This window comes from Chaetodon trifascialis, chromosome 6 (assembly GCF_039877785.1).
Source record: "Chaetodon trifascialis isolate fChaTrf1 chromosome 6, fChaTrf1.hap1, whole genome shotgun sequence".
NCBI lineage: Eukaryota > Metazoa > Chordata > Actinopteri > Chaetodontiformes > Chaetodontidae > Chaetodon > Chaetodon trifascialis.
The window spans coordinates 22,445,913-22,517,500 of record NC_092061.1 but is presented as its reverse complement, the minus strand read 5'-3'; the positions used below and the strand labels follow the sequence as shown (position 1 = coordinate 22,517,500).

At 42.0% G+C, this 71,588-nt stretch overlaps 3 protein-coding genes across 4 annotated transcripts; all 3 read left to right on the top strand.

Moving 5' to 3' along the window:
- Positions 1-13,208: 13,208 nt before the first annotated feature.
- ddr2l (discoidin domain receptor family, member 2, like) lies at positions 13,209-36,938 on the top strand. Its single transcript, XM_070964724.1, has 19 exons — positions 13,209-13,501; positions 25,132-25,230; positions 25,520-25,622; positions 26,095-26,170; positions 26,420-26,572; positions 27,236-27,383; positions 28,840-28,948; positions 29,031-29,220; positions 29,323-29,569; positions 29,734-29,820; positions 30,014-30,156; positions 30,310-30,421; positions 30,694-30,810; positions 31,623-31,867; positions 32,194-32,321; positions 32,745-32,942; positions 33,084-33,318; positions 34,030-34,179; positions 34,728-36,938. The coding sequence occupies exons 2-19, from the start codon at positions 25,170-25,172 to the stop codon at positions 34,860-34,862; spliced, it is 2,637 nt and encodes an 878-aa protein (XP_070820825.1). The 5' UTR covers positions 13,209-13,501; positions 25,132-25,169; the 3' UTR covers positions 34,863-36,938.
- A 9,846-nt stretch (positions 36,939-46,784) lies between these two features.
- On the top strand, positions 46,785-53,592 carry LOC139332642 (protein-lysine 6-oxidase). Of its 2 annotated transcripts, XM_070964697.1 has the most exons (7): positions 47,130-47,322; positions 50,844-50,952; positions 51,648-51,779; positions 51,892-52,048; positions 52,410-52,505; positions 52,870-52,985; positions 53,523-53,592. In XM_070964697.1, exons 1-7 carry the CDS (start codon positions 47,184-47,186, stop codon positions 53,527-53,529), a joined length of 756 nt encoding a protein of 251 aa, XP_070820798.1. In that variant the 5' UTR covers positions 47,130-47,183; the 3' UTR covers positions 53,530-53,592. The 2 variants fall into 2 exon arrangements, with proteins under 2 accessions (XP_070820797.1, XP_070820798.1); XM_070964696.1 differs by lacking the exon at positions 53,523-53,592 and having other exon boundaries at positions 46,785-47,322; positions 52,870-52,989.
- Positions 53,593-64,416: 10,824 nt separating this feature from the next.
- Positions 64,417-67,105, top strand: LOC139332099 (butyrophilin subfamily 1 member A1-like). Its single transcript, XM_070963811.1, has 3 exons — positions 64,417-64,507; positions 64,655-64,996; positions 66,768-67,105. The coding sequence occupies exons 1-3, from the start codon at positions 64,417-64,419 to the stop codon at positions 67,103-67,105; spliced, it is 771 nt and encodes a 256-aa protein (XP_070819912.1).
- Positions 67,106-71,588: the final 4,483 nt, after the last annotated feature.

The following is a 71,588-nucleotide window of genomic DNA, read 5'->3' as shown; positions in this document are numbered from 1 at the left end:
AATGTTTGGGCTGTTAGAGGTGAATTCAGGACAGATGTGGAAAACACAAAGATGACTTACGTAACACAAAGATGACTAATGTTACTAAGATGACATGTCTACAGTGCTCTTAGTGAAATATAATCTCCAGGCAGCCTCTCAAATCACGCAAATGCTATTCAACTTTATCTATGGATTAAAGCCCCAGTTTCACCGTGAGCTTTCTGGTATCATTATAAGCACAGGCCTGTAAAGCAATAAAGCTACTATAAAATCAGTCAATCTATAGTCATTCTGGAGCCTACTGTAAAGCAGTTTTTGGATCAGTAAGTTTATGGTATCAGTCAGCCTGGTGAAGAGGTTTTTCCTCCTGCTGTCCTTTCGAGCTCATGGACGCTTCATTAGTGTCAACACCTGATGTGAATTCAGAGTCAGTTAGTGAATTAACGATATAGACCAGAGTTTAATTTGAACAATATTTGAAACAATCAAGCTTAATCAAGGTTGTTGATATTGCTCTCATGGTTCACATCCACACTGAGACCATAATCTGCGACATGGGCTCCAAATTGGACATTCATATTAGCCTACAAGGTTCACGCTGAGCTGAGCTACAGTCAAAGCAAACGTCTCAGCAGCGTGTTCCTTAAAACTGTGGAAAAGAACATTTAAAGGAGAATGAGCAGACATTCGTTCATTGTTCTTTTATTTTCATAAACTGTCTTAAATGCTGTTAGCATGTTACCATTAACACCTGTTGAATGGTAACATGTTGGCGCACAGCAGGCAACATTCAGTATACAGTAGCATGCTAACGTCAGCACCTGAACATACACAATTAACATAGCATTACTTTGTTTTTGTTCACATACTAATGTTTTGTACATAAGGCATGTTAGGTTCTTAATATCATGCTATTATGCTAACTTTAGTATGTGAAGTTGTTCATGTTTAGTGGTCCTTCAGCATGTTAGCATGTTGACATGTGCTGTTACTATGAAATATGTTTCACTCATGAATATCATTTTGTGTTACATATAACATTTAGCATGTTAGTGTAGCATGCTAACAATGTGGCATGCTACTGTCAACAATCTTCAGAATGGGTTTCCTCTGCAGGCAAGTGTTGGACTGGCAAACAAACCGATAGCCTCCTCCATTCCCTACAGCTGTAGTCATGCATGCTTAAACATATTGATTTTCGTATAAATAAGAGAGATTTTCTTGTGGCAGCAAGCTTTTGCATGACAACATCTAGGTGCTGTGTTTTTCTCTGTATTCTACTTCATTGTCATAATTGTCACTTTGCTCTTTGCTGACTCTGTAATCCATGTAACAGTAAACATGGCTTGTGTGCCAGCATCAAAATTTTAATCAGCTGCACGCAAAATACAGATGTAACTCAAGGGGAATAAAAAAAGAGCAGTGACGAAAGAGCTGAACAGGTTTTTTTGTTTTTTTTTAAATGAGTCAAGAGGGCAAACGATCAAGGCTAAAGAGGACAAATAGAAGGTTTTCCTCTCCCTACACTTGCTCCATTTCTCCTCCTCCCCCCATTCTTTCTCTGCATACCAAAACTGTGAGTCATCTCTGGCAGGAATCATCGAGAAGCTCGCCAGTTGAGACCGGAGAGGAAAGGAGAGGAGGAAAGCTGGAAGGCCCAGAGCTGAAATCTGAGCGAGAAGAATGAGCAGCAGGGGAGGACAAAGCGGAGGAAAAAGAGGAAGAAATAGAAGGAGGATATTTGATGGAAGATTCCCTGGTTGCATCAGACAGGAAGCAGAAAAAGACCAGAAGTCAGGATTTCCCAACAAACTAGAGCCATCAGTGACGTTTGCTCCTGAAAAAAAAAAAAAAAAAAAAACACCTAACATTTTATTTCACTGGTCATGAATTTGGTCTGTTCGCTGGTTATTGGTCCACAACTTTGGTGCAGACTGAAATATATCATATCTTCAATTTGTAAATTTTTAATCCAGCACCATCAGCAGGTCAGAATGTTCCTGTCCAGTTGTCAGATGATACTCCCGTCAGCCTCAGCTGCACTTTGTGTTTAGCGCTAATCAGAAAATCTTAGCCTGTAAACACAATAAACTAAGATGGTGACCATGATAGACATTGTACTTGCTTAACATTAGCATTGTCATTGTAAACATGTTAGCATGGTGATGTTAGCATCCAAGGTACCACTGTGCCCTAGTGCAGCCTCACAGAGCTGCTAGCCTGCCTCCAGACTCTTTGTCTTAAGTAAGTGAAAAAGATAAAATCCTACTCCAGTCTGATCCTGAGTGTTAATCAGGACGTTTGGGTGCACAGGAACCACTGGGTTGATTACTGTGGATTCACTCAGCTCTGGGCTGACCACCATGCAACCTGTTTACTCTCACAAGGACCTCTATTGACTCTGTGAATCATGACCCTTGCACATCACAAACTAAAGCCAGTGTTTGTTTCCTAAAGGTCGGGTGGGTTGATGAGTCTACCTAGTGCGTGACATTGACTTGGGAGGCTGCTGTTTCCTAACAATAGCCAACACTGGTTTCCTTCAGCCCTGACCTTGATCTTACCTTTCCCAAACCATGACCAAGTAGTTTTGGTGCCAAACTTGACAAACCCTAACCTTAGAGTAAGTCAGGTAATGATGAATCATTTATATAATGGTCATATGTAAGATAGGCGTACCAGAAACCACTCACATGTATCATCTCTGAAGGTAATAATGACCTGTTTTGTTCAGATAACAGATATTCTGTTCAGGTGCAAACTGACTAACTTCCAATAATGTTTTTTGTCCAGTGTTCATGTTATCACTGTCTGGCTCTTTCGCCCGTGCACTGTATGAAATGAATGCAGCAGCATGACAGGCATGCTTTGAAAGTGAAGGTGAGTGATAAACCACGCTGTGCAGAAAATATGGCTGAGTGCTCTTCTTGTGTATTAAATACCAGAGGTGCTTGTAATGATTGGCTTGAGGCCAGAAGTGTGACCTGTGGTGATATTTACAATTTAAAGTTATTTGTCTTGAAATTCCATTTTTTTTTTGTTGTTGTTAATTTTCACTTGTGTTTCTGTTGGTTTGAAGTGGTATCGCATAAATCTGTCTCTCTTTTCCTTCAGTGAAATGAAAATACGTGCTTTTGTATAATATGTAGGCCACATTCCTGTGACAATTTGTGAGAACCGGGTCATGTGTGCTGATATTCTGGATTCTGTGAACAGTTACTCTTGATGTTTGATCGCTGTGTAATATGAAAATCCTTTAATGAGTTATTTTAAAATCTCCTGTGTTCATTTTGCCTTAGAGCTACAAAAATCCAGGATTAGAAAGGAATTTAAAGTATTTGAAGTATTTGCGTGGTGAGAAACACCCAGAGGCCCGGCCGGGTGGAGCTGCATTCAGGTGCAGAGTCATACATCAAACACCTGTGAAGTCAGTCTTTTGCTGTTACTAATCTGAGCTCTTTCCCACACCTCCCACTCCGTCAACAATACCGCTTCGTACTGTAACAGACCAATCAGAGAGCAGATCACCCCTTCATTCATACTGAAACACCACCATCATACCTCTAACATGAACATTAACATGCCACGCATTCCAGCGGGGGCACAGACTCTGGAACACCATGTGGCCATGCCAGCAGCATTTTGTGAGATGACAAAAGAAGGTGCAGCCATTGACTGCAACACACCTCACCTGGCACTTTCATGGGATTACAGCATCTTTTTTTTTTTTTTTTTTTCACTAGAACTGAAACACAAGTCAGGTGTGGGATGTTGCTTTTCTTCACAGGTCTGCATCTGATTTTCATTTCAGGTCAGAAGTGATTATAAAATAATATTTAATCAGTTCATTAACATCTTGAGATCGGGTTGGTATCATTTTAGCTCAATTTTTGGAGTCAGATTCAAATTGAGGAGGGCTGGATCTGGGTCCCAGTACCCGTTTTGAGTCTCCTGGTTTGCAAGCTCACTATGGTACCATGTAGTCCTCTTTCAGTTTTCAGTTTCAGTTTTCAGTTTTGTGTGGTTATTTGCCTTCGTCACAACTGGTCCCATCACAAAGAGACAGCTAACACTAGTTAGACCCCATGCAGGACAAACTCAACACTGAGTGTGCAGGAGCTGCCCCATGACCCAGCAGGTCTTAATATAACGTGAATGAAAAGTGATTTTATCTTGAGAAAACAAGTTGTGTGAATAGAGCACATTAACCATCAATCACAGTCAGGTTTGTGGGAGTTCTTCACCTGAAGCCAGACCATAAATGAAACCAAACTGTGGACCAAAAGGTCCTGGAAATGATGCACCTTAGAAAGGTTTTTAATGTGCAACTTAATTTAAAGTTTGCATACAAACTGTCATAGTTGTCATAATCCTCACAAACGTTTATTGGTCTGATATCGCCTGAACTCCTGGCAGCTGAAAGGAAGGAAAGATACAGCTTTATTTATCTTGAGGGAAATTAGTGTGCAAGATTAACACAGGAAGTTCACTACTGATGCCTCATACATAACAAGGCATAAAATAAGGCTATGGAGGGTTGTGTAATGAATATTTTTTTATTTACCACAACCACAATCCTTGCCTTCAGACATTTTCTGAGGTTTTGCAGATTGGTCCAACATCAGCACCCTGACAGGCAGTAGGGTTAAGATATCTTTTTCCTGAACCCATGTCCATTGTGAGCATACTATAGACTAAGTGAATTGATACTCTTTTTAAATTATGCACTAAATCTGTTTTTCATCTTTTGTTGGAAATCATGTCAGGGAACATTTAATAAAAGATCACCTCTTTAAGTTTTGACAACTTCATGAACTCTATAAATGAATGTCGATGGACAGTAATCTTTTCAGCTGATACCACAATGATGAAGTACATTAATATTAACCACAACACAGAACCTGTTTGCAGAACCTTAACCTTAAGTGCTGCCGGTGTCTAACCATGAAAGAGTCTAATAATGCTGTAGTTGCAGTGAGGAGTGGACACTGAATACATCCAAAACTGTAGTTTGAGTATATGATGTGACAGACTGGCAAAGAGTTAACACAGGAGCCCTCTTACTCAATCCCTTTATCTCTACATGCTGTAAAAGCAGCATGAAGACACACCCTGGACACACTGTGGAGGAAGCTTTGTGATGAAAGCGGATCTTCCCATCTGTGATGTAACTCAGCTTTGATGAGTGTAAAGCTTCCTTTCTGCAACTCGACATCCGTTTACTCACACTTAACTGAGGGAGCAGCTCTGGTTTTTAAGTTAAAATTGCCATATTTCTGAGTTAGCAACAGTAATATAAACTCATGAGGTGTTGAATACTGCTATTATGATCAGTATAGTAGAAGTAATTGCACTCATATTTAGTTCAGTTATGTATTAATTCATGTATACAGATATCAAGCATATTCTTTAATATGTTTTCTATAGAATAATTTGTCATTGTTGTCTTACCACAAAAATTATGATCACTTGCTTCAAATGTCAGATGTTTGAAGTGAAATCAGCTCCTCATTGAACCAACAGCAAAGGCACCGTGAAGATTTCCACTTCCTGGTAAACCACCTGCCATCTCATTAAATCAGTTCTTTCTCTCCCAGCCTAGAGGAGACGAGCCGTCAGAGGAACGACGGGAATGTTGGCTGACAATCAGAAAGACGATGAGACATGTTGAGCAAGGTGAACGCACACATTCAACAATCAGACTGAGACTTTGGATTTCATGTGAGATGATTTCACACATCAGTCTGGAGCAAGAGAGAGTGTGACTGGGTGGAAAACTACATGAAGACGACAGGAAGGAAGTTCAAAAGGTTCAAATCATTTCATTTCTCAAGATAATTCATTCAATTGACATCATCATCATCATCATCATCATCATCATCATCATCATAGCATTTTCTTTAAGGTAGAAACCACCACATCAAATACGTCAATATCAAGTTGACGTCCAACCTCAAATTAGATTAAATTCATATATACATCCACTTCGATCAGACTGAAGCTGTAAAACTAGACTTTATGATGCTGCGCAGCCAGCTGGATCAGATCAGTGATTTAATGTCAGAGGCATCCGTAAAGTGTTGAAATGTGAAACCAGGAGAGGAATGAACACTAGGTGAGACATATCTGATGCTAAGCTCATTTGAAGTTCAAAGTGATTCAGAGAAGTGAACGCATTGAGCGTCGGCTCTGGAAGTAAGTCATGTGCAATCGTTCCTTGCAGATCATTTCTCAGGATACTGGCCTTTATATAGAAGTTTTAATCAATAGTTGTTTACCTAATCAATAGTTGTTTACCTAACACTGTACAATGCAAACTGTTACTCCTGAAACCCTGGATGTCCAAATTAATAAAGTCTGTTTCTCATGTTACACATGTTTTTGTCATCATGTTTGTGCAGCTGATTCAGTCAGACCGATTCAGTGTGTGTGTGTGTGTGTGTGTGTGTGTGACAGCAGCCAGCTGGAATGTGTCCAAATAAATCTCCCTGTGACCTTCAGTCCTCCTCCACTCTGCTTTTGTTTGCACAAATGAATCATAAAGTCTGCGTTAATGGCCATGACAACGCGTAGTGGCTCTGTAAATTCATGAAACACACAAGTCTCTCACTCCCAGTAACAGAAATAAACACTCGACTCCTCCTCCACACTGATAAATAACCTTTATCCTTTATCTGGACACACAGTGATGACTAAAGAGCTATTTTTGAACACGGAGCCTGTAGAAATTTGGGTTTTTTGGAGCAAAGCTGGATTACATGATAGAATTTGTAATAAATCTGGGAAAAACAGATATGAGTCTGGAATGTGTGTGTCTTTCCAGAGACAAGGAGCTTGTTACTCAAGATAATCTGCTGACTGTGAAAAGTTTCTGTTGGAAAAACAGATAAATCCATTGGCAGTCGTACTTGAGGAGATGTTTTTATGTATGTTTTCAGCACACATTGAAGAAGAGCATTGCTTTCTGTCCTGAATGAATTGTGTCTTTGTGTGAAGGACAGAAACGGGGACATGAACTGGGTCAGACTTCAGCCAGCTGGACAACATCCATCTGTTAAATAATCTGATGGTCCACCAGGTTTGTACAGTGAACCTTTGCAGATTGATCAGTCAGACACTGCAACCTCTTCAACTTGTGTGCTGCTTCATTCACAAAACAAGGAAGCACTCCAGTATCAATATCAGGACGAGGGTCACACATTCCTTCAGTTCCCAGTTCAGTCCCTGAGATTAGTTCCACCGGTTCCACAGCTGCTGGATGTTTTTGTTCAAAAAGGTACTAATCCTCAAGTGTGAAAGCCTGATCGAGACAAGTTTTAGCTTTTTTTTAAATTTTGAAGTATATTAGTAATAATTATTTGTATCACTATTTTAACCCGTCAGTAATCAGCTAATTGAGGTTGAAGGTTAACTTTTGACTATGAAAATGGCAGTCTGACAATAAATTCACAAAAAATGGAAAGTTTGAACTTGTCCAGTTCCATGACAGGTTGTCAGGTGATTCATCTGCCAATGAAGACCATGTGATATGACTGAAAGCTCCAGAACGAGGCAGTGCTGTCACCAGGTCAAGAACGAGCCGCTGAGTTCAATCAGACGCAAAATAAAAAAGTAGCAGAGTCAGTACAAAGCAGAAGTTTGGTTTTTTTTTAAACTGAGGAGAAGCTTATGTTTTCTTTCTGATTGAGGTTTCAGCGTCTCCGCTATGAGCTGTCTCTGTCAGCATGTGGTTTTGTGAAGCTACTTGTTGTCCATCCAAACTCAGCTGAAGAGTGTTGATTTTATCAAAGCACATTTCTCCTTGCAGCTCATCCGGTTTAGCAAGTTTTAGAGCTGTAATGACGCTCAAGATCAGCCATTCATCAGTGCGATCGTGCTCCCACAAACTCATGTCGACACTCAGCATCTGCTTTTTTTGGTATTTTGAGTGCATTTTGTTATGAATATGTTTGCAAATCTACTGAAGTGAAATTTTGAATGCAGGATTTTTCCTTGTAGTATTTCCACACAGATGTATTGGTAGTTTTACTGAAGTTAAACACTTCTTTTACAAATTCATGAGTAAGACTTTCTTTTGTGTTTACTCATAATGAAAAATGAGCTGAAGAGCCAAATGCTGCAAGTATGAAACAGCCGTAAACGAAGACTTCCCGGGCAGGCTTATCTGTGGAGGATCTGAGTGGCTGCTGTGAGGCCCTCAGCAGAGCTTTAAGAGTTTTAAGAGGCTGAGTGTGAGGAGTAAACCCATGATGAAATGAAAAGTGATGACGCCGATGTTTACAGAGTGCGGAGGATGGAGCTGCTCTCACAGCCACATTTGGGCAAGTTTACAATGAATGTTTGGATGGAGAGATGCTCTGGTTCCTGCTGCTGCTGACAGCTGTTGTCAGTTTCTGCTCCCTGAGGACAACCTGCAACAGTTTCTGTCCTCTCCTGTCCTTTCATTCTGTCTCTCTGTTGTATGTTGTCATTGCTGATGTTGTTCTTTGGCCAACTTTGCTTTTTTCAGGTACAAATAAATCACGCCATCCAATGTTTTGCATTGAACGTGCCCATGGTTTTGGTGAATGGTGAGTGGAATGGGATGTTGTTGGATTAATGTTACTGCTGCATTCATGTGTATGTTGCATTTCACTGCTGTTTATGACTGAGCAAATTTGAACTATTTTACATACTGTTGAGTCATTTAATCTACAGCAATGTATCGTATTCTATAAGGTCATCATACTGTATGCTTTTAGTGTCGCTGTTAATCTGGAAATGAACAAGTAACTAAAGCTGTGGAGTAAAAGTTCAATGAAACGGAAAACAGTCAAGTAAAGTACAAGTACCTTGAATTCATATTCAAGTACAGACTTTTCCACTCCTGACAAGTACACAGACTTGTCCTAGACTACATTGTGAAGGAGATCTGCAGCCTTTGCAGCTCATTAAGAAAGAAAGAAAGAAAGAAAGAAAGAAAGAAAGAAAGAAAGAAAGAAAGAAAGAAAGAAAGAAAGAAAGAACTATGATGACTTTAGGGACTGTGAACTTCGATTAGAAACCCAATCTGTGAACTGAATGTAAACTAGTTCATTTTCACGTGTGAACTAATCTCTGAGTGTGATCTTGCTCAACACTGATGACGTCTGAAGCATTTACATTTTCCAGTTCAGCTAATTATAATTCAGTCGCTATTCATTCATGGAAGCCTTTCAAATACTTTAGGCTCAACATCTTTAAACAGGACCGATGACACAGACATGTTAATGCGTTTCCTCTCTGGCAGCAAAACAGCAGTGAGAAAACTTTTGCAGGTTAAACTTGACATACTGGACACGTGTGGCTCTGCTTATCTCTGGCAGCTTTCATGCGTTCATCACTCTCATGTTGCTGCTGGTAAAGACTACCAAGCTTTGTTTCTTTGTTTTTTCAAGGCAAACTCTTTTGTCCTTTTCAGTCAAAAAAAACAAACAAAAATAATAAAAACAAGCTGCTGGATAACATGACATTCAAAATACAGTGAGTTCACACAAAGACATGAATATTTCCTCTCACATGTTTCTTTCTTCATCTCTGTTCTTTTTGACCTTAATTTATTAATAAAGACAAATCGGAAAGTTTCCATTTATTCAAAGCGAAACACATATTAGCACATTCATACACAGAAATACACAGCTACGAATTTCCATCATCATGTATCAATATGATGCAAATATTTCACAAAACCATATTTGCTGTGTGTGAACTCAGTGGGAATCAAAGCTGTGGTACACCATCAGTCAAATGTTCATTGTATAGCTAGCTAAAGCTAATTTGCGGCCCCTGTTTCTGTGTGTATTTATGTCACTGACAGTGTAGAGAAACAAAGACAGCCCATGTTGGGAGAAAGCACGCGGGGTCTGAGACTGGAATGGAACAGGGAATGCTGTGGCTTTATGGCGACCCTTTTAAAGACGAGGCCACCAGGACACCCCACATATGGTTTTCAGAAGCTGTAAGCAGAGAGAGAGAAATGCAGCTGTGAAATTTCAGTGTCAGATGGGAAGATAAGCAAGCGTGCAACAGTTAAACATCAATGTCACAGTGTTACATCATTTCTAGGCTGTAAACAAGACAGCTTTGCACTTTGTTAGAACATACAGAGGTTTTTGATGGTGTCTTGGGTTTGAATATTTCCTTCTTTCTAAGTAAAAACGAGCAGATTCAGTCTTGTCATTTGATCATATGGACGGTGTTGGAACAGATGACGCTCAGGTCAAGAGGTGAGAGAGCGTCCCTCTGTGTAAGAGCAGGATGAACTTTACTGTGATAAAACACAAATCAGTGAGTAACACTGGCCTTTTTTCTGACACCACCGTCAGCAATGACGTCACTTCCCTCTGCATCCACCGCCCTCCATGAATCCGTATCTGAGCTAAAGGTCAAAGGGGCAAAACGTGTGATGTTCAGTGAGTTACAAGTGATGTATAAGGACAGACTTTGTGAGGGTCCCCATGAGGATGACATTTGTAGTTTTGTGTAAAATATTTCATTCATGTTCCCCTCAGGATGACTCTGATGATCTCTTGACTCCCTATGAAAATGTTAATTTGTCTAGCAGTTTTGTTTATAACCAAATACCTGCAAAACTACTGACACTCCATCAGCATCAGCCTCTGTGTCTTGTGTGTAGTGCTGATTAGCAAGTGTTGGTATGCTAACATGCTAAACTGAGAATGGTAGTCATTACACCTGTAAAATCAGCACATAAGCATTGTCATTGTGAGCATGTTAGCGTGCTGATGTTAGCATTTAGCCAAAACCACTGCTATGCTAAAGCCTCACAGAAAAGCTAGCATGGCTGTAGCCTTTTTTGTCATCTTGTTAAAAAAATCATTTGTCAATTTTAGAGATGCTAATATGATTTTTACATCATGTATTTACAACAAATCCCCAAAAGTCTTAAGTTTTAATTTTAAAAATAAACCACGTGATGTACTGTAAAAAAACACTGAGGGCAGAAAAAGTCATCAAAATAATCACAGCTGTCATGATTATTCATCGTTTTCTCTGACCCTTGATTTATTTCATGCTGCGTCATTACTGTCAGTTTGTAGTCGCGTCTCAAATATTTGGATCAAACTGTGGAGGAGGGTATTATTTCTGTGGCTGAACTGCTCACAGTTATTTTCCAGCAGCTTTACACTCACGTTATGACGTTGTGTTGAGTGTGTGTGTGTGTGTGTGTGTGTGTGTGTGTGTGTGTGTGTGTGTGTGTGTGTGTGTGTGTGTGTGTGTGTGTGTGTGGATCCCCTCTGATTGCCTTTGTTTTAGTGTACACAGTATGACACAGTTGCGTCATTGAGTGCATATACACACACACACACACACACACACACACACACACACACACACACACACACAGACTGAGGGGGACCCTGTCAACACTGATAAGAGGAGGAGTACCACAGAGAGGAAGTGATGTCATGTGTGGGATGATGAAACTGTGGGTTGAAAAAGAAGAACGAGAACAAGAGAAACAGCTTCCCCTGCTGGACGGTTTTATCTGTAGACGGGAAAGGAAAAGGAGAGCAGAGAAAAAGGAGAATAGAAAACACACCAGTCAGAATTGAGTACATGTACTGTAAGTACTGTACTGAAGAGCACAGTCCCTACGTTTGGGTACCACTGGACTAAACTAGCTCGTGTAACTAGTGTATAAAGTCACTAAAACTGGCTCCACCTGGAGCAGCTGTAACAGTAAAAAGTTGCTTCCACACTGATGCGTCAGTATGAACAAAGTGATAAACTCTATCAGTCACAGGAGACATTTTACTGCAGGACAAGTATTTTTACTTTTGATACTAGAACTACATTTTACTGATGCTGAGTTCACCAAACACCATGCACTACTCATGATAACTTGGCCTGCCCAGACAGATACAAAAGAAAATGCAGAACCTTTGCTTCTAATCTAATCTGAAAACTTATAATTACTTTTTACACGTAGGTATGCTGCTTTTACTTAAATAAAGCACCTGAAGACCAGTTCTGCCGCTTCACTTGACTCTGGTGACAGAAGGACAGTTTGAATTTCTGCAGCTTTGAACTGTATTGTGTCACTCTGCTGCCCCCTGCTGTCATAAACACGCACACACACCGTGTCTCTATGGGGAGTTTCGGTAGAAGCATTACGTTATTATAATTTGACTTATTTTAAATATTGCATGTTTTTTTTTGTTTGTTTGTTTGTTTGTTTTTTTACAAGATACTTATATCATCAGTATCATAGTGATTTGTCATTTGTATAGTTTTTTACTTGCTCTCTTGCTCTCTGTCTGTGTTTCTCTGTTTCTTGTGCTGCTGTACAACTATCGTTAAAATTGTAAAATGTTATTAGTAGTAATTTTTGTTATCTAATTTTATAGTCTACACAAGATAAAACTGATTCCTTTGTGTTTCGTCCTTTTTTCAGTAATTTACCCACTCATATAATTAAGGTGTTTTACAGGGATTTTAATTGCGTAATTAAATATAATTAATTGATGTATTTTAAAGGAGGTAAAGAAAATTAAAATTGACCAAAAAGCATGAAAGCTGACACTTCATTTTTACTGTCTGAACAGTTGTAGAACTGTGAATGTTATCCATTAGTAGAACCTTCATCTATTCATTAAGTAACACCACTGGTTGAATCCTAAGGTCTTTAAATTAAAAAGTGTCTGTCATGTTATTTTGTACTTTTTAAAGGGTTTAACCATTAAAACATTTATGTGCGCATCACTTTTAGTTGCAGCTGTAAATGTGGAGCAAATTTCTTTATACAAATACTTTATATTCAGCCTAATCTATAATAATCCATTAGGATTTATTTGTATATTAGATTCTGTAGAAATCTGAGTCTGAATATTTGTCTCTGAAATGTAGTGCAGTGGAAGTATAAAGTAGCATAAAATGGAAATACTTGCGTTAAGTACAAGTACCTCGGAACGGTACTAAAGAGAAGTAGGCTACTTGACTGAATGTCTCTGACCCACACAGCACTCCATCACACAGACGTTCAACTGGTGGACACTTGAGAAAGTCCGTCCTCCGTAGTTCCCTTCGTAGGGCCCTACTGCGGACTTCCTTCAAGTTCTCAGATGTCAGACACTCAGGGGGCTCATGTTGCCTTCCTCCTCCTCCTCCTCCTCCTCCTCTTCGGAAACGGGATGTGATGTAAATACACAGCAACTTTTTTTTGTTCCCTCTCTCTGGAGTGTACAGATCCTCTTATTCCAGCAGATTGCTGAAGGAAAACTAAAAGAAGAAGAAGGTTTAAAGGAAGAGAAATCAAGCCGACAGGGAACCATCAGAGAGATCCAGTCACCGTTACTTTTCTCCACCATGATCCTGTGAGCTCCTCCGTCCCCGACTGCAAACTCACGACCAGCCGGACTGGACTGCGAGAAAAACGGATCAAACCGGAGAGGAGCCCGCTGCTGCTGCTGCTGCTGCTGCTGCTGCTGCTGCCGCCGCTGCTGCCGCTGTTGTGGATCCGGAGGGAAACCGCGGACAGGTAAACAGCTGACAGTTTCTATCTGTGCGTTATGTAAGTGAGGGAAACAGGAAAGTGAAGCCGGGCAGAGAGGTCAGACTCTCTGGAAACTTTGACTGCATGACAACAGAGCTGAGATCAGTGCTGCTGCTGCTGCTGCTGCTGCTGCTGCTGCTGCTGCAGCTGCAGACTGAGGCCTAGATGGGATATCTGAGATCTTTGTGATCTGCAGGAGAAGTGATCCAGTGCACAGATTAAACCAACTACACTATCAACTCTAAAAATATCACACACACACACACACACACACACACACACAGAGAGAGAGAGAGAGAGAGAGAGAGAGAGAGAGAGAGAGAGTTTGAAGGTCAGGTGCAGAGAAACATGAAATTCAACCAGATTTAGAGAAATGTTCCATGTGGGAATTTAAAGGATGAACAGTCTGTGGGTCACTAGAAAAGGAGGACTATTAATATGATGTTTAATGTAGTGATACGATGGTGGATAATATGGGATAAACTCACTGTAGGTCACCTTATAAAGAGAGAAAAGCTCATTATCATCATTAAACACACTGATAAGGCAATGATGGAGATCAGGATAAGGAGCAACTGAGTTTGATAAAATGTCATAAAATACACAGCTGTCATAAAGTCACTATAGAGACCATGGAGGCACTGTGAGTATCTATAAGAGTATTTTAGAAGTATTATAGGACTATTACTATAAGTGGGGCCATGAGAGATGTAAATACTAACAGGTGTGATAAAGTGACTACAGTCACTACAGAGGGAAGCAGATGAAGAATGTTCAGTATGTACAGTCTCGAGCTGATAAAATATAATGCACATCAGCTGCTTTGAGCTCACTGTGGAGCATCACAGGAATACTGTAAAGCCTGAATATGTTCCATTATGCCATTGTAGGAGATGAAAATTTAGGGCTTTTGGCCTGTTGGTCAGACAGAACAAGACAGGTGACGTCACCATGGGCTCTAGGAAATTGTGATGGATACTATCAACATTTTTTCTGACCGATAAATCAAGACAATAAGCTGAAAATAAAACTATAAATAGAACTGAAACTAGGACCATATCTCCAACTCTTGCTTGTATTAAACATGGGCTGTGCCGTGTCATCTTCTGAATATTGTGCTGTATAACATTACAGAGGTGAATACACAGACAGTGACAATCATGGCAAGAAAACACTGACAGCAGCAAATATGACTGTGACGACAAAGCATGAATACCAGAGAAGAAGAAAGAATGAGTGATTTTACAGTGTTTTCATGTAATCTCTCACCCGTTAATTGTTTAGTGCATAAACTCAAAGAAACCACTGGTAAACTCACTTCATTGTTATATTTGTATAGTTTACATTCGATCAACTCAAAACTCCTCGATGTGAAGCTTGACCCTTATTTTTGTAAAATATTGATGGTGATATTTCCTCTTTAGTCTTCATGCAGCGTGACATGTCAGTTTATTGAAAAGGATCCTGTCGTTTGCACTCCTCCTCGATGCAGGATGGACTGTGCAGTCTGAGCTGGTTGGTCCATGATCGTCTGTGTGTCCAATCTGTCGACCTCTCAGAGGAGCAAAGGTCGTCGGTGTTCAGCTGCTCCTCCATGTTTCAGTGTGTTCGGTTAGTGTCACCTGTCAGGTGTCTGTCAGCGGAGTCTGATGCATCACTACTGTTGCTATGGTTACCCATAGTTTAATCTACTGTACCTAGAGCACTGATTTGCAACAGTGGATTAACTGTTGACTTGACCGACGTGCATTGTCACAATGTAACTGAGTGCGTTCACTACAAATTTGCCGCAGTAATATTCATGCAAAACATCATAGAGAGCATTTTACTGCAGAATGAGTACCGTTACTTTTGCTACTTTAAGTACATTTAGCTGATAGCTGATGGTAATTAGTACTTTTACTAAGGTAAAAGTACTCTAAATACTTCTTCCAGCACTGTCTACATTTGAGGTGAACACTGACATGATCTACCAGCCAATCAGAGCGCTGGATTTTCAGAACTAGTAAGTAAGCGCCTCTCTCTTACCGTAAGCTGTGTTAATGTGCGTGTGTGTGTGTGTGTGTGTGTGTGTGTGTGTGTGTGTGTGTGTTGCTGACCTCTCCACCTCATCTGAGGCATAGTAGGGATCATGTTTGGGTTATTTTCATGCTCACAGCTCAGGACAGACTGACGGCTGACAGCAGAGGTTCAGACCTTTAAACTCAGACTCCTGCAGAGTGAATCCTTCACTCGGTCACCACATGAGGCCCTTTAGGACGATTCATTCACACATCATTGAAAGACATACCACTGAAATGTATGTCCGTGTTGTGCTTTGCGTCTGTTAATTTCGGTCAAGCTTGGAACCTGTCCCCACTCAAGGTCACGCTTTTTCCAGCGCTTTCAACCACAGTCTTCATCAGTAGATGGCTGTTTCTCTGTTGACCTGCAAGTAGTACTGAATTAAGCATTAAAGCTCATTCTAGACTTTGGATATTCTGACTTAGCAATAATGCTTGAGTTCTTACCCGTATTAAGTAGCCGATTTACAGAAATTTGATTGACATCATATCTGATTATTGATCATCCATCCATCCATTGTCTATACCCGACTATCCCTTTCCAGGGGAGCGGGGGGGCTATCCCAGCTGTCAACACGCGAGAGGCGGGGTACACCCTGAACCGGTCGCCAGTCGATCGCAGGGCATCATATACACAAACAACCATTCACGCTCACACTCACACCTAAGGACAATTTAGAGTCAGCAATTAACCTAATGAGCATGTTTTTGGTCTGTGGGAGGAAGCCAGAGTGCCCGGAGAGAACCCACGCATGCACAGAACATGCAAACTTCACACAGAAAGGCCCTGCCCAACCCGGGGATCGAACCGGCGACCTTCTTATGTGAGGCAAGCGCTCTACCTACTGTTCCACCGTGCCGCCCATTATTGATCGTGGTTTATGTTTTTTCTCAATCCCAAACATTCACTGGTTCTAACTTCACTCTGTCGTGAGCAGCTCTTTGATGTTGAGTAGATTAAATGGTTAATTTGGAAAATAACCAAAGAAGAAATGAGTTCTGATCTCAGTCATGGATGATTGATTGTATCAGGCCCCTGCAGGTATATTTAACAGCTCCATGTTTGCGATGCGAAGCCATAGAAAGCTGATTTATCCTCTCTTGAACGGGCTGTGAGAGCAGCCTGGAGCTACACAGAGTCTCCGAGTGATTTCACAACAGCATCAGTTCAGTGTTTGGCTCAGACTGTGAGAGCTGACAGCCCTGTTCACTCACAAAACCAGCCCAAAACAAAGCAAGGGAAGATATATTGTTTCACCCTGCTGCCACTCATCCAGACAGGGATCATTCAGGCAGCTGAAGTCTCACTTTTTTCTGTTCGTCTCTCTGACTGTAGGTCATTTGGGTGTCAGGATACAGTCACAGCACAGGAGCAGCACAGTGTATGATCAGTAAAGTGTCGGATTGTATTTGTACAGTCCCGTGACTCAGAGGAGAACAACCAGCATGGAACAACCAGGTCCAGGACTCCCCTGCTGCTGCTGTCAGGTTTCAGTTTCTTCCCAAACTCACATGATGTCTTTTGTTCTGTTTAAGACCAAAAAGGCACAGTTTCACCTCAGTCTCTGACTGTCAAACCTCCACTGAGGTGAACCACAGCAGGTTTGTCCTCATGTTCTCTTCCTGAGGGTAAAAACAGCCTCTGAAGAGAGTTCATTCTCGTAAACGTACAAAATAATCTGTGTAATTTGAAACACAGGTCCGCTGCACTTCAGCGTTCCCAAACATTACCGGCACTAACAGAAGTTTAATGGTTCATAATCGAAAACTCATGTTTACTCTTCTCACACTTTTCTGGTACAATAAGAGGAAGAAATTTCAGAATGAGTCAAATTGTAGTAGCTGCACAGCTGTCCCGCACTTACAGCATGTTCGGTACAAATGCAGTCACTGGCTTAAAGGTTACTCTTCACAACCTTATCCTTAATATTGGATAATCATTTGTCCACCACAGTTTCAACAACACCGTCTTGAGTGAGTGAGCTGACTGCGCTCACCTGCTCGATGGAGAGCAGGGGACAGTTCCATCACAGCCAGCCAGCGTCACTTTCATGACACTGGATGCTTTGCCCTCGGTGAACTTTGAGATGGGCTTGGAACGCTACGGGATGACCTCAAACTGTCTTTAGGACTCTGAGCATGAGTGAGCACTCTAGCTTTCCAATAAAAGATAATTCATCCCATCCCAGTATCTATACGGCATCACATCCAGATCTCTTCTAAACTCTCTCCAGCTCAACCTGGAGCCAATAAAGTGAGCTGTCTGTGAGATTGTGCCAAAGATCGATCTGTTTGAGAGATTGCGTCTTGCATGTTAGCAGCAGACGCGCAGGAAAACCTGAAAACACGACCTCCTTCCATTTAAGTCATTTAGACGTTTAGATAAACGTTTCCAAAGACGTTTAACCTCAGGCCATTGAGTCATCACATGAAGTGTTTGACCCTCTTTTCAGACTCTGATCTGAGAGATGACACTCTCATGAGGCCTTTTTATATAAACACCACTCGAGCCGCGCTGTTCAACACAAACACTTACAGGAAACAGTCAAAATGGCTTCTGGAGACGCGTGTGCAGATAGTAGCTGTGGTTCGAGTGGAAGCAGCAGATAACACATGAGTGTAAATGAGCGAGTGTGTCGGGTTTCCATCTGCAGAGCCACAGCCAGCAGCTCATTAAACCATTAAAAAAAACCACACAGAGGATCTGCGCAAGGCACAAGAAACTGAGAGCAGTGAACATGGCTGCTGCTGAGGGGAGGCGATACAGACGCACGTGATCTGGTTTTATCAGGCCGAACTTTATTTGAATCAGTTGATTTAAATGTCACATAGAACTGATTCCTGAGTGCTGCAGGGACGATGGACCGTCACCGTCACTTCCTGTCAGTGATGCCTGAGGTCGGCCTGGTGAGGCCTTTCTGTGTGGAGTTTGCGTGAAGGCATGCAGGTTAGCTGAGCTGGAAACTCTAAATGGCCTGTAGGTGTGAATATGCTCTTCTGTTACTGGACTCAGCTTCTGTTTTGTTGCGTAAAGCTTCTGGCTCATGTCAAACTCCAGCTCAATCTGAGCCGTAAACTGTGATCTGGTCTTGCCATCCTTCTGGACTGTCATGTTGAAGTCTACGCAGATCTGTAGAAATGTGGAGCCTCGTGTAAGAAGCGCACATTTTTAAAGTCACAGAGCATCATTAATCTGCTTTCGATGGTGTTACTCGATGTCACGTTGGAGACGTGCATCTTCAGGTTGTGTCAGGTTGTGACTCCTTGTGGAGAATCCAGAGACAGATGAGCTCCTTCGCTCCCTCCACCCACCACTGACAGAGTTATGATACCCTGCATACCTGTGCATGCGTGTGTGTACTAAGACATTCACATCTTCAGGTTTCAAATTCAACAGTCTTGAGTGACGCAATTGACGTCAGAGTAGTTACTGGAAAGATTTAAAGTCTCACTCTGAAGCCCAAGAGATTCCAAACGACGAAGCAGCATTTTAAAATCAAAAACAGTTTTCTCAACGCCTAATGTGAGACGTCACCCCTAAAGTGGACTGACTATTTGATCTACTGACGAGCTCAGTAGAGCTGTGTCCTGTGTTTGGATTACACTGACAAAGTTTAAAAAAACGCTCAATATCCAGGTTAAATTCTTCAGCGATACAACCTTCTCTTCCTCTAAATCAGAAAAGTGGGCTAAATATTTCCACATTCATGTTTTCAGGTGTGTTTGATAGTGTTCTCCTTGGCCGCAGCGTTGTCTGTCAGTTCAAAGCTCTACATGTTAAATCAAGCGCTCCTCAAATTCTTCAGATACCAGCAGCTCTTTTTAAACCATCTGCTGCTCTGCTCCAGTTCGGACCTCGTAACCTTCACCTGCTCTGAGCTCGCATTTGCATTTGGGGCATTTTGCTGATGTGCTATGGACGCCAGAGCTGCAACGTCCTCCTGAAAACACACAACTGACGGAGACTGAACCCCGGATCTAAAGCATTTTGAATGTCAAAATGACTTTACATGTCATTTTAGTACCACTCAGCCTGTGAAAACACCCAGAATGCTTCAGCACGGTTGTTAAACAGTTGGTTTTGTATATGATGGCAGTGAAAGCGAAGGTTTTGATGGGTGTCAGTGTGTTTTATCCAGTGACACTGACATCCATCACACTCACCAGGTGGCTTTCACTGGATCTAAAGAGTTACCTATGCTACTGTTGGGAGGAAATGTAAAATATATTCACAGCAAATGCTCCTCTGGTACCAGCACATGCTGGTTCTGATGAGCTATTAATGGTCAAAAATGTTCTAAATATTGACATTTTATTTCTGTTACAGTTTCCTGTTCATGACCAGCTGGGAACTTTACTGTCTCTCAGCCTGACAGTGTGTCATTAAAGGCATCTGGATCCAACTGAGCTCTGTGTGTGTGTGTGTGTGTGTGTACGCGTGAGGCCTGTGCTCGGCTCGCAGTGTGTTTTTCATTGTTTATCATGTTGCATAATCATACACATGGTGTTGCAGCTACAGAGAGGTTTTGTTCAGAGTGAACAGCACTAAATAACACAGGCGGAGATAAGATCAGATAACACAGAGATAATAGATCTGTGGTCCTCTACTCAAGCATCCACATTCTGCTCTCTGTACGACTGAGCGTGTTCAAATGGCTGCAGCAGCGATAGTTAATTTTACTTGAGCTGAAAGTTACAGAGACAGATATTATAAGTGGGTATGTCCACAGATCACCAGCTGGAATCAATACAAATTACACTCTGCATAGCTGTGAAGGTCTGCCTGACCCCATAGCGTCTGTGTGGACTGTTCACATGCAGCCTAGAATTTATGAGCAAACATATGGTTGGCATGGACCGTACTCACGTGTAAACACGTCCGCCAAGGACTCTCGTCATAGCACAAACAGGACTCCCTGGACCGTCGGGACTCCAGGTGGCTCTGACTGTCTCGAATTTAACGTTGATTGTCGTGGAGAGGGACGGACTGCATAAAGACTTCGCTGTTTGTGTTTGTTGATGAGGTGTTAGCTCTGGTCAGGAGAGGTGAAGCCGGGGGAGTCGACTGAGCCGTGTGTGAATTCTGCTCTGTTCGGTCTGTCCATGTCTGCCAGGTCACTGCTAATGCCAGCTAGCAGGTATCCACAGATGCCAGGCTGATGTCAACACACACAAACAGCAGGAGGAACTGAAGAACTGACGCTTCTGCGCTTATGTGTTTGGAGGTGATTGTTTAAGTAGATGTCTCAAAATCAAGAATGTTCCCCAGGCTTGAAGAAAAGTCCCAATTTGGAGTATTATATATGTATCTTGGACTGAGTGATGCATGTACACCTATTCTGTCTCCTACAGTGTACCAAACTTCCTCCCAGTCATTAGAGAGAAAGAGAAATCTGAGAATCTGTCTCTAAGGATTGTTTGCTGCATTTGTACTTTTTTGATCGCAGATAACTGTCTGATCAGTACAGTGATTTATAATCTGTGGAGAGTTAACACAGCTAGAATCACTTCAATTAAAAAGTAGATTTACACAGTTAACTTTACGAAGTACCTGGAATGTGTGCGTGCATGGATTTGATTGGTCAACACTTAATGGATTTTACTCCAAAATTTAGCCTGACGTCTTTGGTGTCTTGGTAAATGTTCTATGGTGTGTTCTGCCTGCTGTTCTGTTTTGTTCTCAGTGAACTCTGTCTCATTCACCCCTCAACCAGAGAGAGAGAGAGAGAGAGAGAGAGAGAGAGAGAGAGAGAGAAGAGAGAGAGAGAGAGAGAGAGAGAGAGAGAGAGAGAGAGAGGCATGCAGATTCCTGTGTGTAACAGAGAGAGAGAGGGAGAGAGATGGAGGGAGAGAGAGGCATGTGGATTCCTGTGTGTTTGTGTGAGCGAGCGACATACACACAGACAGAGGGAGAGAGAGAGAGAGAGCTCTTGGTTGCGTTGAATGTTAGGAATGTTGAGGCTTTCGGCTCCAGTTTGTTCTGACGGAGGGAGGAGGAGATAAAGGAGGAGGGAGGAGGAGAGAGGAGGGACCGAATGAGAGGAAAAGGAGGACAGAGGGAGGAGATGAGGAGGGAGGACGGGAGAAGGAGATGAAGGAAGGAGAAGACAAAGGAGAGGGAGCAAAGATGGAGGAAAAGCAAAGCAGAGAAAAGAATGAAAAAGTAAAAGACTGTAATAATTATGATCCAGGCTGCAGCTACTGATTCATTTCAACAACAATATTTCTGTTGTTTACAGGTTTTATTATTATGTTGAAGGCTGTCACAGGTTTACAGTCATCATACCAAGATGACAGTTCACTTCACAGTTGACTTACAGACAGCAGAACAACAGCAGCCTCAGTCCTCCGTCAGTGTCACGCAGGATGCATTCAGGCTCAAAATGCTGTGTAGGTCAACAGGGTTTCAGCAACATTTAGAGCCCAGCGAAGACGAGTGAAAGCAAGTTTATCACAAGTTGAGGAGGTCGAGGGGTCTGACTCTGCCACTGCAGCCTGTGGTTTGGTCACCAGATCAGGAAACAGTCATATGCGTCGTTTTTGACATCGGCTTTGAAAAGTACTGTCGAGCCTCTTTTGTCTTTTAGGCATGAGGGCTCGTTGCCAGACTGTATAAAATTTGTTCGGTGGGGTTAAATGCCCCTCAACTCACTTCACAGCTGTTTCATTTCCATCCACAGTTTCAGCCTCAAACAACAGTAAAAAATGTTTTTTCACGTCTTGGGGGGGGGGGGGGGGGGGGGGGGGGGGGGGTTGGATTTGTTTTTGTGACAAAAACTCTTTGAGACTAAGAGATAAAACGTCACAGTGAATGAGAAAGACTGTCTTTTGTTGTCTTTTTCTTTCTCTGCCTCTCTCCCTCAGACTCATTCTTTTTCTCTTAATCCTTTTACTGTGTCTGTCTCTCTCTCCATGTTTTTTTCCCTCTCTCCCTCTCCGGTCATGTGATTTTGCTGTAGAGATGAGCAACAGTGCAGGAATCTGAGCTACAGCCAACACATTACATAAAGCTCTCTCTCTCTCTCTCTCTCTCTCTCTCTCTCTCTCTCCCCAATCTTTGCCAGAAAATAAAAAGTGAACCGCTGCGTTCTCGTGCAGCTCGGCCGAACTGAATGAATTTGCTTCCTGAAGGCAGAGCGGAGACCTACGTCAGAAAAGAAAGATTGTTTCAAGAAATGACTGTATTATTGAGGGCTGGCAGGTTTTTACTGAGTCTTTACAGTTCTGTGCTCAGCCTGCTGCGGGCTGTGAAGATCCCTGTGGAACAGTCTGTATTGAATAATGAGAATAATAACGTGTAACGTTGAACCTGGCTGTAATCAGAGAGTCTCTGCAGGCTGCTTCTGTACCACTCTGTCACAGTCTGATCAGACTGATGTGTTTCCAAATGGAGGTTAGGCTACTGTGATCTGCCCTGTGTTTAACTCTGTGCAGAAACACAAAAGAGACCCAGAGAATGATCCAGCTCCAAACTTCCTCCAGCCCTGTGCTCCAGTGCCAGCTTCAGTTATCCCTCTGTCTTCTTCTGAGCTGAATCAGCCAACGTATTTGGTCTGTTGATCATATTATGATACGCTCAGGCTCCCTGACAGATGTGCAGCGTGGTGAGGTAAAATCAGCATTGAGGACGATGGTGTCGTGCGTCACTGCTGTGTTGGATTTGTCGTTGCCAAGCACAGAGTGCTCCGGAGCTGTAAACATGGAGTCAGTCACTCATACCTTACTGATCATCTCTGTACGTCATGTAAGTCGTAGGAAAGACAGTGAGATCTGATTGGTCAGAGTCTGGCACGCCTTGTCTCTTAATGAAGTTGCTACAAGAGTTTATGGCCTCTCAATTGGCACGCTGTGTGTGTATATATATATATATATATATATAATATATATATATATATATATATATAGAGAGAGAGAGAGAGAGAGAGAGAGAGAGAGAGAGAGAGAGAGAGAGAGAGAGAGGGGAAAAAAAATGCAGAAAGCTCAGTGCACAACTTAACAACATAGTAAAACCTGGGCATCCAACCTAACATAACACCCCCTGAAAGTCTTGTTTTTGCTGACCTCTAGTGGGGTGTGCTCCAGGACCTGATGACATCACTGCTGGGTGTGGTCACAGGTGCAGCAGAGCGTGTCTGTCCACACCGAAGCACATTGTCAGAGGTAAAGCAGGCTGGGAACAGCAGAGCGCTGCTCACAGCATGCTGTTCGTCTTGCTCTTTAAGCTCCGCGTCCCTCTCTGCCTCTCCCTTCCGTCCATTGTTCCGCCCTCCACCTTTTCTCCTTCTCTTTCCTGCCTCGACCATATCTCCCCTCTCTCCTCTCTTTGTGTTTTCTCTCCTTTCTTTCTTCCTTTCCTTTCCTGTCTGTCCTCAGCGTCACCCTGCTGTCTCTCTCCAGTCTTTGTTCGGGTCTTCTTCTCTTGTGTTTCTCCTCCATTTTTTCCCTCTCACTTCTGTCTCCCTCTCTCTTCCCCCTCTTTCTCTGTCTGTGTCTCTCGATCACTCTCTGTCTCTCCCGTCCAGCTGTTTCCTCCAGTGAGTTGATGTCCGTCATTTTGAAACTGGACAGCTGACAAACTCTAGAGAGTACAAAAATATCCAGAGGAGCAGAGCGAGACACCACATATACGTTCAAATATAAAGTATATCAAGAGAAAAAGACTTCTCTACTGTGTGTGCGTGCGTGTGTGTGTGCGCGTGTGTGTGTTTCAGTGTTGCGTAACCTCTGTGAGTGGGCTGCTGTTTGTGTCCAGTATTTATAAACTGCTCCGCTCCAACAGCACTAACATTGTGAAATCACACACACACACACACACACACACACACACACACACACACACACACACACACTCCGTCCTCTTGTAAATGAAGTCAGGAGTCATTCAGACTGACCCTCGTTCATCCATCCTGCTGCAGTTGTGTCGAGCAGTGACAGTTTCAGAGGCCGTTCCTACAGTGGAAATTCGTCAACTATTCACACATATAAATGGTCATTTTCATTTTCATTACACATTTCATTAGCTAACAATGACAAGACGAGGAGATCATTTAGTTCATAGGGAGCAAATGTGCTTGTATCTGACTGGCTGGCAGGTGTCTGTAAAACTAAACGAGGGGGCACTTCAAGTAAAGCCCAGCTGTCAAATCACTGTTTTTTTAATTAATGATAAACTGCAGGCGTCCGTTCCAAGTCTTCTGCTTGACGATGCGTGACCACATAATCAGTATTAACTACAAACACAGCGTCAACATGAGCTGATGATGTGAACTCGACCCAGCTCGTTTCCTTTGGTAAGTTGCCTAATGTGGAGAACAGAAGAACTTTTTCCAGCCGACTCAATTCTCTTTGTACATCAGACTCTATGTTTTTGTCAGCGTAGTCATTTACTATCTCTCCAGACTCAAGTTTATCAGAGTGTGTCGCAGTGAGACATCACCCTCCTCTCTGCTCTGTGGATCAAGCTTGGACTGGGAGGAGGGGGGATGTGGGCTGGGCATTCCTCCCACTCTCACTCATTCTCTCACCTTCTTTCCTTCTCTTACTTTCTCTCAGAGATGTAGCATGTGTGTTGGTGTGATTGGCGGACCATCATGCACCTCCTCCTGCTGCTGATCCTTCAAGCCACAGCAGCCTTCGGACAGATCGACCCCGGTACACACACACACACACGCACACACACACACGCACACACACACACACACACACACACACACACACACACACACACACACACACACACACACACACACACACACACACACACTTGTAATTCTGTACTTGTGAGGATCCACTTTGAGACCGCACAGTCCCTGGGGTGTTTTAAATGGTTGATTGTGATTGTTTTGTGTGTGTGTGTGTGTGTGTGTGTGTGTGTGTGTGTGTGTGTGTGTGTGTGTGTGCGTGTGTGTGTGTGTGTGTGTGTGTGTGTGTGTGTTTTCAGCACACTGCCGCTATGCCTTGGGCATGGAGGATGGACGGATTAAAGACGATGACATCACAGCATCCAGCCAATGGTACGAGACCACGGGACCACAATACGCCAGGTCAGTGTGGCTTAAACAGTGCTGTGATTGGCTGATAAGATATACATAACTGCTGACTGACATTTTCTTTCATGCTTTTAAATGCCTTTGTGCATGTTTATCTGGTTCCTGTTTACACCGTGCATCAGATGATTTCATAGTTTTTGTGACAAATTTTGAAACCAAAATATTTTAATTCTGACATACAGGGTGACGTAGTTAATTCATTTGGTTCTAGTGTGCATGGTTACACATTAAAAGGTCACTACATGCCATCTGAAGGTAGGTGGAGCGAGACATTAAACGTCCAACAGTGCAGTTCTGATTTCTGAGCTGCTTTGTCAATAGAAAACACAACTCCAAATAAAACGTCACAATGAAATGAGGACATGAAATGTCAATTAAAAATGTGGTTAACTGTATTTGACCAGCATTATCAAATGTTCCCAGGACCCGCTCACACTCTGCATGAACTCTGTGTGTGTGTTTGCAGGTTGAATCGTGAGGAAGGAGACGGCGCCTGGTGTCCCGAGGGACAGCTTGAGCCTTCAGACAGTCAGTACCTGCAGGTTTGTGTCTGCTCACTGCTTTAAAGAGAGAAACAAACCCAGACACAATCAGTCATGTCAGTGGACCGTATGCATTTGACAGTTACAGAGTTTCAGGGAGGGGGAATTACAGAAATCTCTGTGCATGATTCAACTTTAAGCTAATAAAGATATACTTATGTAGCAAGAGAATCTTAGCGCAGTATTAAAGCATGATCACACTCAGCAAAGTGTTACGATTTGACAGAAACCTATTCATGTCTTGTTCAGGTGGATCTGGGCAGGCTGACCTTCCTGACGGTGGTCGGGACTCAGGGACGATACGCCAGGAACTCTGGGAACGAGTTCGCCCGAGCTTACCGCGTCAACTACAGCAGGGACGGCCTGCTGTGGAAGTCCTGGAAGAACCGCCTGGGAAATGCGGTGAGTGACCCAAATGTTTCACTGCAGAGGTTAGACAAAGAACTGTGGGTGAGGAGAAATTGAAGGGAAAATGAGGCAGGAAGACAGTAAATGTGGAGCGGACACATGTGAGGGAGTGATAGAACAGAGCGATGGAGGAAAGAATGGAAGAAAGAGGAAGGAAAAGAAAATGATGCCACTGAGCTGCTTCTGGTCATTCACACTCCAATCACAGGAAATGATATTTACACACCAGCTTCCTTTTGCCCTTTGAGGTCACTGGCAGCTACAGCAACACCATTAGGACGCAGTTTAAACACCTGGTTGTGCTTTGGTCTGAGGCGATGAGATCGGACAGCTTTCTCCCTCACTTCTGCTGCACTGATAGAAAACAGAATTTCTCAAGACACTTTTTAACTTTTTAAGACATTTTCTCAAAAAACATCCACTGAGGACGCACGATTCCTGCAGCTGGTAGCCCAACAAAAGTAGCAAACAATGGGCATCAGTTTAGATAGTGACGTCAGTGAGCGGTGATGTGATGTGATTTTGATTTGAGCATGTTTTTTCATCATGTTAGCAAATTGTTCTTTATCACACACACACATACACACAAACACATCCATTGTCTCCAGGATCAATCACCTGCCCACCTCCAGCCACTCATGTGATATTTGTTTCCAGGTGATGGAGGGCAACAAAAATGCCTACGCCTCAGTCATCAACGACCTTCACCCTCCAATCATCACCCGCTACGTCCGGCTGATCCCGGTCACCAAGCTGTCCACCACCGTCTGCATGAGAGTGGAGCTGTACGGCTGTCCGTGGGAGGGTAGGACACACAAACACACCGTCACGCTGTAAATGTGTGTGTGTGTTGTTTGACTCTGCCGACATTAGAGGTTGTTGATTCAGTGCATTTAGACTTTTATCACTTCTCAGAAATGTTGACTCCTCCCGAGAGACGAGTAAACTCCTCCGCATGTTAAAATGTCAACATAAAACCTAATACAGATTGTACAACCTTTTCTCGCCTGTTGTGAAATAAAAGTCAATCACAGCAACAAATTTTATGCCAAAAGCTATTACACTTAGATTTTATCACACCGTTTATCCACAAAAAATGCACATCAAGCAAACCCCACAGAAGGTTTATCTGAATTGTATCACATAAAACAGGAGTTATGTACTTTATGGGTGGCAGGTGCAGATACGCAGCAGTAAAACCTAAAGGTTGTTAGCAGAGGATCAGACTCATGGTGCTGTTTGAATTTTTTTTTTTTTTTTTGTGGCCATTCAGTGTGTTTTGGCCTCCGACCATTCGTAGCATCAGATGTTGAAAACTGTACCAGCTGGCAGCTTAATCCAACTCCTTGTGTAGTTATTATTTGATATGACGTACTGATATCTTAAAATTAAGAAATGCTGCACTTCATTCAGGCAACGTTCCTCTCAATATCACATGCGATGCTTTGGTAAGCTTGACATATTTTGTTAATACGTAAAAAAGGTTGAAATAAAAGTTGATATTCTTCAGACTAAGATTGTCATTATGAACAAAAGATAGGTTGGTAGCTGTGTTAAAAGATTAAAATGAATCCTGCCCCTCCACGAGCACGTTTTGCCCGGATGATGGGTCCAAATGATGGTAAATGGCTGCATCTGTGGGTGGTGGCTGTGGCTCAGGAGGTAGAGCAGCTGCACCAACCACAGGGTTGGTGTTTCGTTCCCCAGCTCTTCCTGAACGAGTAGAGAAACAAAGGCGTTGCACAGCAACTTTCCCTCTTAGCACCCAGTCAAATGTGCTACTTGCCAGTTATCATGCTAGCTAGCTCTGTCCATAAAATAGAAATAGGTCAACACTGTTTATTCAAGAGACCATTGGCTCCTGTCTCATTCCTGTTTTTCGCCACAGTTTATCCTCTGACAGACAAGGATTAGATAAAGGAGGATGTAGTGACACAGCTGGTATGATGGCTTCCTCTGTTATGAACACTCCTTAACCTCAAAGGTCACCTCTGTCCAGATGTTTTGCTATTTGTCAAGGCGAGCATTCATGTGAACCCTTAGCAAGTAAATCCACTGATTGCTGCGATTCTGCAGAGATTCAGTCTTTTTTTTTTTTTCATTTCCATTTTGAAAATTTGCTGTTAGAAACACTGGTGCAACTGGGCCTCTGACTCTCCAGTCAGTGAGCAAGTTTGCAGTGGTCACTAAGAAACTGAATGTGTGCAGAGACAATAAACCTCGATATTCTTCCCTCTCAACCGGCCCTCTCTCTCCCGCAGACGGTCTGATCTCCTATAGCACTCCAGAAGGTCAGCTGATGATGCCGCCTGGTTATGCTAGCTATGCCAGCCTCAACGACTCCACGTATGATGGAGTACATGAGAAAAGGCACGTCACACACACTCTTCACACATCACTGTCTCCTGTTCCCACGGTACTCTCTGTGACTGACAGCTGTCTCGTCCCACAGGAGGCTGTTTGGAGGGATGGGTCAGCTGACGGATGGTGTGATTGGCCAGGACGACTTCCTGCTAACTCGTCAGTACCACGTGTGGCAGGGCTACGACTACCTGGGCTGGAGGAATGACTCACTGGGAACTCAGGGATTTGTGGAGATGGAGTTTGTGTTCGACAGGCAGAGGAACTTCACCTCCATGAAGGTTTTCAGATCTGCTGACTTGACCTCGTCACAGCAGCTCATAAGTCATTTCCTTGTGTGCTTCATCGTTCTCATTGTCTCTCTCCACTCTTCCTCCGTCCAGGTTCACAGTAACAACATGTTCTCCCGCGGTGTGAAGATCTTCTCCTCTGTCACCTGTTGGTTTAAGCCCCGCCTCATCGCCGGGTGGGAGGCAGAGCCTGTGGCGTTCAAGACGGTGTTGGACGACAGGAACCCGAGTGCCCGCTACGTCACCGTGCCGCTGAATCGCCGCACCGCCAAATCCCTCCGCTGCCGCTTTTACTTCGCTGATGTCTGGATGATGTTCAGCGAGATCTCCTTTCAGTCAGGTAACACACACACACACACACACACACACACACACACACACACACACACACACACACACACACACATAGGCCTTTGAGGACAGATTGATTTATTGATTGATTCCTGAAATGCAAAAGCCCATCACCTCAAAGAATGGAATAAAATCCCTTTCTTTGTCCCTCAGAGGACACCATACTCCCAACCCAGATGACCCTGGTGGTTACCTCCCCTTCAGCCGAGGAGAGCACCATGTCAACCACAGCAAAGACAGGTATGACCTTTGACCACACCCTTTCCATTTTAGATGAAACTGAAATAACTTAAAGGTGCTCTGTGTATCAGTTCAACATCAGTAAACCATCACCACGTTTAAACTGCGACGCTTGTTTCATAACAAACTTTTTTCACCAAAAGGCGGTAAGTTTCATGAACAAAGTCTCCAAACCTCTTTCCTTTTCCCACAGAAGCCAGTCCGTCAGCCAGTGACCCGCCAGATTACGTGAACACGCCCATTCTGATTGGCTGCCTGGTGACCATCATCCTGCTGTTGGTCATCATCATCTTCCTCATCCTCTGGTGTCAGTACGTCTGCAAGGTGCTGGAGAAGGTGAGCAGAGAAAGAGATAAAGGACTGATGCAGCGGAAGCTTTTATGCACTTTTGTTTATTAAAGTTTTCTTTTAATTCATTTAAATTTTTTAAACAATGGAAGAACATGAGCATGTTCCTAAACATTTTCCTCTCCCTCTCTCCTCCTCCAGGCTCCACGACGGATCCTTGATGAGGAGGTGACGGTTCGGCTGTCGTCCTGCAGTGACACCATCATCCTTCAGACCCCCCCTGTGCCCCCCCGCTCCGGCCACGCTCCTACAGGTAAACAGCAACAGATCCTTCTGTTGCATTTACACTTGGTATTAAATAGAGATGTGTCATGGCACATCACGCACTGCTTTTCATGTTGTTTTATGTGGTATCAGGACCAAAGTCGTACTGAAATGAGTGTGAAAAGGCACATTGAAAAATAAACCAGTAAGCCAGTAATTCGTCTCAGAAAAATTGGCACTCAGATTGTTCAGGCAAGCTGGCATGCAGCAGGGTAATTGGGGCTTGGTGTGCTTGATTATTTCACATGTTGTTTTCCTCAGGGCCTGCTAACACTGACCCTCACTATGAGAGAGTTTTCCTGTTGGACCCGCAGTACCAGAACCCAGCGGTGCTGAGAAACAAGCTGCCAGAGCTGTCACAGAGTGCAGAGGCCTCAGGTAAACATACTGGAACCTTCAGTACTTGCGGTTATAGCAGAAAAGAAATCTGAGAATAAGGTTGGCACATACTAGAATTTCCTGTTAAAACTCCCTCCTTACAGGCATGTCATCATGTTCATGAGCAGTTACTGACCATCTCTGGAGGTTTGGTCATAGTTAACTAAGACCTGTCTCCACTAAAGGAATCATAAACATGAGTGGAAGTAAACCTGAATCAGTGGTGCCTTAAAAATGCTCCAGATCTTCCATGATGACATGTTTGGACATGAATGTCTGTCAGAGAGAGCCAAGGCCTTCAGTAAAATGCATAAAACTGCTGCAGTCTGCCCCCTGCTGGCATGTCCACAACAGGAACTTTTACCACTCCTGTCAAATATCCCCCATCCTGTCTGTAATTAACAGCTTTTTTCTTGTTTCTCTGCATTTAACTTCCCGTTTTCCTTCACAGAACATTGTACAAGATCTCTGGCTTTCTTTTTTCTTGCTGATGCTCTAAAACCTGAATGTGCACACTCTGGAGTTTTTCTCTCTTTTACCTTTCAGTCCTCTCTGTCTCTCTTTCCATGTCTCCTGCTCCTCTTCCTCCAGCTCTCCTTCTTGGTAATCCTCTCTATGACCTCCTCCTGCTGACTTCCTGTCACATGACGTCAGGATGGCTGCGTGGTAAGAGCTGAAAGGTGTGACTTCAGACATTTAAACATCTATCAGATACAGTGGACAGGGCCAAGGCGAGGACAAAAGTCACAGATCACAAATCAGAGTAAAGTGGAACTGAATGAACAAACTTTGCCGTCTTCTCTCTCCAACAGCTTGTGGCGGAGGCTACGCCGAGCCTGACATCACCCAGTGCACTCCGCACCAGTGTTTCCATAGCAACGCACCACACTATGCTGAGACGGACATTGTGCGGCTGCAGGGTGTCACCGGCAGCAACATGTACGCCGTCCCCGCCCTCACTGTGGACTCTCTCACCAGGAAGGACATCTCTGCTGCCGAGTTCCCACGGCAACAGCTGATCTTTAGGGAGAAGCTGGGGGAGGGGCAGTTTGGAGAGGTGAGCGGGGAGCAGGCGCAGAGGTAGACCATGAGGGAGCACTGAAAACCCTTAAAAGTTTGTGGATTTTGGAGAGTAAGACAAAGTCTGAAAGGTTTATGAAAATGCATTTGACTCCTGTCAAATTGTGGTGCTCTAGCACCTCAGTTTCTCAGAGTCCAACTGAGATTTCTCACTCGAAGGAGACATCAGGACGTCATCAATAACCTTCACCATCTGCGAATGGTGTTCTGTGCACAGGAGACTATTAAAGCTCTTTTGCCTCAGAGCAAGTGATTTAACACTAGGAGTCCATGGTTGTGATTTTACCTGCTTGTCTTCTGCAGGTCCACCTGTGTGAGGCCGAGGGACTCCCAGAATTCCTTGGGGAGGGGTCGCCTCTTCCTGACAGAGATGGGCATTCAGTACTGGTGGCTGTTAAACAGCTGAGGGCCGACGCTACCAGCCAAGCCAGGTACACAGTGTATCTGTGTGACAGTGTTTTTATGTATATTGATCTATGACTTAGTTTGTTTCTCTAAAGTTTCTCCAGTGTTACTCAATGGAACTGTGAAAAAAATGATGCTGTATATTTAGTGAGCACGGCTACTGTTTAGGCTGCCATGTACTGACGAAATTGGTCAGGAGATGAGATGCATTAGGTTCTGGGGGGCCTTTTGACTCACTTGGTAACTACAGCGATGGTCTAATATGGTGTAATGGACTGTGAACATGGATGGAGGACTACTGCTGATATTACAATCACATTTTGACATTTTGTCCATCAGTGGGAGAAAACACCAAGACAGTCCAAAACTGAAAACTGAAAGTATCTCAAGTGAAAGCGTCTGGCTAGACCTGAAAGTGCGTCCTCTCCCTCCATCTTTCTGTCCATTAGGAACGACTTCCTGAAGGAAATAAAGATCATGTCTCGTCTGAATGACCCCAACATCATCCGGCTGCTGTGTGTGTGTGTGTCGTCCGACCCACTGTGCATGGTGACTGAATACATGGAGAATGGAGACCTCAACATGTTCCTGTCACAGCGGGAGATCGAGAGCACACTGACACATGCCAACAACATCCCTTCAGTCAGGTTCATATACCAAACACCCTGTTTCTACCTGTTAAAACATACTAATACCCAGAGCGAATCCCAAGAGCCCCACCTATGTTATCTGAGTCCATCCAGTTCATTCATCTCTTTCCCTTCTCCTACTTTTCTCCCTCCTTTCAGTCTGTCCGACCTCCTCCACATGTCCGTGCAGATCTCGTCGGGGATGAAGTACCTGGCGTCTCTGAACTTTGTGCACCGTGACTTGGCCACCAGGAACTGCCTGCTGGACCGCCGCCTCACCATCAAGATTGCCGACTTCGGGATGAGCCGAAACCTGTACAGCAGTGACTACTACCGCATCCAGGGCCGGGCAGTGCTGCCCATACGGTGGATGGCCTGGGAGAGTATTCTGCTGGTAAGGGAGTGGGGGCCCTATCTGAACATGAGATAGGACCGAAGATAGACACCTTTGCCTGCTTCTAATGATGACAGCTTTAACGTAAAACCAGAAGCTTGAAACTGCTTTATGCCTTCATGTTTTCTTGGAATAACTTTTCTCTTACTGTATACATTGATAGAGGTTTTCAGGGACTCAATCTGACCCAAACCAGGCCTGAGATTGAAACTTTTTATTGTATGACACTACATTTGTTGACAAGAAAGTAAAGTGGTTTGCAATGATCTTATAGAAATAAAAAAATCAGTGCACCAGCAGCCAAAAAGCAGAAAAGCCCAAAAGCAGCTTTTATTGTTGACCTGGTTTATTCAGATCTAGACCCACTCCTCTACATAAATGTGGACGCACTAGAAGCTTGGTGATGTAGTGACTACTTTTGGGCTACTTGGTGAACTACTGTAGCACCTGAATTTCCACTCTGGGGATCACTAAAGGATTATCTGATGTTGGCAGGCTAACTGGTTACATGCTAGCTATCTGGGATCATGCTAGCACTAATCAGTCAGAAAAGCCCTCCAAGCCAGTGGTTCGAACTCACAAACTGTTTACAAAAAAAACTGTGGTCCTTCTGGATGCTAAAACTTTAATAGCTCTATAAGAAAATGTATTAATTTGACCTCTGCAGCATTTTCATTGTATTTCTGTGTCACCCCCCTGCCTCATCTCCAGGGTAAGTTCACCACGGCCAGTGACGTATGGGCGTTTGGTGTCACCCTGTGGGAGATCTTCACTCTGTGTAAGGAGCAGCCCTACAGTCTGCTGTCTGACGAACAGGTCATAGAGAACACTGGCGAGTTCTTCAGGAACCAGGGCAGACAGGTGAGACAAATCAAACGCACACACAATCGGGTTCACTACAGTTCTGTGTCATTCACCCCAAGTTGGCCGTTAGCGTTGCATCCAGGTGTGATTGATTAATGATTAATGATTGTTGTTTGTGATTAATGTTAAGTGCATGCAGGCTAGGGCTTCTTTAACTTTTTAGACATGAAGCGCCACATTAAACTAGCTTGGAACTCGCGGAGAAGCTCACAAAATTTGGTAGCAGGTTCGCATTTCGTAAGCCACAGTTCTCCACAAGGGGGAGCTGCTCAGCCATGATTGTACAATTTTTACACATAACATCCAATCTTAACTACAGGGATGGTTCCCAACACGGGGATCGGGACCCCTTAAGGGCTCGAAAGATAAATCTGAGGACATGACATGAATGGAAAGCAGAAAAATACTTTCATTCTATACAAAATTCAATTAATTTTTTTTTTTTTGTATTATTCTAATATTATTATTCTAGGTGTTTGTACACCTAAGAAAAGCTTTTTCTAGTTTGCTATTTTATCTTTAACTCTCCTGTGTTTTCCTCCTAGATCTTCCTTTATGCTCCTCCTCTCTGCCCACCTTCTCTCTTTGAGCTAATGATGCGTTGTTGGTGTCGCGACATACCCGACCGGCCCACCTTCGAGGGACTTTACCAAGCCCTGAGGCCCCATGTCAACCAGTGAGCCGAGGCTGCTGGGATGTACCACTCTGGCTTTCCTCAGCGGTGGGTTTGTCCATCTCTGGACTCCTGTAAGATGACAGACTGACACGAGAAGACTGGAATTGCGTTACAAGAGTAAGTCGCTGTCGGAGGGAATGAAGAAACTGGCAGAGCTGTGGTCCGAAGTTTGGTTTGCTTTGTGGTAACAGCAGCACTCTCCTCTGAGAGGTGAGCTGGAGATGGAAGGGATTAAAGCTGGTCAACTCAGAGGAGAAACTTTTTGTGAGATCCAAACCTTGCAGTCATGAGTGAACAAGATTTCTAAGCTTTTTACAAATTTCTATCATTGCTGATTTCAGTTTCATCCATCTCTTTAAAGCTCCTTTGACCAAACAACTTTTCTGACTTTTTGACATATCTACTTTTCATGTTGTTATGGTGCCAAAGGTGCTGTTCACTTTATTTTCTCCCTGGACAGACTCTTCAGTCTTGGTAGTTTCTCCTGTCCCTGTGGTTTTTATTATTATTGTAAAGCACTGTCTGTGTCTCTCAGTTATTCATGTTCATATATTAACCCACACTGGAGCTAGGGCTAGGGTCAAATTGTAGTGTAGTTTTATTTTTAGAATTTATTCTATTTTATTTTTCTTGTTTTACAGTATTTGACTTTTGTCGGTCTTTTTTGTGGATATGAATGTTGTTCAGCTGAGGTTCACATCACGGTGCCAATGGGCTGCATTGAAACCTGTGTGGTTCACAGACTGAAAGTCAGTCATTGGGTAACTGTGGGTAATTAAGAAAAGAATCTTGATCGGAGGCACATTGAAACCAAAAAGAACAAAATGTTGGCAAAGAGAAATAAAAACTATAAGTTAGAAAACAATTACATGATTATATTAAATTTAACTCATTTGCATGAATGGACTTGGCGAAACGTACCATTAACTTCTGCCTAGTGAGTGAATGCTTTTATTCAAAGTGACGTATATTTGTAGCATGAGTGATAGCAGTGGGAATTAAGCCAATATGAGCAACATGGGCACTGCTTGTAGGGAGAGTAGCAAAGTGTCTAATGCAAAGATCTAATCTCAAGGTATCACTTCACCTGTTTCTGTGTTTGTGCTGGGGCCTATAAAATGTCTGTTAAGTGTGTATATATCTGTGTTTGAGCCCGCAGGTCTGTAGGTGTGTCTCCAATGTCTCTATTAGCCCAGTTGTGCCTTGCTGGAGCTAGTTGGGGTTTGTGGTTTGCCTTCCGAGATTAGCCAGCTAGCCATAGAGCATTAAGATTTCAAAAAAAATAAATCATTCGTTTCGTCACTAGAATAAAACAACAATTAGAACAAATGACAAACCGTTCAAATTAAGACTGAAATAATTACCAAGCAGAAGCAGTGACTGAAACTAGCACCTTGCTGTTAGCTGACTAAAGCTGTGTGTGCTCAGGCTGCTGTTGGTTATAATAGGTTTGGCATAGTTCTAAAGACAGTGAAGACACTATTTGGATGGGAATCTCTTTGTGTCCATGCTAAATTGCTTGCTACATCACTAGAGTTATGTTAGATGAGGTTAACTTCTGTTTAAGGATATATACATGCTAAGTACCTTATTTGGTTGTCGTCTAACTAACTAGCAAAGTACTTACCAAGTAAGCAAGGTTATGTTTAAACCAGGTTTGGCTTCTTCCCAAAAACAGTTGAGATGTTGGCTAGCTTTCTGTGCAGCTAAATGCACAATCACCTAATTTGCTACAGCTACTTTAATTACAGCAGCTAATCAGACCAAATCAAGATAAAATTGGAGTGGAGACAGGACACAACATCTATATTTTGGGGTGTACGTAGCAGAACTACTGTGTTAGATTGGGAGCCTTTGAGCTGAGGGCCAGTGAGCCACTAGAGACTGAGAAAGATGGGTAGAAACACCTTGGACAGATGGCGCCATCAGACAGCATTAACCAGCCAATCACTCTAGCCAGTCCTTATGGATCAAGAAATTCTGCCATTAGAGGGTGCATGTCTGTCTTTAATTCATACTTATTTTGTACCGCATAGCATTCAAAAGAGTTTTGTTTACAGAATGCAGGATAGATGCAGCATGGGGCAAAAAGAATACAGGGCTGTGGACTTCACAGTGGCTTGTTCTAGCAATCTCAAGTAAACTATCGAAAGGTTACAAAGATAGATGATGTCGCCAGTGATGACAAGTAGTTTTGCATACATGTGCTGCAGCATTTCTAGCCATAATGTCAGGGGAATTGGGAGATGGAGCCTCAAGTAAAAGTAAAGGTGATTGGTCAACCTTACAACTGGATTGACATTTGTTCTTGCAGTTGAATCGCCAAAAGCTTGTACACACCAACGGTTTAACAAACTAGTTTATTTCAGTGGAATCACTGCAACTGGTGGATTCATGAGAAGCAAATCTTCATATTTTAAGCAGAAGTCATCTTTGGTGACCTTCAACACACAAATTTGTACTGTCAATCAATAGTAAACTAAATTGATAGTGCTTATCACTTACAATTGCCAAAAAATCATGTTGCTCACCAACCGCAGTAGTTCACCAACCATCCCTGCAAGTCATTGTACATGCAACTTTCAGGTGTGGTCAAGGCTAATTTTCATTATATTATTGCATTATCATCTAATGTGTAAAACTGAGCACATTTTCATTTTTTCAGATTTCATGTTTTAGTAACTCAGTCATTACTATGCAGCACACGTGCAGTATTTTGAATGGCCTCCTTCCTTTGAACAAGTGCAAATTCAAAATGCAAAAGTACAAATCAACATCACTTTCACAGGAAAGAGGGAGGAAGACCAAGTATGTCAAGTTTGAGTGCATCTTTCAGTGTTTTTGTTGTTACCATAGTGTTTTGTTATCTGTACTGTATCTCCACTTCTATGAGTGTATGTATGTGTGTGTTTAAGAGCAAATGAATTTTGTGTGTTTCGAGTGTTTTTGACATTCCTTTGAGCACTGGGAGCTAGTTGGGATTAAAGTGGTTAATTGGAGTTGCTCTGTTGTGCCAAATTGTATGATTAAATGCAAGAGAAAAGTACAGAAAGTAAGGAAACCACTAAACTCAGTCTCCCAGAGTCCTTTGCTACAGTGAGCCTGTGTATTTTTTTTCTGGTTCCATTAGAGAGATAGATGAGTCTTTTAGTTGGATAGTGTACAGTATAAGTGATCTATAATATCTCAGTGTGTGAATGCAGATTAGGTGTGATAATTATTATTGATGATTGATTATCTATCAGAATTTATAGTAGCTGTTTCTCTGACTATTTCAAGGTGTTGGGTTTTTTCTTTGTTTTTTTTTTTTACAACAGGAATTCAGCAGTTTTGAACATTTCTAACAGAGATGTCCTGTTTCAGACTTGTATTGTACATAGGCTAGTAGCTGTGTATATTAATATATTGGGAGTTTGTGTTCTGTCATCCCAAGTAATTTTCACTCTGTACCCACTCGTGTCTCATTTTGTTTTTTCTTATAATAAACAATCAAATTTGTCAAACAGAACAACAGAGAATGTTTCTTATTTTGCACAAATCAATGAAAAAAAATCCCAATATTTTCTGCACTACTAAATATGTTAGTCTGAATTTTGGAAAAATCTATGTATAATATGATGTAGAGTCTGGACATTACAATATTTCTGTTTGAGAAAAGGATGTAGCCATATGTGTTTGGATAATTATTACAAATATAACCTCAAAATGAATGTGGCTTTTTTTTTTTTTTCCTTGTGATGGTAAAACTACATGAGTGATTTCACTTCCTGCAAACTATTAACTGTTGCAGCTCACTCCATTTCAGTCTAGATGAAAGAATAAGTGCAATGTACTTAATGCACTTTGAGTGATTCCAGCTGTTCATGTGCTGGATATCAGCAGGGGGCAGCAGAGAGGCTGAAACCATGTTCCATCTTTGAATCCTTCAGAGAACTTCCCCCTTCAGCACAGTGTATGGGCAACTATGAAAGCACTGATCACAGAACCTGAAGTGGTAATGAAGGGATACCAGGACCTGTTTTTGCCTTTGATAATGAAAAACTCTTGAACTTGAAACTTCGGGGTTTCAACCTGAGGCTTCAGATAGTTAGCAGTATGAACTCCCAAGGTCTCAGCAAACATTATGAATTCTGCTTTAGGCTGGATTTTATTCACTTTCCAGTACAAACAGTGGCTTATGTGTCCCAGTGAAACATCAGGGTTCATTGTGGATTGGAATGTTTTTTGTTAGCCATGACACTGTTAATAAACCTTTATCAAAAATAAATAGTGATACAGTTACAACTTTGCATTGATTAAGGCTGAACTAATCAATCTTTTTAAGCCACCAGGGTGTAGAGGAGCTCAAAAACAGACTAATGGCACACAAGTTTACATGTTACTAACCAGCTACCTGCTGAAGTTGTAACACATTCACATTCCTAACTCATCATAAAGTGACGCCAAGCAGCCTTGGTCAGGACGCCTTGACGTCACTGGGTACCCCTTGCCCCTTTTTTTCAACGTGCAAAGCTCTGTGGTCAATAATAACTATACAACGTCCGATTGCACTTTCAAAATAAAGCTTGCTGAGAACAACAATAAACATGAAGCTAATTTAGATTTAGATTTAGATTTGTTTGTCCTTTTGCTAGGAAAATTGTTTCCTCCTTCCATACAGCCAAGGCGTTATACATGTATACATCAAACTGGACAGAATACATCAAACTGGACAGATACATGAATCCAGCAACATAAACCCACTTCCAGCACTTTCTCAAACTTTACATGCACAAACACACAAACTCAAACAAACAGGCAAGTTACAGTCTGGATGTTCTATTGTGAAATGGTTGCACTTAAGGTTTACGTTAGGTTTAGGCAACAAAACGTCAACAAAACATAAGTTACGGATACAACTCATGTTACTTCATTTACAAAAGAAATTAAGCTTCACTTTTGTGGCAGTTTCCTCTGTGAATCCATCCAACCACTCCAACCTCCTCCAAATATGGACTTTTTGTCCAATCTAACTCTGGTATTCACTTGACTTCTATCTCTGGTTTGGTCTCCACCAACTCCTGAGGAATAGATCTAGCTCCTTAGCTGCTACATGTTCCACTTTCTTCACCAGCTAAGCTTTAACTGTGTCTGCTGTGCTGAGCAGGTAATGTACACTGAGTTTATCAGAGCTTAAAGGTGTTACAAAACTTTTGCAGGAAAGAGTGAGGCCTAGTCTTCACCATTGTGAGAATGACACACGCTGCAATTGTCCTTGGCAGACGCAAAGCTAAATTTGACAGACAGAAACCAAAAACAGAGGTTTATTTGCAGACGTGGGCTCAGTGACTGCAGCTTTCAAAAGGGCGGTTCAACAGTGGTTCAGGGCCAAAAGGCAAAACACAGGGAGATAAACAACCGTCCAGGTTTCATTCTGATTACAGTTCTGAAGCTTTTAATGCAGTCAAAGCTATCTGGAGCTTCAGGTATGAGGAATAAATGACTCTTGGTTGATTTAAAAATAAGCGACACAATGAGTTTTGGATGGCACCAAAAAATTTCCACACGTGTAAAGGTTTACACAACACTGGGCGATGTGACAGCAGCTTTTATAAGAGTTTTTTCAGTGGGGTAATGCTAGAGTAGACCCAGCCAAACCCAACCTGACTGTAATTGTTGGTGCTGCTCTCCTCCCTGTTGTCCTCCTGAATGCATGAGGAGGTTTGGTCAAGATGAGGATTATTTTTATCTCTTTGGTGTGAATTCTGTCACGTCCACAATGCATTCACAGGAACTGAGCAAAGCCGAAGTTGAAGTTTGCTAATTCATTTCATTTCAATAAAAACTCAGTATTTCAGGCAAAATCTCATCACTGCACATATTCTGTGTCTGCATGTGGCTTTCAAATACTCATCTCACTAAAATTAACATGTCTTCTCTCCACAATTGGAGTTATTTATAACTTACTTCATTGAGGGATAAAACTAGAGAAAGGTAATTGTACAAAATTCTTTGCCAAGGTTTAGGTACATAAAGACATGCATTTCCCCATGGCATAAATGTATGTGACAGTTAATACATATGTCACTATGTAAGTGTGAAGACGTGCCCTTCATACATGTTTGATTTTGGTCAGAGTTACATTTAGAAATTGATCAGGCAAGTGTTCTATAATGCCGGCTTATATCAAATAAATGCATTTTTAACATGCATGGCCACTGCAGAGTTAAAACTCCTGAATCTGACAGACCTTCGCTCTCACTTGGAGCCCCTCAGGGCATTGCATGATATTATCCAGTTATGAATGAGGCAAAAGCAACACCTTAATCTTTAATCAGTAGCTAAATATTACATAAAGATAAACTGAGGAATGTTTGGAGACCTGCGTGCATCTTACTCCATAGATGTGTTCTAGATAGTTGTGCTGGAATACATGAGCCATGTGTTCATTCATGCACTGCTATTATACTTGGCTGCTGGTGAATGTAGTTCATACCATTTTAACTCAGTTTTGTTTCTTATTTTGCCAAAAGAAATTTTCTTGATAACTTAAGACTTAGTAATTCAAAAGTCAGAAGGAAATGGGGTAAATCATTGCTGAATGAAGCTTAATTAGGTTGTGCAGATTGAACTTTTAATGGTCCATGTTGGGAAACTGAGCCATTGCAGCAGTTAGTGATACAAAAGAAGACCAAATAAAAAGGAGTAGAAAGAAGAAATGGGGCTTAAACATGTGCAGATTTAGCACATAGACCATGTTTTTTATTTAAACTACCCTCACTGTTTATTGTTGTGTTTAGGCACTGACAAGATTATATGTGTTAGATTTCTCTGGGTGTTGTATGATGTGGTATTTAAATTTCCTGTCACAATTACTAAACATTTAGTATATTTTGACAGAATATCACATGACATTTTAAAGTGTCTTCTATCATTTCAGGTGTGTTAATTGATAATTAGTGACTCTTCTTCACCTGTAGGAGCTGTGCTCCATTTCATTGTGCTGGCATGCTGTTTCTTACATAGTGGCAAGAGTGGAGAAACCTGGTTAGGTGGACCATGTGGATGTTATTACATGTGGTATTTTTATGCCTATGTCCTGCAGAGAGCTGTCGATTCAAGTTGGTGTTTTTGGAGTGAAGGTCTGTTTGAATGAATGCTGAAACTGTCATGTGGGTGAATATTGTGCAAGGGACAAAGGAAGGACCCAGATACAAGGTGGAAAAGTCTGAGAGTCTGATGTGGTGGGTGGATGGGTAATAGCAAGTCCGTAGAGTTAGATGCATCGGCCAGTAGGAAGCGAGAGGTGGCTGTGGACAGGGACGGATGGGGAGATGGAGTAAAATGAAAACAAACTGGGCAAACGTTGCAATGAAACAGAAAATTGGGCTTTTTCCATTCAGACACGTTTGTATGTGCTTTGATTTCTCTCCAGAGTTCACTGTTTTTTAAATCTAAGTTAAATGAGCCTTATCCACCAGGCAGCAGATGAAAGGAAGCTAGTTTGGAGGAACTGATCTCCATCACCACAACATCTGACCACACTCGGACAAATCAAGTAAGCTGGTGACAGATGAGGATGTCTCAAACATTAAAGCAAAAAAAGGAAGAAACTGGATCAGAAATAGTTATTTCATGTACCAGGATTGGACAGAAAACTGCTCCGAACAGGACCACCATCTCAGAGCCCCGCCCACACAGTTTGATTGATAGGTGATCTCTGGAAAGTACAGTGAAATAGAGCAGAAATATGAACCACCTCTCTCTGATGTTTAATGGAAAGTGTGTTGATGTGCCCTCTAGCTGTTTGGGACCCTGGGTTGGGGTCAGCGGGCTGATGTGGAATCAGGTTCTGTTGTGGTTTATGGTGCTTTTAATAAGCCTGGCTTCTATTAACTTGTGTTAGAGCTGCTTTACAGGCAGATCAGCAGGAATGAGCTGTTCTCACTCACTGACTGATGGATGCTTGTAGGTATGGATGGAGTGAATAATCATGTACACATTTAAAGCTCATGAGCAATAAGTGATACAGAAGAATGGTTGCTTGCTACAAGAAATAAAATTCCTCAGTTGTTAACACAAAGACTGGAGGCAGGGAGACATTTCACCAAGCTTCATAAAAAGTAAAAATCTACACCTTTTAAAGATGTCTGATTTACAATACATGCTATGTTTCATTTTCTTTGTGAGCTTGTGGTTTTGCTGTGTCTGACTCAAGTCTCCAAATTTGAAATGGAAGGATGGAATTGGAGGTCACTAACTTGTAGATAAGACTGCTTTTAACCCTCTTTACTGTGGCTCAACGCGTGGTTGGATGGAAGGTCAGTCATGTGCCTCACGTGTCTCATTTGCTGAATGCAGGTGTGATGTTCACCACATCACTGCACCGAGTCTTTAACACCTTTTTATATGTGAGGCCGTGGAGGGTCTTTCAATGTTGCTCAACAAACACTTTCACAAAATTGTCTTTTGCTAATGCTTATTCTTATTTCGTCTCTCTCAAACTCATATGTTGTTGATCTACTGTATAGTATGCCATTTTGTTGGATTATGACATTCTCTTCTTTCTTCCATTATTTTCTGCACACACACACACACACACACACACACACACACACACACACACACACACACACACACACACACACACACTAAAGGTGAGGTTGATGGTGATGAAGGCCTGTAATATTGTGTCTGGTGTTTCCATGGCTCTTTATGTGTCCTGTGTGCAGGAGACCCCTCCAGGCGGCCAGCCCTCATTATGAAGCTGTTTAAACTGCTCAGATCGGGCCGACACCTGCTTCTCATTGGAAACAGCAGCTGCTGCTGCCTTGTATTCCTGAAAGGGAAGTGCAGAGCGCTGCGATAAAGTCAGCCTGCCTTTGATCTTTAATGTCATAAAAATGGAGCTCTTGTTCAGCTTGATCACTTTTTCCTAACATGAAAGAATCAGTTCAACTATGCATACGTGTTGCTGCTGGAAGCTAGCTGTGTGGGTGCCCTCTGCTACTGGAGGAAGCAAAAGAGTGTTACCATTTCTCCTGCTTCTCCGAACCCAGGCGTAATCATGGACTGAATTCAACACAAGGGATTCAGCAGTATACAGTGTTTAGATTTGTATCTAAGACACATTGGTAAATTTGAGAGTAAATTAACTAAATTACAGATAAATATCTGGTGTCACAAATGGAAAAAGTTGCAATCACCACAGCCAATTAAGTGTTCACGCTACAGTTCCTCTAATGACCACTAGATGCTGACATTGAGAAACTCATGCTGGTGAATGAGAATATCCCCAAGTTCTCACAACAAATACAAAATCAGAAGATATTAGCATTTCAAAGGCTATTTTTGAGACTTAAAACTCGATTTTCCTTCCTTGGATTGGATGCAAACAGTGAGAGATGAGCATATGAAATTACAGTTGTCACGGTGGGTGAAGCAGCTGATAGTTAGCACATGCTCTGGCTGTTCCTTCAGGGGACAATGAACAGGTTCATTAGAGAACTGAAGTATGTGTCGTGTACATTAAACAACAGGACGATGAGGACAACAAAGTGTAAACATACTCAAGGTTCAAGCGAGGGCTCAGAGCCGCGGCCTGTTTAGTGATGTCTGGTCCCTGGGTGCCGGTCGACTGGCAGCCCACCGCTCCTGTGTCTGCCGTGGAAGAAGGACTGACCAGGGATGGGTCAAAAAGCGGGAAAGAATTTCTCAAAATGCATGGCGTGTGCAGTGTGCCCCTCAACTCTGCATGTTATGTGTATAAAATTGTGACGAATAAAGGAATTCTTCTCTTTAGGTTTGTTTCAAGTAATCAACATCTTTTAGAACTCTAACTTGACCTTCATCATCTGACAGGAGATGACTCCTTTGAATGAATGGAACTCATTTGAAGTGACATATTGGAATATAACCTGTGAGAAGTAACTTACATGGTTCAGTTTAAAGGGAAAGTATGTGCGTATCTGTGCATGCATGTATTTGTACCTGCTATATAGTGAGGACTGGAACAAGTTTTGAACCACAGAATGGGGACACTTTTGGAAAGTGAGGACATTTGGACTCAACTTCAAAGAGCTGTTTGAAGGTTACAACATGGTTTTGAGTTTTAGGTTAGAATTAGGTTTGGGTTAGGGTTAGTCTTTTTGTTGTGATGGGTAAAGGGCAAGGAAAAGCATTATGTCAATGAGTGTCCTCACAAAGATGGTGTGTGTGTATGCAGCATGTGGGTGGCAGGTTGTGTGTTTTACAGTGTTCTGAGAGGAGGAAACTTCTCAGTTGGTAAGTGCTTCAATTTCAGCTTTTTTAAAGCATCCTGAGTGCTCAGCAGGGGGGTATTTTTCCAATAAAACCAAACAAAAGCATCTTGAGTGGATTGTACAGTACCTCTGAGTAAGGCTTCATGTAAATGTACAGTAGCTGCAGGTTTTAATACCATAAACACAACAGATACCCATGAAAAATGAGACACGCTTGTGGCTTTTGGCTAGTGCTGAACAGTAAGAAAAAATAAAGGAAATAAAAAAATTCTCATCATGAAACAGTTATTTGTAACAGATATAATGAATACCCTGAGAGAAGTGGAACATACTGAACATATATCAACTTTTCTTATCCAGTGTGGACTCTGTGGATGCAGTTCTGACTTAGAGTTGAGTATTTTCAGCTCTGTGTAAAATCAGAGAGTAGCTCTGACCACAGAGATAATTAGACTGAGACAGTTGTGAGGCCAACCCATCACTCTGATTACACCTCATCTTGTGAAGAGAAAACAATGGGTCAGAACTTTGATTTTAAATAGAAAAAGCTGCTTTAGCTCCAGTCATTTCTAGTACAGCCTGATAAGATTCGAAGGGCTGTGCTGCTGTTTTGTCACATTACAGCAAATCCTTTTTCAGTTCATTTGATGATTTCCTTCCATCCAGACAGCCATTGGTTTCAGTTGTTTTGCATGAAAATCAGTTTCTGTAGAAAGATAATCCATTATTGTCAAGTTGCTTTATCATAATGCATCTTGAAACTTCTCCACGTTGATGCATTTAAGAACCCTCTGACATCTGAAATGCCAAATATCAAACTTTCAAAATCAACATCTCACAAAAATTCTGGGTGCTGAAGTTCATACTTGACAAAATGTCGCCTCTTTTTGTCACTTTGTGTGGTCAAATGCAGCTGCATAAAGTCAATGTTCCTGCTGCTGCTGCTGCTGCTGTTTGGGTTTGGCTGAAATGTAAACTGTAATTGTGAGAGTTCTGAAAAATACAGAATAAATGCTTCAGCACACTCTATCAGGTTCAACTCACTTCTCCAGGACAATGTGAGAAGGTATTGGTCCGGTTTAGCATTCATTTAAAACAGTGGCAAAAAACTAAACTTGACCAGCTTTGTCTGGTTTCTTGTCTTTAAATTTATTATTATTATTCTTAAAATGTGACAAGCCAAAGCAATGTACAGTTGTTTCATATCGTAAACATATTTTAAGAGACACTTTAATTGTATGATTAGTTATTACCCAAGACAATACATCTCTGTGCACCAGTGTTTTTTGTACTGCACATTTCACTCTGAAAAGTTCACCAGGTGTAGTTTACATGCACTGGAGTGACAGATCTGCAAATTTCAGTCTTGTGTCTTTACAAATTTCATCTGGTTGTTGGGCTGTTGACCCTGACTGGAAGGGTCAAGGTCACACCCAAAATCATACTGCAGCTTACAAAACTCCCTCTCTCTCTCTCTCTCTCTCTCTCTCTCTCTCTCTCTCTCTCTCTCTCTCTCTCTCTCTCTCTCTCTCTCTCTCTCCACAGCAGCTTTACCAGTTGCTGACCGGCAACACTTGAGAGAAAGTCTTCAAATCAGCGGTTGTGTGTTCGTGGGAAGAGGAAAATAGCGTCTTTTTTTGGAGAAATTTTAAAAGTAATACTTGATTTTTATTATTATTTTAATCATGAAGCAACTCTCCCCCGAGGCCTTGATTCTGTCTATAGCACATTTATGTTTCCTCTGTAGTTTTCTGGACGGGGCTCGCGCGCAGGAGGCTGCAGGTGATGGTGATGATGCGCTTCGTCCGGGGTTGACATGGCAACATAACGGACAGGTTTTCAGCATCCTGAGCCGCGGCTCTCGTTACCGGCCTTCCAGCAGAAGGCAAACCGGGTCACCCCGCCGCGGTAACCCTGTGGTCGTCCTCAGCAGCGGTAACGACACAGCTCCTGCCGCGCCCCGCGGCTCCCCGCGGGTCCCAGCCGCCAGCAGCACTGCGCAATTGCGCACGGTGACGCGCCAGCAGCAGCAGCAGCCGCCTGCCGCCAGCGACGGAGACGCTGCCCCGGTCAGGCGGGAGGACATGATGGTCGGAGACGATCCGTACAACCCGTACAAGTCTTCTAACTATTACCCGTATTATAACTACTACAACTCATACTACAGACCCAGACCCAGGGCTCAGCCCCGGCATGGATACGGCACCAGCTACCACCAGAACGGTACGTTTTTACACTTTACACACTTCTTCTGAGTTCCCTCTCGTCCACTGATCATCACAACAATAAAATCTGTTAAATTCAGTCAAAAGTAGGCTTTCGAGTAGGTAAAGTAAGTGAAAAGTATAAAAGGTCATAAAAATCTGGTGTCTGCAGAGTATTTATTCCTGTAGCTCTGTAATCTCTCTCATGCTCATTCAAAATAGACAGGTGTTTCAGTTTTTACACGCCTGTCATTAAATTCAGGCTTCATTTCACATGAATTTTGATGATACCCCCATTTCACTTTGATCATTTCAAATGGTGAAGAAACCCTTGCTTTTAATATAGGGCCTATTAAAATATACTGACAGTTTGTTTTGCATCTGTACTGTTAGAGCATACTGTGAGGACTTCAGTTTAAAAGCCAATTCACTGAATTTAATCTTTAGCATACTAACCTATGCTCACAGGGTGCTTGGTGAGCACTAACTGAGCTGAGATGAGTCCAGGGGCCATATTTAAATAGGCCACACCCAGCAGCATCATGCAAGTCAAAACTTGAGGGGAGGCACAATTAGAGAAGGGTGTGTGGGGTCCTTCCTCAGAAAACAAACCAAAAAAATGATGACGTAGTTTGTTTTTGAGGCTCAGTCATCTCCCACTTTACATTAGCCATACTGTAGATTTATTTAGAGATTTCCATGTCAGTTATTTGTACTGTTATGGTCACTGACAAGGACTCTCACTTATTCACCCACCTCTACACTGCTGCCACTTGTCTTAAAGAACTTTAATCTTGTTGTCAAGGGGCGTAAATTCACATAAAAAGACTTAATTAATTTAGAGAACATAGATAATAAAGCTACAGCTGAAATGAATGGTCTGCCAACATGGTAATAACTGTTTTTTCAAGCACAAATGCACAGAGAGCATCATGGGTACAGATCAGATCAGAAGCAGTATTTTCTCCATCTCTAATGAAAGCTCCTGAGCAGTGGTAACCTGTTTACTGAACTAACCACCATCCTCGCAAGATCCATCATCACCGCCACCCTAAGTATACACACCTGTCACCATATACACATGATATAAAGAGAGGAGAGAGCAATAATGGCCAAGAGTAGGATTTTCATGCCCACCTTAACATCTGTCTGCAAGGCTCCTAAAGGAACCTCGTAACTCTGTCCAAGTTCACTTCCTGGGTCCTCTCTACCTCAACAATAACCATCTATCACAGGTCACTGCTAGATAGCGAGCCAAAAGGCTGAACAACTGGATTGTGGGATGGCTAATAACTTAAACTGGCACTAGCCAACTATCTTGCAAAGCAAACTATGGCTACAATTCGCAAATGAAATCAAGTGTGCATAACTAATAGTTTTCCATTTTTGGACATTTATAACAGGGATTGCTCTATAAACCACTTCAGCAACACACTGTTAAGCTGCAGCCAATATCTCCTCCAGCACTCATGTGTAACACAGTGCCATGCGTGTAAACCTGTGATTTCATCCTGCAACTTTTGGAGGAAACTAGTGCTGTCAAAAATATTGCGTTATTAACGCGTTAACGCAAATCAATTTTAATGGCGTCATTTTTTTTATCGCGAGATTAACACTCTTTGTGACCTAGTGAACTTGTAGTTTTTTATAAGCTGTGGCCACTGCTAGTAACGCAAGAAAAACTACAGGATCCGATTGTAAACTGGAAACAAAACAATAGGCACCAAAACCAGGCGACAAAGGATGGCTTTCAACAGAGGCATATGGATGCTATTATGTTCAAAGGAAGTTTAAGAAAGGAAAGTTTAAGCCATGGTTTAACTGCATTATAGGCTGAGTCCTAGTTTACAATGATGTGCACTTTGCAACTTTGTTTTGGATCACCCTGTTTTGATCACTTTGAAAGGGCTGTTGAAGGGGCTTTTTTGGAACCAAGTATTTATTTTTTTTGTCATCTGTTTATTGACAGTGTTAAATTGTGTGAGATTTGATTCATTCAAATGTGAATGTTAGTGTGAAATATAACACTACAGGTTGTTGTTTTCAATAAAAAACGTTTGCACAAAGCAAGCCAATCCAGTTTTCCATGTTGATCTGAGTATTAAAATGATAATTCAAAGGACATTTAGAATAGCTTAAGTATGACATTCATGAGATTAATCGTGATTAAATATTTTAATCGATTAACAGCACTAAAAGAAATTAATCAAAACTGTGGTAGGGCACGCGGCACCTAAGCTTGAATGGTCAAGATGTATATGGCTGTACTCCTTTGCCTACACAGATACATGGAGGGAAAGGATTTTCTCATTGTGCCACAAACCTCCGATATCTGCCTGCAAGGTGTCACTCAGGACAAAATGTCCCATTAAATTCATTTCCAGATGTGGGCCACATCAAAGTCATATTGTACCACAAGCACTGGATGGAAAATAAAATGAATCCAGCAGTTTTTTATGGATTCTTGCTTCCGCTTAGAAGGTTAAAAATCAGTTCAGACCAATGGCTCTGACACACACTGCATGAAGGTATTTTCAGCTAAATACACTTGACCTAAGTACTAATTATGCAATAAAATTGTCCCTGTCAGTGTTTTACTATTCTACGTGATGTCTGTGTATTAATATTACTGCTGCACGAACGGGCTGCACGGTGGCGCAGCAGGTAGTGCGCATACCTCACAGCAAGAAGGTTGCCGGTTCGATTAGTTCGTTCGTTGCCTTTCTGTGTGAAGTTTGCATGTTCTTCCTGTGCATGCGTGGGTTCTCTCTGGGTACTCCGGCTTCCTCCCACAGACCAAAAACATGCTCATTAGGTTAATTGGTGACTCTAAAATTGCCCCTAGGTGTGAGTGTGAGCGTGAATGGTTGTCTGTCTCTATATGTTGCCCTGCGATCGGCTGGCGACCGGTCCAGGGTGTACCCCGCCTCTCGCCCGTTGACAGCTGGGATAGACTCCAGCCCCCCCGCAACCCCGAAAGGGATAGGCAGTATAGAAGATGGATGGATGGATGGATGCTGCACAAATGTGTATGTTGCATACATGATACAGGAGCTAATTTTAACTAAAAGCCTGATTCCAAAAAAGTCAGAACGCTCTCTAAAACAAAAATTAAACAGAATGTGATAATTTTCTAATCCTTTTTTGACATATACTCTATTGAGAACAATACAAAGACAATTTATTTAATGTTCGACCTCATCAGCTTCATCGATTTCTGTAAATATCTGTTTATTCTGAATTTGATGCAGTAACACGTTTCAAACATTGGGACAGGAGCAACTAAAGCTCCAAAAACACCTGTTTGGAACATTCCACAGGTAAACAGGTTCACTGGTAACAGCTGATAGTATCATGATTGGGTATGAAAGGGGCATCCTGAAAGGCTGAGTCACTCAAAAGCAAGGATGGAGCAAGGACGCTCTTTTCAAATCCTGTTTCATGTGCCTGAACAGCCAATCAGACATCAGAGAGCTCGCTTTCACCCACTGGCTCCATAATCACTATACTCAATGTGCTGTGTTCTCATCCTGTTTGCAGGTCTCCCTGATCTGGTTCCTGATCCATACTACATCCAGATCGCCTCCTACGTCCAGAGGATGCCCATGTACAACCTCCGCTGTGCTGCTGAAGAGAACTGTCTCGCCACGTAAGTTGAACACCTGCTTCGAGACCTCTGGCTCAATGCCCACATCTCAGATTTGTGCAGTGGTTTGAATAAAATGAACTGAATAAGAAAATTTACAGAACAACATTAAATCTTATCAGACTAAGGAGACACTTTCAGAGCTCCTAAAGTTGTTCTGTTTTTTTTTCTGCTGTCTGAGTCGCAGGTCTGACTGTGATGAAGGACGCCTGAGTCTGATTTCTGACAAAGACCTGCAATTGACGTTAATTAACGTTGAGTGTTTTGGTTGCCTAACCCTAAACATACCATAACCACAGTCTTTCCCTAACCTTAACCATACTGCAGCGGGGCAGGTAGTGCAGAAGAAAAAAAAACATTGTCATTGAATATCTTTAATCCACTTTTGCTTCTCCAATATGGACGCTCTTCTCTTGTGACAGGACAGCAGCAACATACTGTGTCACTACTGTCAGCTGATGTTGTTGATGTTTTTTCTTATGTCACATTAATATATTTGTCAAATTAGCAGCAGTGAAAATACTTATTTCAAAAAGCACTTACTTACCTCCCTGTCTCCTCTCCTCCCTTCTCTCCGTGTTTCCTCTTGTCTCCTATCCCTCCTCTCCTTTTCACCTCTCGCATCCTCTCCTTGTCTCCTTTTCTCATTTCCTCCCCTGTTCTCTCCTCATCTCATCTAATCTCCTCGCCCCTTCAAGATCCTCCAGATACTCTCAGGATTATGACACCAGAGTTTTGCTGCGGTTTCCTCAGAGGGTGAAGAACCAGGGGACAGCGGACTTCCTGCCCAGTAAACCTCGATATGCCTGGGAGTGGCACAGCTGTCATAAGTGGGTAGCTAGCAGTAGCTCGTAGAAGCTAGCATTAGCCCTTTAATACGTAAATGAGTGTCTGCTAAATGAACTGCTTGATAAAAGTCTTTTTTGTGGTGGTGTTGTTCAGTCACTTCCACAGCATGGATGAGTTCAGCCTGTACGAGCTGCTGGATGTCCAGACTCAGAGGCAGGTAGCTGAGGGTCACAAGGCCAGCTTCTGTCTGGAGGACACTTCCTGTGACCCAGGATACTACCGCCGCTTTGCCTGCACCTCACACACTCAGGTACAAACGCACACACATGCACACACGTCTCTATCACTGTACCAGTGGAGATGCTCAGATGAAATAATGCATTCTCTAGCGCCTTACTCTAACCTTAACCATCACAACTGAATGTCCCCACAGTGACAGGAGGTCCCCATGGGTTGGTGAGCACTCAGGTTAAAGTCCCCATCAGGATATAAAAACAAAACAAACACACACGCACGCACACACATTTTTAAAAATCTGTTTATATATCTTTTTGTGTGACAAACAATGTTTCAATTACAAGAAGGCCATAGAATCCATAGCTGGCTTTGTGTACATATGATTGTACACACGATGTCTGATACAGTAAATTGGATTTTGTGTGTGTGTGCAGGGTTTGAGTCCAGGTTGTTATGACACCTACAACGCTGACATTGACTGTCAGTGGATTGACATCACTGACGTCTCTCCTGGAAGATACATCTTAAAGGTATGGAAGCTGCTGGGGAAAAAATGACTGGCTTTGTATAGATAAGTCATGTTATCCTACTCGTATAAGCATGCTATCACTGTATTTTCCTCATTACACAGTATAAAAAGTCAAATTCAATTAAATTCAATTCAATATTCCTTTATTAGTCCTGCAAGGGGAAATTCCAGTTTACAGCAGCACCAGTAAAAGACAGATTAGATAGATAGAACTAAGATTCTCAAGATTCAAACTAAGATTCTCTGGTAGCAACCAGTGGAACTGAGAACCACAGACAGGAAGACAGAAAGTACTGAGAGACAGACCAATACATCGTTGGATTGTGTTTTTTCATGTACTGATGACTGGTGCATGCCCTCGGCAGGTGACAGTAAATCCCAGGCAGCAGGTTCCTGAGTCAAACTTTAACAACAACGTGGTCCGCTGTGACGTCCAGTACACCGGCACCTCGGCTCACATCTCTGGATGCACCATGACATCGTGAGTAACATTATCTGCTTCTCCTCTTACTTTGAGCTTTATTGCAGGTTAACTAGTTTTGCAATGATCAAATTCAGGGGCAAATTTTCATCTGAATATTTGATTTCCAACCCATTTTAAAGGGTTCATATGTGTGAAAATTCACTGAGGGTTTTTGAATTTGCGTGGCTCCTTCCAAAAGCTAGACAGCTGTGATTTTACTGTCGAGTAAAAGCAGCAGCTGTGCCACTGAGTGTATGGGCCCCAAAGTTACACGTTCATAGCAAAGTCAGAGACCCATTTACTGTCTGTTAAATATTCCACTGAAGTAACAACTTCACAGGTCTGCTCCCTGAGAACACCTGTAAATATTTGTCTGAGAGACAGAAATACCTACAAGTTCTTAACACCTTGTGATTCTTTTTAATATGAAAGAAAAGAAAGAACAGATTTTCAGCCTGGAGACAACAGGGCCAAACTTTATCTGTCAGCCTTTAATGATAATCAGTGCTTTGATCCAAACAGTGATTGATTTTATTGTCCTTCTGTTTCTTGCAGATATTGAGATGAATTCTGCAATACGATCTTGAAAAGAAGAAGAATGAAGCTTAAAGTTACACGTGATTTAAACACTTCAATTATAAACAGATTAAAGCAAAAACGGATTATCAAACTGTCATGAAACACCTGAACCAGTTTATTTTAGTCAAATGAAGCCTGACGTCAGAGGGAGCATAAATGAGAGCTGGATTACTAATAGGTTTTTCACATTACTGAGGCCGGTATTCATGTCAGTAAGAATGCACCAGGACGTACATTTAGTCCATTTTTGGACTTGGACTGGAGGTTCTGGATTGGGTTGCACCAGCTATTTGTAAATCCACTACTGAGCAATAACTCCTAAATAAATAAGTCCTGGACTGAGTGATTTAGTGCAACAGGTTGCACCATTAATACTTAAGCAATGTTTTATCTAGTACCAGCTTCAGTGATTTATACATCAGGCGCTTTAAACATCTGTAACAGCGTCCAATCAGAAGTGATCTATGCAAACTGTAACATCACTCAGCTGTAACTTCTAAAAATAACAGCTGTAGGCGGCCAAACATATTGAAGTTACCAGCCAATATGTAGCCTTGCTTTTCTTTATATCTGCATACGCCAACAATGTTATCAGCAGAACCTTTACTAATTTGAGGACTGTATTATTTTGTAAAATAGAATTTAAAATCTAACCCGTGGACAGTCAGTCTATCAATAATAAACAGCATTTTGATCAAGTGTCAGGTCAGACGTGTCCATATTGCCTCTTTAATAGACAAACAGAAGACATACAGTATATTAGCTAACTAGTGTTAGTTTTGTCAGTTCAGTTAATTAGTCATGCAGCGTTACACCAAATATGAACGAATGATTTAGAGCTAGTAAGAACAACTCATAAGAGGTTCGTGTTGAATTCCTACTTTAAAAACACTTACTTTATAACTGAGCTAAGGCAAAGTTTGAACTTACAAACAGGTGGTGCAACCAGATCCTGGTACTTTACTTGAGTATTTTCCTCCACTACACTACAGAGAAATGTTCTACCTGTTAGTAAAGTTGTATTTGCTTTTCACATTTAGCTTTTACATTAAATGAAAAAAATTGACCGGGAGGCTGTTGAGCGTTTTCTGCTTTCCAGACAATTATTCAGAGGATCAAAGGTCAGAGAGAGCAGGAATAAAAATGAATTTAATAGTTATGAAAGTGTCAGCCTTTATGTTACAGTACTTATCAAGTTTTTTTTGTCTTTTGATTTACTTTTCTCATGTTCAGGGTAAAGTTTTTTGTGATGTTGACATAACAAGTTTGTGTTCTTGATCAATTAACTACTTAAATACTGAAAAATATTATCTTATTACTGTTTGATCAAGACCTGACAGAACCACTTCATCATGGTAACAGAATCACTTTGTGATGGCAGTTACTCACATGCATTTTCTCCCTGGGCTTCCTTAGATTTATTTTATACAATATGCTATAACTGACATTTTAATATTAATTTAATGTTTTGAAATGGAGAAATTTTGCAATGACAGTTTCTGGGCATTTTCACAGAAGACTGATCACAGCAGTTCTGTTTTAAACTTCCTATATGGTTTTATTTTACTTGTGTTTTTCTGTCCGTTATTGGTGCTGTAGAGTAGATCTTTGATTTCTGGTGCTAAAGGTGGTTTTCACTTCGTGCCATTTGGTGTCCCTAAACTGGATTGAACCAGAAATACTCACCAGAGGGACATAAAATGAGCTGCTGGTGGAAATCCTGTTGAAAGTCATCGCTGTATAGAGTGTGTATACAGAGTACATGGTGTGTGTACTTGTACTTGACAACCAGTAACCACATATACCTACAGAGCTGTATATAGGCGAGCTCACATCTCATGTTATCAACCTGCATTACTGCTTCATATCACATTAATAAAGTTTGCTTCAGTGTGAACAGTGTTATGTGTTGACTCTCTGCAGCTCACAGTACTCAAACTAAAGATGTTTTTTTACAGCAGACAGTTTGACTTGTCAAACACCTGTGTAACTAATAACATTATTAATGGCTGGTGCCATCATTTATGTTATTAGCTACATGTGCCTTTTTAGCAATGGCGAGTCAGAATGTCTTCTGTGAGAATGGTCTTTAAACTTGACTTTCTCTCAGTGCCTGGGAGGTTCATGTGATGTCACTGTGTCTGTGTTGTTCCCTCAGCATCATAATTAATGTTGCCCTGGGACCATCATGCAACTGACCAAAGAGCTATGAAGTCTGCATAAGGAGCAGGCCAGTGGATTTAGCTAGAAATTACTCTTTTAAGAAATAATCTGTGATTAAAGTGTTAAGTATAATAATCAGAAAGCTTATGGACAACAGCACCTTTTAAAACAAAGTTACAAAGTCCTATAGGTGTAGAGGAGTGTTTTTGAGACAGGAGAGTCACATTCAGACAGCTTCTCCTCATCTACAAAATGCTGAAGTTCAAGTTCAGCAAAGTTAGTGTTTACTTGCAAAGTGTCTCTAAAGAAGATACTGAGAGAACAGAGGGGTCTTTAAATGTTTGTGTTGTTCACAACAGAATATGTCAAGAACTGTGGTGAGAAGCTACCTTCCCCACATAGCTGTCATGGTCCACTCTGGTTTTACTGTTTTCTGGGTTTTGCTTGTGTGTTTTCAGTGTTTCCTTCCAGTGCTCCTCCCCACTCTGCAGTGTTTGTGTTTGGAAAACGGATATTTTGGCCTCTCCGTTTTCAAAAATTACATCATGCACACAACATCGTTTTCAAAAATGTTGTTTAACCCTGTTTACACGCCAACACATAACTGCCATTTTCAGAAATCTCCACTTTGGCCGTAGTTTTTAAAAATAATTGTTTTCTGTGAAAAAAGCTCCATTTGCGTGTAAACGAGAGGCCAAACCGCGTGAAAACATATGCGTTTTCCCTAAGTGTAAACGTAGGCTCAGTGAAGAGATGGGCATCTCAGTGACCGACTTATCAATGAGCATTAGCTAGCAGTGTCTATAGCTCCACACTATGCATTATGGTGCTCTGAGGTGAGGTGGAAACAAAGGTATAATTCCAATTCCAAAAAAGTTGAGATGTTATACAGAACTTAAAAACAGAGTGCTGGTTTACTGACACACCCAATCATAATACTCTCACCTGTTACCAATCAACCTGTTAACCAGGTGTTTTTGAAGCATTCCACAACATTCTCAGTCTTTAGTTGCTCCTGTCCCAACTTGTTTGAAGCATGTTGCTACATCATATTCAGTGTAAGCAAGAATTAACAAAAATCAATAAAGCTGATGAGGATAACTATTAGCTTACTTTCATTAATTTATTGAGAAGCTCCTTTAAGCTCTTTTTTAAGTTTTAAGTTCAGCACTTTGGGAAAACATCAGATTTTTCTGCTGTTCTCTGTCCAGTGGTGGAAGGTAAGTACATTTACTCAATGATTGTACTGGAATACTAATACAAGGTTTTTTATGCAACTTTATATTTCTACTCCCCCCACATCTCAGGGGCAAATATTGAACTTAATACTCCACTACATTTGTCTGACAGCTTTAGTTACTCATTACGTTACAGATTGCAATTTTTAATACCCTCCTGTCCATTAAAAACCATCCATCCATCCATTATCTATACCGCCTATCCCTTTCGGGGTTGCGGGGGGCTGGAGCCTATCCCAGCTACAATGGGCGAGAGGCGGGGTACACCCTGAGCCGGTCGCCAGCCGATTGCAGGGCAACATGTAAGGACAAACAAACATTCACACTCACACTCACACCTACGGACAATTTTAGAGTCACCAATTAACCTAATGAGCATGTTTTTGGTCTGTGGGAGGAAGCCAGAGTACCCAGAGAGAACCCACGCATGCACAGGAAGAACATGCAAACTTCACACAGAAAGGCAACGAACGAACTAATCGAACCGGCAACCTTCTTGCTGTGAGGTATGCGCACTACCTGCTGCGCCACCGTGCAGCCCGTTCGTGCAGCAGTAATATTAATACACAGACATCACGTAGAATAGTAAAACACTGACAGGGAGTCACCAATTAACCTAATGAGCATGTTTTTGGCCTGTGGGGGGAAGCCGGAGTACCCGGAGAGAACCCATGCATGCACGGGAAGAACATGCAAGCTTCACACAGAAAGGCCCTGTCTGACCCGGGGATCGAACTGGCAACCCTCTTGCTGTGAGGCACACGCACTACCTGCTGTGCCACCGTGCAGCCCCCATTAAAAACCATTTCTGATAAATTGAATATTTAAATGTTCCTTTAAGGTTTGAGAAAATTCTTCGTCTTCAGATAAACTATTTAAGGACCATTTTGGATTAGCTGTAATGACGATCTCATGGAATATGATGCATGGCTGTACAGGGGCGGCACCAGAGAATTTTGATTGCAGGTGCTATGGGTGTGCTCCAACATTGACTGGGGGTGCTCCTAGAAATACAGTATGTGCACAAGCACACACATAAACAGTAGTAACTACACAACGTTAATATAGTTTTGCAAGTATTCCAGAACTGTATTATTATGCCACTGTCTGACATTCACTTCATTCAAAAGCCAAAGGTTATTCACAGATCGAGAAACAATGGGATTTCAATTACATTATTTTTTTTATTGAAGTGCAATCTCTCTTGTGTCTCCCCTGGTGTCTCCTTCCGGTGTCACACCTAAACAGGTCTGTGTGACACGATTACTATTGACACACTAATTAGGTAACTATCTCAAATCAGAACTGCATGAAAGTGGAAACATCCATATGTACTCATCAAATAATGTTTAAAACCATCGTGCCATGAGAGACAAAAACATCAAAATGCAAACACAATAGATAACATACTTGCAAAGAGGTGGGGCCCGTTTCACAAAGCAGGTTTTGTGAAAACTCTGAGTTTGTTAAGCCTGAAATGAAGGAAACTCGGAGTTTTCCGTTTCACAAAGGGAGGTAACTCAAACCAGAGGTAACTCTAGCCTGTTTCACAGAGAGAGGTAACTTAAGCTCTCGGTCAGTTACCATGGTAACAGACTCTATGAACCTAACCTGGTCGGGACCAGTTTTTTCTCAATGAACCTCGAGTTTCTCTCTGTCTCCGCCCTCTGTCAGCCACACGTTTTTTGATTTCCTCATTCATTCAGTCAGCAGGCGAGTTTTGGTATAACATAGTTCTGCCGTCTGTTATTTAAAAAAAAATCAGCCAGTCGGCGTATATGAGAAGTCCACTTTTCCACTATGGCATGTCCTTTTGACAACGATCCCGTGGATGAAGGTGCAGCATTACTGCGCAGGGAATTAAATATTCGTCGGGAGATGGTTATCAGACCACGCATAGATGTTTTGGCATTTCCAGACAATTATCTTTTTGAACGGTACTGTTTCACGTCGCAGTCCATCACCTACATCCACAACCTAATCCGTCCTTATATCTGCAACATTACCAGCCGTAGTCGTGCTCTCACATCCCGGCAGATATTGTGTGTTGCGCTGCGTTTCTTTGCAAATGGGAGTTTTTTGTATAACATCGGAGATGCAGAGCACTTAAGCAAGGCAACTGTATGCAGGGCGGTCAGAAAAGTTTGCCTCGCCTTGAAACGGCTATTACCCATCTTCGTGGTTTTCCCTGGACATAAACCTGTCAGAGTCATCAAGGAGGAGTTCCACAGGATTGCAGGTGAATGATATAGAGATCCAAATGAATTTTAAATTATATTCCATTAATGACATTGTGCTGCAATCTCAGAATGGGAGTAGTAATTTTAATTTCTTTTAGGATTTCCCAGTGTGATTGGCTGCATAGATGGCACACACATCCCCATCACGGCTCCCTCACATAATGAAGCAGATTATGTGAATAGGAAGTCCATTCATAGCATAAATGTGCAGGTACATGTAGATTGACTACTGTTTCAAAATGTTAAAGACTGCATCATAATTCAACATCTGTCATTCTCTGCACTGTCAAGATCGTATGTGATGCTACATACTTAATTTCCAATGTGGAGGCCAAGTGGCCTGGGTCTGTTCATGAATCAAGGATTTATCGCGAGTCTAACCTGAGCAAGAGACTGCAACGTGGTAAGCAGCCTAAAGATTTGCACAATATAATTCAACTGTCTCCCTCCTTTAATATACTCGTATGTGTCCCCTACACATTACAGGAGAGTTTGATGGCCTTCTGCTGGGTGACAGAGATTACCCATGCCAACCCAGGCTGCTGACTCCTTACCCTGACCCTGAACCAGGCCCCCAACAGAACTTCAACCGGGCTCACTGCAGGACAAGAGCCCGGGTGGAGATGACCATAGGCCTGCTGAAAGCCCGTTTCCAGTGCCTACGTCACCTCAGGGTGACCCCTGAGAGGGCCTGTGATATCATTGTGGCATGTGTTGTTCTTCATAATATTGCCACTATTAGAGGAGAGCGACACCCTGCCCTACAAATTGAAGACCCTGATGATGACCCCACCCACCTGCCAGCTATGCAGGACGGCAGAGCAGTCAGAGACACCATATGCCATAGTCACTTCAGAGATTGAGTCACCACCACCACAGCAGTCAAATAAAGACACAATACACACTTCATTTGGTCTTCTTTATTTCCTACTAATAAAAGAGCTAGATTAGTTAATGTTCCAATAGTTAACATAATTAACATAATTCACCTGTGACCCACCCACCTCTAATTTGTGTTCCAGTATTTCAATTTCTAAATCTGCCTTCCTAATCTGGCGCTCCAAGTATTGCATTTCTTTGTTGGTTTTTTGGATTTTTTTCAGCAGGTGAATTTTATAAATCTCTTTTACTGGTAACTGGGAATACATAAGGAGGACATTAAATTATACAGTTGCACATGAATTCCACAGAATGAACCTCTGGTGTTTACTGAACATCCATCTCACTGTGTCAATCTGTGCTGTGGAAGTTGAGGGACTCTCCTGCTGCTGCCCAGCCATGCCCTGTTAAAGAGGATAAGAATGTGTTAATGCTTCAGTGTAGGCTAAATGTCACACTCTATATTGTTGTTGAATGTTAAGAAATGTAAATGGGAAGAGAACTATCAGTAACATATCAAGATGTTACCTCTATAGGCCTTTCTGGATCCCCCTCTGTAAAGGCAGCAGACACAGTTTCTTCATGCTCTTCATCCTAGATGAGTGATATGTTTCAGTATACTTAAACTACCATTTGGCAAAATCTTTGGAGTATTGCCTACTTACAGTCACAAGGTCTGTTGTGGCATGAGAGGGCTCCACCAGGCAGATAGCACCATCAGAATCTGTTGGGACAAAAAAAAAAAAAAAAAGACATGAAAGGGAAATAAATATTTTTATGAATAGGCTTAAAAGAGATATATAGGCCTAGGCATATTACATTTTATAAAGGCACTCGTGTCTTGGGGGGCGAGCTCTGAAGATGAGCTCCCTCCAGGAATTCCCTCAGCCACTGGCCTTCCTAAATTGTGGCTTAGGGCCAGCTCCTCTGCCTCCGTTAGAGGTGGCGGTGCTGGGCCGCCACCCGTTTTGCGGGCATCTGCCTTCTTTCTGTTGGCTGAGCAGAAGTCTGTGTTAGTTTAAATAGGCTTAATTATTTAACAGAATATGATATAGATGAGAAGACATTTATGTGTGTGAAAACAGCATTATGTTGGGGATAAAACAACAGCCACTTAATATTTACTTTACAATGTAAAACATGATCAAAATGAGGTACCCCCATTAAATTATGCCGGGGTCTTACCTATTTGAACGATGTTTTTATATTTCATCTTAAGCTGCTGCAAAGTGCGCTTCTCCCCCGCGGGATTGCACCTGCATGAAATAAATTATTCAAGCAGTTTTCCCCTGTAATATTATTGCGATTGCAAAGGACTACATTTAAACTTACGCATTGACCCGAGCAGCAATATTTTCCCACGCCGTCTCTCTCTCTTTTGCGGCTGCAGCGGTGTTGCACTTTTCTCTAAAAACGTGTTGAAACTCGCTGTATGAGCGCATTAAGATTTCTAGCTCCAGAGCGGTAAAAAACGCAGCCCTCCTCTTCCCCGTTGCCATGGTGACTCGTCGAATCGGGGCTCCATTGATGTTGGCTTTTTATAGTCGTGGTGCACGCGCTTAACTCTGAGTTGACTTACTCTGAGTTGATTGAACTAACCCAAATCACCTGTTCTGAAACTGGAAACTCTGAGTTTCCTATCTCAGGCTAGATCAACTCGAGGTTCAGGATTAGACTCAGAGTTTGTTGACCCTCCTTTGTGAAACGGGCCCCATATCAAAACAGCAACCCATCACCATGGGAAATTAAAAAAACACTTCCCATCTGACATACAGTATCACAGGAGGACTATGCGATGGTTGTTATGGCTGAGGGCGAATGCATCGATGATCTTGTCGACGTTCAGGGCTCGTGCCCTTTTAATGGTATTTTGAATTGAATTGAATTGAATTGAATTGAATTGAATTGAATTGAATTGAATTGAATTGAATTGAATTGAATTGATTTGAAATGAATATCGTCCAAGGTTACTGCTACGAGCATCTCTGCTACTGCTCCTCAGATAGGTTTTCAAACGGTGGAGACAGGAGAAAGATCGTTCACAGGAAGAAGATGTAATGTCAGGGATATACAGAGGAGTTTGTACAAGTCCATAAACGAGTGTCCCTGTTGTGATTTTCTTTCGAGAAGACGTCGGGCTTGATGCAACTCTGCATTTAAGTTATCCTCAGTGATGTCATAATTCTGTGCCATAGTCAATAAGCACCTCTGATCTAAAAAAGATCTGTACTTTGGGTTTAGAGCTGAGACCCCCGACAGCACATGATAAAAAATCATATGAGATAAAATGTCATAAAAATATACTTTGTTTAATGATTTTTTATTGGATTTCATGGGGGTGCTATGGGGGTGCTATGTTACCACTAGGCGGAGCTGAAGCACCGGCAAGCCCCTCCTTGGCGCCGCCTATGTGGCTGTAGATTAAAGTACCCAATAGTAGTGAAAGGAGCTCAACCTTGAACATCTACAGCAACAAAATGTAACAAACACATTCATGCAGCAGTTATATTAATCCAAAACATCCAAAACAATACTTTTAAATTAAGTGAGGTTTCAAATGCAGGACCTGTACTTGTAGTGGAGTATTTTCAGTGTGGTATTTGTAGCCTTCTTTCAGTGAAGTAAATGATCTCAATGCTTCCTCCTCCTCTGTCTCTGTCTGTCTTCATATTGTCTCACTGACATTGTGTGGATGATGAATTTATGAGAAGTCCAACTCTGCCCTCTGCTGTAAATAAGCCAAACTATCAGCACCAATGCTTCATTTCCCATAGAAATTCAATCAATTTCTGAAAAGGAAAAGCTCACAGATGTGATGTTAAATCCAGAAAAAATAAAAATAAAAAAATGCACCAAATAGCCTGAGCTTGGACTGTTTCTCTTGTTCAACACTAATGTTATCTCAACTTTTAATTCAAATATCAAAATACCTTAAACAATCTTAAAATAAAACGACAAGTAGCATCAGCACACTATGCAGCAGTCCGTCATTTACAGTAAACACCGTGACTTCTTTCACTGAACGCGCGTGAGGCCGCTCGAACGTGAGCACACCTTTTCATCCAGGTGACCGGAAGGAGCCTTTCCCCCTTTTCGGACTTTGACAGAGAGGCTGTGACCGGAGACTGTGAGAAACAGACAACAGGTATGCAGATGTTTCAGTACATGCTGTGTATCGCGTGCTTGGCTTCGATTTTATGTCATAAATAAAAGAGACGATTGCTTTTATTCTATGTCCATTTCTCTTAAAGGTAAACCGCGCTGTGGTCACCTGTGTGCGCCAGATGTTTGGGGAGCGTCTCCCAGCACGTTTTCTTTTCAAATTAAAGCATGTAGGAAAGGATTCAGAATCGATTTTATTTCATGTAGGCCTAATGCTTTACATACTGTCAGCTTCACTGTGGATATACTCCATATTTTATTCATAGTTTCTGTCTTTTTATTTCAAATGAAAGTGAAACTGAGCAGTCAAGACAACTCAAAGTGTGCAGTGAAGGACACAGAGTGCACACTTTGTTTTTAACTCATATAACTCTATGAGTGTTAATAAAATAAGGCTGAACAGTCTCTCAAATTCACGCTTGCATTCACAAACAAACCGTGATTACGGTTCAATTGATCAACGTGGATGAACATGAAATATAGCTTAATGACCAGCAGAGGGCGCTGTCTCACAGTGTAGATGTCTGAATATGAATAGAAATCTGAAGTTTGAAAAGTGACAACGCCTCTCCTCTTTAGCACAGTTTGAGCATAAAGTCTAACCCTCGTGAAGGATTTACAGAGCCTGCATTAGTCTGAGCTCAGTATAGAAATCTGGCCACTGTGTGAGTTTAATTACAGAGCTGGAAGCTACAGCTGCCTGTCTGCTCCATGTTACACTCTGTCTGCACTGAGAGCAGCAGAAGTGCTGCTGCAATTAACAAATATCTAAATATAACTGCTTTGCACAGCTGCTGCACTGCTGTGTGCAATTTTCTGACACATCTCTCTTTGTTTTTGTCTTTCTGTCTCGTCCTGCAGTATTCTGTGATGTCCCTGAAGAGCATCCCTGAGTTGTCCAAGAGGAGTGATGGCCAGGCCGAGGAGAGACCAGGTGACCACGTGTTGTAAAAGTACAGCTTAGTGACCGTTTAAACTCTTCTCCTCACTCAAATTGGGCAGCAGAGTTACCTCCAGTGTTTGTTGTCCAGTGTGAAGCTGTTGGGGTAATGTTAAGTTTTTAGAGCTTTTAAAAAAAGCTGTTAAAAAGAACCATCCAGTGAAGATCAGTAAGTATTTCTCTGTATTATCGTCCTCTTGAACTTTTCATACTGCTTACTGCTTTATTTCTATTTTCAGAGCTCCACGATGCTTCGTGCAAAGGACAGACAGTCCCTTATGTTTCAGTCTGGTGCCTTCACTTTCCTCGTCTTTCTCTCCCTGATACACTCATGTAGAGGTGAATTCCACACAGTACTAACAGTCACTGTATAAATGTACACTGGAAATACAGCATGTCCTACAAATGCAGCTGTATGGCGTTTATTAATGAGAGCATTCTGCCTTTACTGCAGAAATCATAAAATTATAATGTCTTTCTTTTCAGCTCAGTCTAAGGTGATTGGTCCGTCTCAGCCAATAGTGGCAATAATTGGACAGGACATCGTCTTGCCATGTTACCTGGAGCCTGCCATGAATGCTTTTGAGATGACTCTGGTGTGGACGAGAACTGACCTGGACCTCAGATTTGTCCTTGTATGGCGAGACGGTGTGGAACTAGAGAGTAAAAAACATCCATCCTACAAGGGAAGAGCGTCACTGTTCACTGATGAACTGAAGCATGGAAACATTTCTCTGAAACTCTCCAAAGTGAAAATATATGATGAGGGAGGATACAAATGCTTCATGCCGACATTGTTGAGTGACTCTGCTGTTCAGCTTGTTGTAGGTAAGTTTGAATGTGGCGCTGGACCTGTCAGGTCTCAACACGTATTTCTGTTAATTCACAAGCAAGTCAGAGGTTGAATTTCTTACTAAATATATCGAAAACGTTTCCTGAAAATGATCGTTCGAAAATCTGAAGCAGTATTTCACATTTTTTACAAAGCAAGGAAAGAAATTAAGAAGAAGAAGTTGGTGTTCTGAGCAATGCTCTTAAAAACACTAAAATATCATAAGGGAGTCAGTTTGCCCGACTCTGCCTCGGTACAACATGCGGCCGTAGGTGATCGTTTTTTCTCTAGTTTTACTTAATATTTCACCATTTTTCATCATGATTAACTGTTGAGTTTGGGCAGATTGCAGAAACCAGCCTCCCAGCTAGGAACATAATTCTTTGGTTGTGGGAACATTTATTGAACATTCTTACACAACGTTCTCCAGAAGTTAAAACAGCAAACACGTACCCTAAGTTGAACATTTCCCCTTCAAGTAACCAATGAACATTTAGCTAACCTTCCCAGAACATTCAGGGAACATGACAATAACATCAGTTTTATGTCAGAAAAAGTGGCCTTTTTGATATCTTGGGAAGGTTGTGTGTAAGAACATTCAATAAATGTTTACAATACAACATCTGAATCCCTACAAGAGCTCGCCCACACTACAGTCCTCTACCGCTTCCTGCACTCTGTCTTTGCCACACACAAACCAGTGTTTCTCCCTGAGTGTGTCTGACACGACCAGAACTCAAAGGTGCAAGGATAATACAAAAATCTACAGTAAGTCCAAAAATTCAAAAGTTTAATTAACTCAAGGTAATAGACAAAACTGTAGCTGAACTGAAGCTATAGAACTGCCTTTGATTGATGTTCAAAAGCATTTTTTCAGAGAATATAGACTATCAATAATCACATACATGCATGGTTTTCAGGGTTTTTTTGTTTGTTTGTTTGTTTTTTTTACCAGAAAAACTGCAGCACATGGAATTTACAGCATTTTCACAGACCTGAGTATTGTTCCTGCAGGAGTTCCTCTCAGGCTCCAAATTTCACTGTGTTTCACCATGTGTGTTGTCTGAAAAGCAAAACTCAGGGCAAAAAAAGCTCCCAATAACTCACTGATGCTTGTCTTGACAAGTGTACTGTGACAGTCCGGGTTACTTGAAAGAACTTTTTTTTTTTTTTTTTAAATCAACATCGCTAAATCTGACTCAGCAAAATCAGTAAGAATTTTTGCACATTATTGCACAGTCCACCATCACACCCAGAGGTCTGTCTGCTTCAGAAGCAGCTTTGGAACTGGATTAATGCAGCTCCCTTTGAACGTTTAGGCATCAGTGCAATGTTAACTGGCAGTGCAGCTGCCTGAGCAGGGCAAGTGATGATGCTGGTGTAGCTCTGGTCAAGCCTATCTAATGGGAGCAGTCTGGGAGTGGCCTTGGAAGGAAACAAGCACAGCACATGCTGGTTGTTGTAGGTTTTTCCATTTGAGTGAAAGGGAATACCGCAGCCCTTTGTCTGTTTTTCCTGGTCATGCAACAGCAGTTTAAAAAATATTCGCACCTTTCTACTGCATAGACGGACCAGTTTTATGACAGGATTCCCCTTCAGCTGTCCTTGTTTGGTCGCTAACTCGATAACTCCACCTTCACTAGCTACAATGCACAGAGTGGGTCTGACTCAGTCAACTTTGCACAAGCCCCAAAGCTCCAGTGATTACACTAAATGTAATCTCACAACATAAGTGAATAAACAAGTTCTGTCACCTCTCATCTTCAGGTGCTGTGTCCTCACCTGTTGTCCAGGTGACCAAAAACAGCAGTGGAGTGTTAGAGTGTGAGTCTGAAGGCTGGTATCCAGAGCCTGAGGTGTTTTGGCTGGACGGTGAGGGACACCTCCTCTCTGCTGGACCTACAGAGACAGTCAGAGGTGCTGATGGCCTCTATACTGTCCACAGCACAGTGCCTGTGGAGAAGAGACACGGCAACAAGTTCACCTGTCGAGTCCAACAGAAGGACATCAGCGAGACCAGAGAGACACACATTCTTGTTCCAGGTGAATTTCATTTACATGTTAATGATGTGATCATTGAGAAGACTGTACAGATTTTATATTAACAACATGTTGTTCTGTGATTCACCATTTCAGATCATTTCTTTCCGGTTCCAAGTACTTCTAGCACTCAGCGGGCTATTATTGGCTCAACCGTTGGCTGTGCTGCTTTGGTGGCTATTCTTATAGTTATCTTTGTTGTGTGGAAACGGAGACAAAACAAATTCAGTAAGTCAGAAATTGGTTTAATTTCTTTCTAAATGTTGCAGCCTTGCATTTTTTTTAGCCTTTTGAAGTATAAGATTTGTTGAATTGCACTCTCAATCAATAAATTAGTCTGCAGTGTTGCTTCAGTTGATATTCTGTGTTACTTACAAGCTAATGGTTTCAGTTGTGTAATTAAAAAAAATCCATCTTGGAAATTTTAAGTATCTTCTGTTTCATGCCATTATCACTAAAACAGAAAATGTCTTCATAAACTTCAGCAGTTTCTCCTGCTTCTCTGTACACACAGAAAACAAGAGGAGGAGCCACGAGGATGGAAGTGAACAGAGCCAGGCAGACAAGATGATCACATCTAAGAGTGATAACACAAGACTCCACCATGAGATGGAAGAAGGAGGAGAAAGTGAACCACTTATGGCAGCAAGAGAAGAAGAGAGTGATGCAGACAACAGAGGAGAGCAGAAGATCAAATCTCAAAGTGAACATAAAGATCTCCAGCACCAAATGTTGGATGTGGTAAGAAGACAAGCAAATAACAGTTATGACAGAGGTGAAGAGGAGCAAACAGTGAAACCTGTAAAAGAAGATTCAGGACTTCCTGTGGTGCTGGATGCAGAGGAAAACAACCAGCAGCCACTAAATCTCCACAATGAGCAGGAGGAACAGAGAGAAGAAGAGACACAGCAAGATCCAGAGAATGATGTGGACAAAATATTACAGAAGAAGAAGAGAGCAAAGGAAGAGAAGGAGCAGAGGCGAAAGAAGAAAAGAGGTTCTGGATTGACGAGACAGAAGAAGAAACAGGAGAATGAGACAGAAGCAATGCAACCAGAGACAGAGAGACAGAGGGTGGAGGACAAGAGGCCACTTCAATCAGAGACGCAAAAGACAGAAGACAAAACAGAAGACAGCAGTGGGGCAGAGCGTGAGGGTAAAAAAGATGGAGAGAGAAATCAGAGTGACATGACGAGAAGGACAGAAAGGACAGCAGCGAACCAAAAGAGGCAAATTACTGAGCCAGAGGAAAAGAGGGATGAGAGGGAGAGAGAGAGTCCAGAAACAGCAGAAAGAAAAGACCAAGAGCTCCAGACAGAGAAACAAAAAGAAACAAACTCTCAGAGAAATCAGGACGAAGCCAAAGAGCAGCCTGAGCGATCCACCAAGCAGGTAACAGAGGAGTGTAAAGACAGGCAGGAAGAGGGGTTGGAGACTCACAGAGGAGCTCACGGTGATGAAGCTCAAGAGACGTCAGAGGAGACAGATGAACAGGTTAGAGGAGGAGAAGGAGGACAACAGCAGGCAGTGAAACAACTGGATGTAAAAGAAGAAACGAGAGAGCAGCCAGAGGAACCCTTCAGGTTTAACACAGTGAGAGGAGCTGAGCGTCAGCAAGACCTGCAGGAGGAGTGCATGGAGGTTGACACAAGGCCTGACAGTTATGAAACTCAAAGACTTTTCAAGAAAGCAGGAACACGACGACATAAACCAAAGGCAAAACCCCATGAGCGTCAGCAAAAGTCAGCCAGGAAGAAGAAGTATCAGGATGCAAAAGAAGAGCTAGAAGAGATGATTAACAAAACACAGAGAGAAAAACAAAATGAGACTCACAGAGAGTCTGAAGAAGGAAGTGACATAGAACCAGAGGTAGTAGATGAAACTCAAGGATGGGACATGATCTCCCAGCTAGACCAACAGGAAGAGTCGATGGAGTTTTAGGAAACAACAGACATTCAGAGACTCAGAGAAGGAAAAGGAGGAATCCATTTCCAACCAGTGAATGACTGAACACTGTGCAGCTAATTTAGCTTCATTCATCAAGGTCGTGTGAGGCAAATATTCACATCAAATTTGTCATTTCAGCCATGTTGCTGTGTTTCCTCCAGTGCCCCCATCTTGGATGGATTGTCATGAAAATGGGTCCAGACATTTATGCTCCGATGAGGATGAATTATAATAACTTTGGTGATTCTCTGACTTTTTATGTAGCGCCATCATCAGGTCTAAAGTTTGATTTGTCTAATACTTTGGTTTATGACCAAATATCTGTAAAACTAATGGCATTCACATCAGCCTCAGCTCTACTTTATGCTTTGTGCTAAAAAGGAAATGTTAGCATGTTAATACACTAATTGAAAGGGTAAACATTACACCTGCAATATATTAGCATCCTGTGAACATGTTAGCATGGTGATCTTAGCATTTACAACCAGTACAGCCTCACAGAGCTGCTAGCATGGCAGCAGACCCTCTTGTTTAATTTCGTGTACCAAAACTTAATAGTTATTTGGCTTGATTTAACATCAGCCCTTTTTGTATGAGCTCAGCCTTCAACATCTACAGCTACAGCGATAAAATGTAACATACACATTCATGCAGCAGTTATATTAATCCAAAACATCACAGAGAGCATTTTACTGCAGGCTGAGTACTTTAACTTTTGCTACTTTAAGTTTATTTATCTGGTAATACTTACATATTCTTACTTAAGTGAGGTTTCTAATGCAGGACCTGTACTTGTAGTGGAGTATTTTCAGTGTGGTATTTGTAGCCTTCTTTCACTGAAGTAAATGTTCTCAATGCTTCCTCCTCCTCTGTCTCTGTCTGTCTTCATATTGTCTCAGTTCTGTGGATGATGAATTTATGAGAAGTCCAACTCTGCCCTCTGCTGTAAATAAGCCAAACTATCAGCACCAATGCTTAATTTCCCATAGAAATTCAATCAATTTCTGAAAAGGAAAAGCTCACAGATGTGATGTTAAATCCATAAAAAATAAAAATAAATAAATAAATAAAATGCGCAAAACAGTCTGAACTTGGACTTTTTCTCTTGTTCAACACTAATGTTATCTCAACTTTTAATTCAAATACCAAAATACCTTAAACAATCTTAAAATAAAACAAGTAGCATCAGCACACTATGCAGCAGTCCGTCATTTACAGTAAACACCGTGACTTCTTTCACTGAACGCGCATGAGGCCGCTCGAACGTGAACACACCTTTTCATCCAGGTGACCGGAAGGAGCCTTTCCCCCTTTTTGGACTTTGACAGAGTCGCTGAGATCGGAGACTTTGAGAAACAGACAACAGGTATGCAGATGTTTCAGTACATGCTGAGTATCGCGTGCTTGGACTGGATTTTATATCCTAAATAAAAGAGCATATTACTTTTATTTTAAGTCCATTTCTCTTAAAGGTAAACCGCGCTGTGGTCACCTGTGTGCGTCAGATGTTTGGGGAGACTCTCACAGCACTTTTTCTTTTCAAATTAAAGCATGTAGGAAAGGATTCAGAATCGTTTTTATTTCATGTAGGCCTAATGCTTTACATACTGTCAGCTTCACTGTGGATATACTCCATATTTATATTTCTGTCTTTGTTTCAAATGAAAGTGAAACTGTACTCAAGTAAAGTCAAAGTGTGCAGTGAAGGACACAGAGTGCACACTTTGTTATTAACATATATAACTCTATGAGTGTTATCAAATAAGGCTGAACAGTCTCTCAAATTCACGCTTGCATTCACAAACAAACTGTGATTACGGTTCAATTGATCAACGTGGATGAACATGAAATATAGCTTAATGACCAGCAGAGGGCGCTGTCTCACAGTGTAGATGTATATGAATAGAAATCTGAAGTTTGAAAAGTGACAACGCCTCTCCTCTTTAAACTGTTTGAGCATAAAGTCTAACCCTCATGAAGGATTCACAGAGCCTGCATTAGTCTGAGCTCATTGTATAAATCTGACCACTGTATGAGTTTAATTACACAGCTGGAAGCTACAGCTGCCTGTCTGCTCCATGTTACACTCTGTCTGCACTGAGAGCAGCAGAAGTGCTGCTGCAATTAACTAATATCTAAATATAACTGCTTTGCACAGCTGCTGCACTGCTGTGTGCAATTTTCAGACACGTATCTCTTTGTTTTTGTCTTTCTTTCTTTCTCGTCCTGCAGTATTCTGTGATGTCCCTGAAGAGCATCCCAGAGTTGACTTGACTGACGATCAAGCAGAATCAACACCTCTCCTAAACAGGTCTATAACAGATGTCTTTGGGTTTTAGACTGTTGGTTGGATGAAAGAAGACATTCAAAAACACCACTTGGGGCTCTGGCAATTTTACTGTTGTATGACATTTGATGAAACAATTAATTGATTAATCAAGAGCATAATTAGCACTTAAGTACACAATGACAATAACTGCTAATTGCAGCCCTACTTACTGTAAATGACTCATATTTCAGGTCAATTAGACACCAAGAGGTGGAACTCCCTGTCACAGTCCCAAGTCCTATCAAAGTGCAATAAGACAAATCTAATTGTAC

Bases quoted from the DNA above. Each gene is read 5' to 3' on its own strand.
- LOC139332642 (XM_070964696.1), top strand. From the start codon at position 46,785: ATGAAGCAACTCTCCCCCGAGGCCTTGATTCTGTCTATAGCACATTTA. The intron at 51,780-51,891 runs GTGGGTAGCTAG...GGTGTTGTTCAG, and splicing joins GAGTGGCACAGCTGTCATAA to TCACTTCCACAGCATGGATG. The intron at 52,049-52,409 runs GTACAAACGCAC...GTGTGTGTGCAG, and splicing joins CCTGCACCTCACACACTCAG to GGTTTGAGTCCAGGTTGTTA.
- LOC139332099 (XM_070963811.1), top strand. From the start codon at position 64,417: ATGCTTCGTGCAAAGGACAGACAGTCCCTTATGTTTCAGTCTGGTGCC. The intron at 64,508-64,654 runs GTGAATTCCACA...CTTTCTTTTCAG, and splicing joins CCTGATACACTCATGTAGAG to CTCAGTCTAAGGTGATTGGT. The intron at 64,997-66,767 runs GTAAGTTTGAAT...TCTCATCTTCAG, and splicing joins TGCTGTTCAGCTTGTTGTAG to GTGCTGTGTCCTCACCTGTT.
- ddr2l (XM_070964724.1), top strand. From the start codon at position 25,170: ATGCACCTCCTCCTGCTGCTGATCCTTCAAGCCACAGCAGCCTTCGGA. The intron at 27,384-28,839 runs GTAGGACACACA...TCTCTCCCGCAG, and splicing joins GTACGGCTGTCCGTGGGAGG to ACGGTCTGATCTCCTATAGC. The intron at 28,949-29,030 runs GCACGTCACACA...CTCGTCCCACAG, and splicing joins GATGGAGTACATGAGAAAAG to GAGGCTGTTTGGAGGGATGG.